This window comes from Stylophora pistillata, chromosome 3 (assembly GCF_964205215.1).
Source record: "Stylophora pistillata chromosome 3, jaStyPist1.2, whole genome shotgun sequence".
NCBI lineage: Eukaryota > Metazoa > Cnidaria > Anthozoa > Scleractinia > Pocilloporidae > Stylophora > Stylophora pistillata.
Genome location: NC_142521.1, coordinates 13,692,161 through 13,753,108, shown reverse-complemented (window position 1 = coordinate 13,753,108; position 60,948 = coordinate 13,692,161). Strand labels below are relative to the sequence as shown.

Below are 60,948 nucleotides of genomic sequence, written 5' to 3'. Positions count from 1 at the left end.
CCTGGCGGCTATGTGGCTACAACGTTGGGCAATAATGCTCGCAGCCTTTGATTACGACATTAGATTTGTTCCATCGAAACAGAATGCGGTCGCCGACGCCTTATCACGCCTACCTTTGTCGTCAACAGCAGGAGGCGAACACGCAGTGTTTAGAGTTGAAGAGCGTTTGATTGATTCATTGCCCGTCACGCACAAGGAAATCAGTCATGCGACACGGGTAGACCCTGTGCTGTCCAAGGTGCTGGGACTTGTGAGACATGGTTGGCCTCAGCACACTGACGACTTGCGCCTAAAACCTTTCTTTAATCGTCGCTTCGAATTGTCTATCGAGCAGGATTGTTTGCTGTGGGGAGTACGGGTTATCATTCCTACACGGTACCAGAATGATATGTTGGAGGAATTACATACAGGGCACCCGGGCATCGTCCGTATGAAAGAGTTAGCTCGTAGCTATATATGGTGGCCTAACATTGATCTGGAAATTGAGCAGACGGTGAGAAGCTGTGGTAGTTGCCAGCGGGTTCGGAAATCACCCGCTGTGGCTCCACTTATGCCACGGTTGTGGCCTAGCAACCCCTGGCACCGTATTCACATTGACTTTGCTGAGTACGAAAAGAAACATTATCTCATTGTTGTTGACGCGCATTCTCGTTGGCCCGAGATTTTCTACATGCCTCAAAACACGACAGCAACAGCGACAATCGTGATCTTACAGGAACTATTTGCCAGATACGGAATACCAATTCACTGCGTTAGCGATAACGGGCCGCAGTTTCCGGCAGTGAAGAATTTGCTCATTTCCTAAAAGTGAACGGTGTGAAACACGTACGGGTAGCACCTTATCACGCAGCGAGCAATGGGTTTGCGGAGCGTATGGTGCAATCGTTCAAGAACCACCTAAAGGCTTGCAAGGGCAGCAAACTTTCCATTCAGCAACGTATTGCGAACTTCCTCTTATCCCATCGGTCATCAAGACACCCCACGACTGGCAGAACACCCACTAGCCTGTTCCTGGGTCGCGAACTGCGAACGCGGCTAACTCTACTCCGCCCAAACTTAGAAGAGAAGGTCATGGATTCCCAAGCAAAGCAGAAGGCCACGCACGACGAACATGCCAAGTTCAGAGAATTTTGCCCCGGGGACAGAGTTTCAGTGAAAGACCTCAGAAAAGAGGACACCTGGTGGCAAGGTTCGATAGCTGAGCTAAGTGGACCCAAGTCGTACATAATAGTATTAAATGACGGCAGAGTGTGGAAACGTCACGTCGATCACGTGAGACGGGACGGCATGGGCAGGTCGGCATCAGAACCAGGTGGAGAGAGAGAGTATCAGGACCAGTCCTTGGAGGTTCCATGGGCTCTTCCGGTCAGATCGGATATTTCCGGACAACCCCAGGTACAACCTGATGCCCAAGAAGGTGTATCAGCTGAAACAGATTCAGCTCAGGATCAAAAGCAGGACGTAACACCGGCAGTAACAGCGGAGGCACCAGCGACGGCTCCTCCCCAGTCCGTGGAAGCGGCCCCCACCCCGTTTCGCCGATCTTCCAGGGGGCGAAGAGCTCCGGATAGACTAATAGAGTCTATCTGAAGTAATGCTGGGACTTCCGTACATTTAACTGTTGTCATCAGACATTCCTAGTTAATGTTGGAGTTTTTACATGGACTGTTTGAACTATGTTCTCGGACTCCGTTCCTTGTTGTTATTTCCGGACCCCGTTCTTTGTTGTTATTTTCGTTGTAGTTCGGTCCAAGAAAGGGGGAGATGTGGTGTATTTGTAGAGACTGAGTAGTATTGGTTCCAGTCTCCCCTATGCAGTAAATGGTTTGAACCCGGGGGTAACGTGTGAAGGTGTAGTCTGATCGTCCGGGTTAGTGTAGTCCTGAGAAGGACTGTTGTCTGAGAAGGACTGATGATGACTTCCGCACAGGTTGTCGAAACGTCAGTCACTGCCACCGACAACAGTCCTTCTCAGGACTACACTAACCCGGACGATCAGACTACACTTTCACAGTCTCCCCTATCTTTGTGTGAGGTTGTCAAGCAATGCCATGTGCTCGTAAGTTGTAAATATATTGAAACCTTTTCCCTCGTTGAATACGCTTCACATAGGACTTGAGTTATTCTCAGAATCTTTTGCACAAGTTTATCTTTACTCGATTATTTCACAAGGAGCGTGTTTACGAAGCCGTTTGGACATGTCCCCCGTTTCGGGGGTTGAGAAACACGCGTACGACACGACGTGACTCTCAGTGAGGAGATATTATATTTTGGGTTGAAGAGAGAGGCGAGTATTTGCTGAAATACTTAAAGATGGCTTCGCCTGTGGTTTGTACGTTTCTCTTCAGGTGGATTCTTCCTCTCGTTCTTCTAGGAGGTAGGGACTGATTTTGATAATGATGATTTCGCAACAGCGATCTCATTCTTACACATGCACTTTTCAACCTGAAAATTTTGGGGGACAACTCGGATATAATTGGCTAAATCGAGTTTCAATTTTCCCATCTTTGTCGAGCCTCAACGTCATTTATTTATTTAAACGATGGAGAAAGATAGCGAAATCCTTCAGCCAACCCGGCAAAGATAGATCTCCTTGATTGAACCTGCTCAGATGGATAAGAATTAAATTCAAATGTCATGAAACCAATGGACTGTGAAAGTCGCTTACTGAGAGAACACATTTGTTTTCTTTATGAAGATTAAACGTATTATTTGTATTATCGAGTCTGTGCCTTTCAACTTCAAAGTATATAAAGCTCTCGACTGATTTATTACCACGAGTATTTTGACGGTGACGTAATTTCTTGGTACTGACAAGTTAGTTTGGCTGTACCAGTCTCTAAACTACCCATTCAACAAAGTATCTTTGGCAGTCTTTCAATTGCATCAGGCCTGGACAATTGAAGCAATCGATACTCGTTGGAAATTGATAGAAATCAATAACAGTTGTTCCATTGTTTTCTGGTTATCAAATTTCTTATGTTGTGAGCGCTGTGAAAGCTGGAATTATCATCAAAAGACATCAATTAGTGTGTTTCGAATTTTCGATATTATAGTGGCAAAAACTTAATCAAATGTTTTCTCTTGTATTTATTTTATGTGCATAAATTGATCAGTTAGTGTGTTTCGAATTTTCGATATTGTAGTGGCAAAAACTTAATCAGATGTTTTCTCTTGCATTTATTTTACGTACATAAATTGATCAATAAATTGTTTCTTGTCACATTTGGCTGATGCACAGAATTATTCAAGTTCTTCTTTTTCTAAAATGATTCTTCCCTTGTGTATTTTCAGCTTGTTGTTTCAGATTTAATGGATTCTCTGTTATCTACTTATGCTGCCTGTTAGCAATTCCTCTTCTTCCGAATCCTTCGCGAGGTTTGAAAAATATCTTGTTTATTTCCCAAGCTAGTGTTCTGGGAGAGGGGTGGGATGTTGAGGCAATGGGGGGGGGGGGGGAGAGAGGACAGGAGAGGGAGGGGTGCTGTGTTTTAGGCAAGAGAGATTATAACTCAGATTCTATACATCATCTTACATGGGGAAGATTATCTCAGTTGTAGTCAAGGCTGTGGTCTAGCAGCACCCGGTGGCCCCTGGCACCTTACTTTTGCTCCTGGGCGACTCAGGAATTTTAGTTTTTTCAGACAAAGTATATGCCGGGCACCCTGGATTTCACAGTTTCAGAGCACTGGGCTCCACTCAATTTTCCTTAAGCACAGCCTTGGTAGTGTTAGTGGTAAATAGCTCATAGCCAAGTCAAAATGCTTCCAAAAAAAAAAAAAAAAAAAATACTGTCTATTCTAATAGTTGTAATTTTCGAGGTCTTTTCAATCAATCAATCAATCAATATAAACATATGGTATTTATTCACTTCTATAGCTTTTCTCTGATGTAGTAGCTATTTGGGTTTCTTACAAGAAGATATATTTATTAAAAACTGGATCATTGGATAATGGAATTCAAGACTTTTTATTGGCTTAGCCATTATGGTATATGAGCCAATATACCATAATCTGATATCTGTACATTGTAACATCCGGTTTCTTCTAACAAAATTAAGTCGCAAAGATTTGTCTAATAATTATCTTGGGGGCGTTTTTTCTCAATACAATCATTCCACTCACGCTTGTTGGATATGAGATGATTAAGCCAACTCAGCGCTACTAGCCTTGTTGGCTATCTATCATTTCATATCCAAGAAGTGTGTGTGGAATAATTGTTAAATATATTACAATGTACATGATAAGGAGACATGGTGACATGAAAATTGTCAAATTCCGGCAGCTGTTCCTTTGTAGAAACAGATAAAATGAAAATTTTACAATGACTGCTTGTGGGATCATGCTGCAGTGATAGATAGTATAGTGATAGATAGTGATAGATACAGTGGTAGATAGTAAAAATAGGACATGAATATTTCAGTCAAGGAATAAAACTAATGTGATATGATGTTAGTAACAGTCTTGTGTTTGAATCCTATGTAAACAAGATGAAAAGGAAATTGCTGAATATATTGAACACTAAGTTAAAAACCTACCTTACATATTTTATGGCTTGCCCTCTAGTAGCATCTTTACAATTGCTACCTGTACTTGTTCCCCTTTCTGTGACTTTGATATATAATTTTCAGCAAGATATTATCATATTGCTCTGTTGCCCTAGAGACTATACTTATAACTTACTGTGTTGATATCAGGATACTTGACAAGGATTTTAATTAGTTTGTTTCTATCCACAATATATAAACTTAAAAAAAAAAGAAACTCTTTGCTAACTCAAAATTTGATTTTAATTTGAACAACTTTAGGCCCCACAGGACATTTTCAGAGGACACTTCTTGGCCTATCAGTGTTTGCCTTGATGGCACAGATCATATTCCAGATAGTCTTAGCAGCATTACCACCATATGGACATTTTTTTCCAAACTGTAGGTACAACGAGAGCTGTGTGAGTGTTCTTTACATTAATCCCTTCACACTTAATATCCGAAGGTCAGCATGCATATTATCCATACTGTTCTCTATACATTTCCTTTGGTATTGACAAAGAGATTTTGTTTATAACAAACAGGAGCTTCTTGAGTGGCTGATCATTTCTTGTATTCTTAAAATCTTAATGTTTGATTCAGTAATGATTATGTAGAGAGAAATTAGATGTTAGTCACTCTTGGGGTCAAAGAGTTAAGCCCCAGGAGTGTCCAAAACAGAATTTCTCTAGTGCAGTATCAATAAATTTTCAAGCAAAAAAGTGATAAGGAGCAAGAAAAATAAGAACAGCAGGATGGTGTTTAATTTCATCAACTTCTCAGAGGTAAAGAATAAGAAAAGTCTGAACTATAATGTAGAGAATGAAAAGATCTTTAGATCTTGATGCCAAAAGGTTTATTTGATTTGTTTTCTATTACCACCAGATTTCATTGTTTTTCACTGTAATTTGTACAGAATACTAAATGGTAAAGGGATTCAGCTTCATATTTTTGGGTTGATGTATTATGCAATAAATCAATCACTCTTCTCTTCAATGTAGGTTCTACATATGAACAACTTACCAGGCAGATTGGACTCAGCAGGTAAAACATTGGCTTTCACCACTTGACTTTTCTCCCATGTATTTTTTTTTATTTGAATTTGTTGTTGCGCCTATGAAAAGTGGATCTGAGCTTAAGTGGTTTTTTTTGCTCTGAGTGGACTTTAAGAAAAGTTCCCAAATTTTTGTATTTTGTACATAAATTTATTTTCATATCCAAGGGATGTAAATATGTCATTACACATACCTCAAGTAATAAAACCAACATTTGATTAAAAATGGTGATCTATTGCCTGGATGCAGTTGAAATATCTGTGATGAAGTTATGGTCATCAGCTGTGTTAAGTTGTCTGAACAAACTTAGATTATTGAGATACACAATATACAACTGTATGTGATTAAGTGCAGACTAGCTTGATAAAGGTGAATTTTTGTTTCAACAGATTTGATGGTGTCTCAGCTCTAGATGTATTCAGAATCATCGCCCCAGACGTGGTGGTCATAGTTGTATCTATAACATGTGTCGTGTGTTGCCGAGGGCTAGTGGATTCCTCTGCTCTACACTCAACAACAGCACAGCATATAAGAATTTCATCGGACTCATCCTCGTGGGACAATGTGATGCCATATTTTATTGCTGTTATGTTACTTGCTGGTGGAATAATGCTGCCATCTATAGCCTCTGCAATATACTTTACAATGTTCCTGATCTTGGGAACAATGTGGGCATGCCATAAGGCAGTTAGATTACGACGAAAGACAGCATTTGCTTCTGTTAGACTTGCTCTGATGTTTTACTCTGGTCTGCATGTTCTGACCTTCTACATGTACCAGTTTCAATTTTTTCAAAAGGCTCTTCCACCTGAAAGTTTACTTGCCAGGTGAGATAATTTAGACACCCACAATAACCTGCAAGCTCTTTCAGAGGCCCTGAAACTTGGCTGTTAACACTCACCAAGCCAAATCAAAGCCATCTAGGTCTGGTCTACAATTATGAAAAAACAATCATAAGGTTCTTATAAATGGATACTGTACTCTTGACTTCGTGAAGTGATTAACAGGTAACATCTCCTTAAAATATCTTTACATTTTCCAGAAAATAAGTGATAAGAATGGTCAAAATTATCAGGTAGAAGTTGTTATCTTGTTCTTTGGGTGTAACACCAAATTCTCATCACCACATGTAATTTACAAGGAAGTATTAAGTAGCTAGAGGGGAAATTTAACAATCAGATCGTGAAAGTTAAGGGCGCCATAAATTGGTCTGTAATTTTGATAACAACTTGTTATGAAATAAATTCCATTTGGCCCTGGGATGATAGTCAAGCAAAGAAATGGGCCTCACAGATCAGCTGCAATTTAACCCTTTAACTTCCAAGATCTGATTGTTAATTCTCCCCTCTGGCTGCTACACATTTCCTTTCAACTTTATATATGGAGAATTTGGTGTTACATCAAGACAGCAACTGCTATCTGATAAGTCTGAGTATTATAACCTCTTTGCTGCATAGTGTAGGAATATTAGAAGGAAAAATTCAATGTCAATCACTTGTGGGAGTTAAAAGGTTGATCAATTGCAGAAAAGAAGTCTGAAAAAATTCAGGGTTTGACGGGATTTGAACCTGTGCCTCCCAGGTACTACATGTACACTGTAACAGTAACTGTAGTACAGTGCTCACAAGCATTAGTGTGTAAATACATGTAAATGTTTGTGGATCCCTATGTAAACTGATTTATTACACGACTCGGGCAGTCAGAGGGCCAATGACTAAAATTAACCAATCAAAAATGCTCCATTGCCGGTCAATATTCTCTCAATATTGGACCGGGCACTGTCCACTGATACCGCACTTGTGTTCCTTTGAACTTCAGTCGTATATTAAATCTCTTATTAACCAAGCTTGCTCGGGACTGTACTGGAAGAATGTCGGCCCTCTGTCTTTTTTGTACGGACCAAGACCTTGGGCCGATATTCTCTCAGTACGGCCCTCGCGCTTGGTTAATAAGATATATGTATTGCATTTCTCTTTGTTGTTGTTCTCTAATAGATTATTTGGCCTTGTGGGAATAATATACACAGACTGTAGTGCTCCTTTAGTACTTCATGTAAGACCTTTCTTGGACTGGCGTCAGTGTGCTTCTCCTGGGGTGATTTTGACACTTTATTGGCTTCTAGCAACAGAGACGTGATACTACTTCATACATGTAAGCTATATTTTTTTTTAACATGATTACATTTGTAAAAATTGATGCTTAGAGCTACATTGTTCCTTTGAAAATTTTGAAGTTTCCTTTTCTGGCATAACTACATTTTGATCAGAAGCCATATCAAAAAGTCTACTCTAGTGATAACACATTCAAGTAATTTAGCTTTGGTTGTCAATCTGTTGGCTATTGTTGCAAACACTCCTTTTTGAGGGCTAATCTAATGCAGATGATCAGGCTACATGATTATCTGTTACTGTGGAGTTCAAACCACTTGTTATACTGCATGCACATCCACTTCTCTTTTTCATTCTCCCTGTACACACTGTACTGCTTGATTTATCATCACATTTTCTTTCAGATTGTAGTGGCACAATTGTAGTGTCTATTAAAATTTCTTGCTTGACTCTCGCTATTTTATTCACAATGCATAACAGTTTTATTCAGTTTTTTTTTTTATTTTCAAGAGAGGTAATAAGTAATCAGTGTTCTCATCAATGAATTTAATTTGGTTTTTAATGAACAGGACAGTGGATCAAGATATGACAGCCAAACACAGTGGTGGGATCCAAGGACCTGGCCTCAGTCCTACTCAGCTGAGAGACAGGTAAAAGCCTTTCACTGTGGATATTAGAAATTGGTTCCTTTTTGTATGCTATGATTAGTATCCACAATTGCATTTATAGCTGAAACTGAATGCAGCTTGGGGATTGGTGCACCAAAAAGTTGCAGATAATTGCAATAAGAGGGTATCATATTAGGGATAGGGAATGTCCATCATAAACAGAATGTTATAAACTGTCTGGGCATTGTGTCTCATTTTTCAGGTTTAAATGGAGACTTTAGCATAATGCCTACTGGCACCCTTACAACTGAGATTGTTCAGACTGTTTTGTTAGCTTTTTTTAGTATTATTATCTCATATTTTCCCAATGCCCTATTGAGTGCCCTGGTGAAAATCCTGTTCAGAATCCTGTCCAAGATCTTGATAGGATCCTTACTAGGATCTTGCCTGAAATCCTATTCAGGATCTTGTACAAGATCCTGTAGGATCCTGTAGGATCTTGTACAAGATCCAATAGGATCCTATAGGATCCTGTAATATCTTGTACAAGAGCCTATAGGATCCTATAGGATCCTGTAATATCTTGTACAAGATCCTATAGGATCCTATAGGATCCTGTAATATCTTGTACAAGATCCTATAGGATCCTATAGGATCCTGTAATATCTTGTACAAGATCCTATAGGATCCTGTAGGATCTTGTAGAAGATCCTATAGGATCCTGTAGGATCTTGTACAGGATCCTACAGGATCTTGTAGAAGATCCTATAGTATCCTATAGGATCTTGTAGGATCTTGCACAAGATCCTATAGTATCCTATAGGATCTTGTAGAATCTTGCACAAGATCCTATAGTATCCTATAGGATCTTGTAGGATCTTGCACAAGATCCTATTGTGATGAAACAGAATCCTGTACAACATCCTAAAGATTCTCTAGGATCCTGCATAAGATCCTATAAGCAATAATCACAGGGCCGAGTCTGAGTGAGAGTAATAATTAAAATTCAAGATGGGAGTCAAAGGTTAGGGTAAAATAAAATTGATTTTGTATCACACAGATGTATGAGGCACTTTCACGGTAAAGATTCATTTGTTGTTCATTGAGGGTTACAGTCTTAGGATTACAGTTAGGGTTATTTTAATTACATGCTTTAAAGTTAGAGTTGTATCATTTACATGCTAATTTATAATTTAATGGAATTTACTTTTTAAGTTATTTAATCACTGTGCAGATAGACCTGAGTCAGTTGATTTTATATATGAAACAGTAGTGTAAATGCAATCCATGTGGGAGAGTTTTAGTGGTTACACAAGACATGCTCAGTAGTGTTGATTAAACTGCGCATGTGCATTTCTAGTTTACAATAAAAACGTGGTGTAATAGTCACAAAAAATACCGAATATATTTAAAAATAGGAACTTTATTTATAACTAATTCACTCCACTAGAATACACAGAAAATAATATAAATTACAATTAAGGTTAACAATTTATCTGCTGTGACTTTAGTCTTTAATGTTCCTGTTGTCGGATTCTTGTAATTTCTCCTTCCATTTTCTACAATCAGCACAATCACACGGATTAGGCTTCAAAGATTTCTTGTAATAATATCTTACAAATGCCAAAAAAGCTTCCATGACGTGCGCTCGTAATTTTTCTTCTTCATCTATTTCCTTTAGTCCTGCTATGTAATCTTTTGTGTGATTCTTGACCTGTCTTAAATCATCTTTGTCAGCATGGAATTCCCCTATATCTAGCAAATCATCCAAGGTGGTGGAGGCCATTTTGGAGTTGTGTATGAAGTCAGGATTAATAATTGATCTTCTTCCAAGGTTATAATCTTAAGACTTACCTTCACCTTTTTTTAAATTCGGTTAAAACAACAATTCCACAAGGTCGCAGTAATAGCAAGTATGGTAGACATTGTAAGAAATATACAACTTTTTTGAAAGACATGTTTTGGCATGCATATGCCATCTTCAGTTAATGAGTAACTGAGTATGAACAATTATATAGCATACAATAGATGAATAAATTATTTACAATATGATGTAATACAAAAGCGGGTACTAATTACAACATGACATCAAACATCAAAGGTGTAGACTAAAATGCTAGGAAAGTGTTATAATGCTGTAATCCTATGTAGGATCCTATATATATCCAGGATCCTATTCTTGACCAGGATCCTGATCAGGATATAGTGATTCTAAATAGGATCCTATATATAATCCAGGATCCTATTCTTGCCTAGGATCCTGATCAGGATAATGATCCTACATAGGATCCTCTATATATCCAGGATATCATTCTTGCCCAGGATCCTGATCAGGCCAGTGATCCTACATAGGATCCTATTTATCTCGAAGATCCTACTTAGGATCCTATTCAGGATTTGTTATCCCTCTAGGATCCTAGTCAGGATTTAAATCAAGATCCTATAGGATCCTACAGGATCCTGCAGGATCCTGGACAGGATTTTCACCTGGGATAAGAGATTTATTATCCAACATGCCAAAGTGTTATTTCAGTGGGGGCAAAATTCACGAATATTTCTGGAGTGCAAATATTGCATTATATTTGTACTTGTCTCTTGCATTATTTGTACTCTACAAAGTACAGTTGAATGATAAAATTCATTAATTTTCTTTGCAGGGTGTTGTCAAACCAATCCTTTATGTTGGCGCTGTCTCCAATGCTATTCAAATTGGTATAAATGCATTGATGGTGTATGTCCTCAAATGGGGTTTCAGGTTAGCATCTCCTAAAGTTTTTTACATTCAGTTAGTCAGTTGATCAGTCAATCAGTTGATCCATCTCTCATTTGGCAGGGCAGGTTCTTTGATTGTAGCTGTAATAGCTACCCAGCCAAAGGCTGATGTGGACCTGCCAATATAGAGAAATTTGCACTAAAACTACCGTATTTCTTCACCTATAAGCCGATCTCGGCTATAAGCCGAGACCCTGACTTTCAGGGTCTTTACGCTACACTCAAGCTGCCCAAAAAAAAAGGTAAAACCATCGGCTATAAGCCGAGAGCGAAATTATTGATTGTAACTGGCCATTTGAGCAAGCGAACCTCACGGAAAACATAAGAAATTGACTCACTAAACACAAAACCTAATGAATTACAATAAACACAAAAGAAAAAAAGCGAACCAATCAAGAGATATGAATATCAATTGATCCAACGAACTGTATAAATACTACCACGCGACAACAGATTAACCACAACAACAATAATAATCTCAGTTAAACGTTTCAAAGTATCAATCTATCGAGTATACCTTTCGTCGCTGTCACTTTTTATCATGATGCCTAAAGCACGCCGTTCCTCGTATAGTATGGCTTTCAAGATAAAAGTTATCGCGGAAGCTGAAGCGGTAGAAAACAACTCGGAAATCGCTCGAGAATATGGACTAAGCGAGTCCATGGTACGACGCTGGAGAAGAGACCAGGCGACTATTCTTTCCGGAGAGCTGAAGATGTCTGCAAAACGTGCGACGATGGGCCGTTTCACTCCGAAATATCCCGAACTAGACCAGCAAGTGATGGAGTGGTTTTCACAGCAAAGAGAACAAGGTTGGTATTTACTTTTCTGTCTAAAATTTTAAGAGTTTTTGAAGAGTTGAATGATATCGTCTTTCAGTGCGTGGGAAACAGAGACTTTGATTGGTCAGAAATATGTTGTTGTCATGACAATTTCATAACATGTCACGAAAAGAGTGCTGCAGTCACGAATCTACGGTTATCTCGCAGCAAAATAAGATTGTTATTTTATTTTTCGTAGGTATTGCGGTGAGTGGATTGATCCTTCGCCTTAAAGCTAAAGAGCTCTCCGATGATCCTGCTTTCAAAGCTTCCCGTGGATGGTACGAGAAATGGAAACGACGCCACTCGGTCAGCATGCGAACCAAAACAACTCTGGCCCAGCGATTGCCCGCCGATCTCGAAGAGAACATTGTGTGCTTTCATCGCTTCGTCATTGCAGCAAGAAGACGCGCCGACTACCCTTTATCCCGCATCTACAACATGGATGAGACACCCATGCGTTTTGAGCTGCCATCGAACCGAACACTGGAATTCAGTGGAAGCCGAACAGTGCCAGTAAAATCTTGCGGAGCGGAAAAGCGGAGCTTCACCGTCGTTCTTGCTGTTGCTGCCGATGGAGCAAAGGTGCCACCGAAAGTCATCTTCAAAGGCGTCCGTACACCGAGAGATCTGGTTGTGCCGCATCCTCTTCGTGTTTCCTTCCATAAGAAAGGGTGGATGGATGAACAGGGCATCCGAGAATGGATTCGACAGAGTTTGCCCCGTGCCGAGCGTTCCCTTTTGGTGTGGGACTCATTCCGAGCTCACTTGACCGATTCCGTGAAAGATGACCTGAAGCAGCGAAACATTGACGTCGCAGTTATCCCTGGTGGCCTAACCCCGGTTGTACAGCCCTTGGATAAGTGCCTAAACAAGCCATTTAAAGATAATGTGCGCCGAAAGTACTTGGCGTGGATGACATCTGGGCCATTTGAGTTTACCCCAGCTGGGAAGAAGAAGGCGCCAAGCAGAAATCTTGTCCTCAGGTGGATCAAGGAAGCATGGGCAGAGATACCCGAAGAGATGGTTGTCAAATCCTTCAAGACCTGCGGTATTTCCAATGCCTTGGACGGAACAGAGGACGACGTGGTCTACTCTGAGGAAACCCCAGAAGTAGATGATGAATACATAGAAGAGAACGAGTTCGACACAGACAGCGAAAACGAAACGGATGGCGAGTAAACCATTGGGTTGAAAGCCCTTGCACGTATCCGTCAAACGGCTCCTTTAGGAGCCACCAATTTCATAAAAGTGAATAACCAATATTCAGAAGTTATTTTTGTTGTGTTTTATTACTTCTGCTTCATTGCTAACTTGACTACAAGCCGGGGGGGTAAAGTTATTCAGCAACTGTATATTTTTAAAATGTAAAACCCTCGGCTATAAGCCGAACCCCGTTCTCCGTGAAAAATCTCCCAAAATTTTGGGTCGAAAACTGAAAAAATCGCTCGGCTTATAGGTGAAGAAATACGGTAGGTACAATTGTAGAAACAAATGTATGATTGGCATAAAACCTATATTCTCATGGATGAAGCCTTGCAGATATTTCAATGAAAAATCAAACAAAATCTCTGACTAATTTACAAGGAAACGGCTAAAAGCTGAAGGAAAGAATTAACCATCAAATCTTAGGAGTTAAAAAGTTAATTTAAATTGAACTTGTTGCCAATGTGGTCATAAGCCATTTTCCTTAAAGAATCTCAAACTGTTTTAATTGCCCTTGGCTTATTGTGGGGTTATATTAACTTTTTAAAACTTGAATGGATGGGAATATTACTAATCTGGCTTTGTCTCTTTTCAGAGGGATTGCCATCTGCTGGTCATTTACCAATGTGATCATATTTTTGTTGACATTTGCTTACATGAGGGTTTTTAAGTTGGATGAAAAAACATGGCCAGGTACTAAAAACACACCTAGGTACTTTCAATTGGAAATTTACTGATTGACACAAAAATTAAGCTGAACTCAATGGCTTAAGTGTTTGGGTCAGTTTGGATATAATTATACATGTAGGGCCACTTCAGTAGTCAGGTAGCCATGAATTTATTTGGCCAGGGAGGAGAGGTGGAGGTGAGATTGCACAAAAGTTAGCACAATAGGCGGTGGGTAGAGGTCAGAGGATGGGCAGAGTCATTGCATTGTGTTCTTGGGTGAGACACTTTACTCGAACAGTGCCCCTCTCCACCCAGGAATAGAAATGAGTAGTGGCTAATTTTCAGCGAAGCTTTCGGAACTGCTGTCTGGGATGGGATACATGGCAACTACTTTTTATTTATCTCAACCCTTCTTGATTTGTTGGTCGCCAAAAACCATTTTCATCATAAATTGTTACTAACATTAAACCAAAAATTTATCATCAAGGATATTTTTTTGTATTAATATCTGTAGATGTGCCATATAGGATAGTTCAGTAGATACTATGGGATGTTGCAAGCTTCTCCAATATGATTTGTCTGATGATATAATTGTATTTAGGCTGGACCACAGAAAGTCTGTTACACTGGGGACAGTTTATCAAGCTTGCTGTGGCTGGAATGGTGATGATTTGTATTGAGTGGTGGAGTTTTGAAATAGGATCATTTCTTGCAGGTATTTTGTTAAATGGTCTTAAATATGTAAAACAACAGAAAGTTATTTGTAGACGCTTCAGTGAGAATTTGGGAAATTTTCTACCTTTTATGCCTTTTGATTTGAAATTCTTGCAATTTTATCCAAACCCTGGTTCATACTTAATTTCTGTACAATGAAATTCATTAAATGTCAGAGGCCTATGAGTTAACAAAATTGACAGCAAGCAAAACCTTTGCCAAGCAGACCCCATTTTTTAGTGGACACACTGTCCTACATAAATTCCAGCCCAAGGACGAAAAGTTATCCTCTCCTATTTACTTTAAAGTGAACCAGAATTAAGCAGACACACTCCTGTCTCTGGCCATTATTAGGTACACTTAGTCTAGTTTACCTGAAAAAGACGACAGATGTTTTGCCACAATTTGCTTTGTTTCAAGCTATGAAGTAGCCTTTAAGAAAAGCATTAGCACTCCTTCACATTTTGATTTTATGTCATTAAAACAAAACTTAGCAAAACGAAAAGGCCTTCTAGAGCGGAGAAAAATAACACAACAACCTGATGAGAGCTTCAAGCATCTGATCACAGAGTGAAGTTAAATAGTGAAACCAATAGATCAAAGTTAACGATTAGTGTTGACACTCAACTGGACAAGTACTTTACGATATGCAGTTCATTTTACTGTAATAGCCGTGTGATGATAAGTAATAAGTATAGATAGTTTCTGTTAATTTACGCTCAAAGGGTCTTATGATGAGTACCAACTAGCAACATATGGTGTCATTTTCCAGTGGGCCGCATTTCATTTCATGGTAAGTCAGAAATTAAATTGAAATTTATAAAAAGATCATGATGAAATCAAGATTTAACTGAAATCGATGGTATCAATTAAAAGTAGTACGATTTATGAAGATGCATTTAGGCTTCTTTTGTACTTGTTATATTTAGATCATCTCGCATACCCTGTCATGATACATGTCTATATTTCGTATCCATTTTGAAATCACTGGTGGTCCCTGTAATCTGATTGGGTCTAATTGGTGCGATTTATTCCCAAATCGCACCAGTTTTTGCTCTAAATCGCATCATTTTACGCTTGACTGAGTTTTTGACACATGACGTCAAAGTCTTTCTGTTTTGCCTACAAAATAAGATTTTAATGAATACATGAAGTTCAGATATTTTGAACTGCGGTATTAGATACGTATGATGCACGATCCTCCAGCGCTCTACCAATTGAGCTAACAAGCCAACTGGGAGCAGGGCGTTATGTTGATTCGTAATAAACCCCAGATGATAAATCAGATACAATGAATATATGAAGTTCATATATTTTGAACTGCGGTATTAGATACGTATGATGCACGATCCTCGCAGTAGAGAGCGCTATTTATGCAATAGCGAAAATCAGACCTGAAAAAATCAGGCCTGTACGGGATTCGAAGCACTGACCTCTGCGATACTAGTGCATCATACGTATCTAATACCGCAGTTCAAAATATATGAACTTCATATATTCATTGTATCTGATTTATCATCACGGGTTTATTACGAATCAACATAACGCCCTGCTCCCAGTTGGCTTGTTAGCTCAATTGGTAGAGCGCTGCACTAGTATCGCAGAGGTCAGTGGTTCGAATCCCGTACAGGCCTGATTTTTTTCAGGTCTGATTTTTGCTATTTCATAAATAGCACTCTCTACTGCGAGGATCGTGCATCATACGAAAATAAGATGTAAAAGCGTTTCCAGTTCCGCTTTTTATTTAAAAACCGGCTCAATATTGCATCAGTAAAATATTTGAATTGACCAAGTCCTGTATTTGGGCGATTTCAAAATGGATGTAATAAAGTGGTAATTGAACCTCGTGTCGTGCAATTTTGGTCTGAAATCATACTTGTGATTTCAAATCGAACTCGCGCTGCGCGCTCGTTCGATTTTGAAATCACGCATTTCAGTCCAAATTGCACTCCACTCAGTTCAATTACCATTATAAATATTATATAGTAAAGCTTTTAAACTCCGTTGTTTCACATGTGTAGATTCCTCTTGGAATAAGTATTGCTGCTGGTGTGCGTGTAGGAAATGCTTTGGGTGCTGGTCACCCAGATGCGGCAAAAAGGACAGCAAAAGTGGCCATTGGACTTATTGGTAAAAACCTGTAGACAATTATCAAAATAGTTCCCTGAAAGTCGGCGTAATGGAATCGTAGATACCGATATGAGTTCACCAAAATTTGCAGTCACACCATTCTTGATTTAAGACAAAAGTAATGAAGACTCAAGTTTTAAATTGGTCATAGTAGTACGTGTAATAGTATTCTGGCTAAAGGAAGCACAAACTTTTCATTTCGTGAAATTCATACAGCCTCAACAGCAACTTCGTCTATTTTTAATCACTTGATAAACTGTTGCAAAAGCCCCTTTGATTTTGGTTGCATTTTACTTAGTGTTTGTGGCATAGACTGTGGTACGTGATTTCGACTCTCAATTGAAAAGAAAACTTTTTTTACCTACAGTATGTATAGATCTTGTTGTGTTTGCCATTTTCTTTGGACTCCAAGACAAGAGTGGAAGAGTGTTTACCAATAACAGGTTCGTGCGTTATTCACTAGAACCATTACTCGTTTCAGAGTTAATAGCTCGTTTGTAATGTTATCAGTTACGGTGCTGTGATAGATATACGTATGAACCTCAGATTACTGCTTTATCAAAAAGACCTGGTCATTTACAGCATCTCTAATTCAAGGCTACAGATGGCCTCCTAACCAAAGAAACCTGCGTGCGAGGGAACAGACAATCGAGATAGAATTCCCTTCCAAAGGTGTGCGGCTCTTGTGTGCAGTTCTCGTAACTTCGTGCGCATGCCGATCGAAATCATTCGCAGCTGTGACATTTGCCTTTCTGTTTGTTTATTAAACACCTTAAACGCCACGAAATAAATAACACTTTATTATTATGTTTACTCAGTGAAAATCGTTTTTTCCTTCAGCGAAGTGTTGTCATTATACACAAAGAATATTCGCTTCATGTCCGCCTATTTTCTCTTTGATGGAGTCCAGGTAAAGATCAATTCTAATCAGAAGTCAGGTAGACTACAATTATATATTTGACTGTTTTCATCACCTCTGTTCTTCGACGTCGTATTTTACAATTTTATAAGAATAGTTATAGTAAAAAAAAGCTTGGTGGTAATCTTGTACTTGCATTGTAAAAGACGATGTAATCAAACCACTGTTCATATATTCATCATATCTGATTTATCATCACGGGTTTATTACGAATCAACCTAACGGCCTGCTCCCAGTTGGCTTGTTAACTCAATTGGTAGAGCGCTGCACTAATATCGCAGAGGTCAGTGGTTCGAATCCCGTACAGGCCTGATTTTTTTCAGGTCTGATTTTCGCTATTGTATTAATAGCGCTCTCTACTGCGAGGATCCGTACATCATACGTGAACCACTGTTCATTGGGCTTTAATGGCGAATGACATGTTCATTACCTTTTAGTCAGTATTCAAACGAAAATGGTCAGGCGAGGAAGAAACTGTTTTTTTCTTTTTTTAGCTGTCAGTAGAGTAAGTCGCTTTTCTAGCGTACCGCTAACACAACTTTCAATACAACCGCGTGCGTCGTAATTATATTCTCCCGCGTGCGCCATAATTATATTCTCCCGCTTGTCAGAACTGAACGTCTCAAGAGGATTTTTGTCAATAGGTGTTTGTTCTCTTATTAGTTAGTCAGTTAGTAACTTAGTTAGTTAATTAGTTTTATACTTGCTGAGTTCATATCATTGTAACTAAACACGTTTGTTGTTTAGAGTGCTTAATAAAGACTTTATTATTATTATTATTAATGTTTTTTTTTTTTGATGATTTTTTAATTTAGGGTGTTTGCAGTGGTATTATCAGAGGATCAGGCCGGCAGACAATAGGAGTGCTGATCAATTTTGTTGCCTATTGCTGTATTGGGCTTCCCTGTGGCATAACATTGATGTTTTTAGTCTTCCGTGAAATTACAGGTAAAGCGGGAAGTGAAAACTGCTCCATCAGTGTTCAAATTTGGCAAATATGCCAACGTTTTGAACGTCGTTTTCGGTGAAAGGATGGTTTTTATGTTATGTTTCGATTAAATTAGTAGTCTTAGCAGTACTCTGCTCGTTCTTAGCTTGGCTAATACAATCAGTATTTTCTTGCCATATTCGGTGACATAAGTGGACCATCTTAGAAGGCGATATTCATTCATATTGCTTCTCGCTTGTGCTTTTGGCGTGCGCTCGCGTCGCTATATGAGAATGTGCAAGGTTTAGTCATAAGATTGTTTGTCATGTGCGCCCGCTTTGCTTTGTGGGAGCGTGTGAAGTTTGCCATGTGTTCTTACTGATGTCGTTTGACTTGAAGGTCTCTGGATAGGCTTAGGGATTGGCGTACTAACTCAGGTGAGCCGGTGACTGCCATTGAGTTACTTTTCAGTTTTTGTACTTAAAGGCCTTTGGTATCTTTGGAATAGTTTGGATCTATCTTCCTTCAACAAGTCCATTATCGTTGTATTTTAGGCGTCTTTATATGTGATTCTGCTGTGGAGAACAGACTGGGAGAAACAAGCACAGCTGGTGAGTTTATCAATCAGCAATTTATCATATTTAATATTTCTTGTTACTTGTTATTGTGTTATAATTCTTTATTTTTAGTAGTCACGTGGTCTTATCTGTGTATTCTCAGATTAACGAACTCTAGGGCTGCTACTTTATATTCTTTCAACAGGAAGTAAAGCGGAGAAGGAAATATCCTCCCTAGATAACTTCTCGTTGTAATGGTAGTCTCTTAAAGCCTTTTCTGGAGCATTTGTGTAATAGGTTAACTGGTTGCTCCCTGAACGCTTAGTGAGGAGGCCTTTATCAGAAAGAGAGGCTTTCATAAAAACAAAGGGACAAGGGACATAAAGGGCGTTGGGGTGGCTTCTTAAATTTTCAGCTATTTGCGCAATGAGTCATGAACGATTTTTATTGAATTGAACGGTTTACAGCAAATTAATTCCCCTAACGGGTAGAGGTTGGTAAACTTATTCTTTACCTTGGATTCCTCTGTGTGTGTTTTTTTTGTTTTTGTTTTTTGTTGTTGTTGTTGTTCATTTAATTCTGCTTTTTTTTTTTTTGTTCGGTTCAATTAGGCCAAAGGACGAACTGCAGTCAAGGCAGCGGTGTACAATACATCAGAGACTTTGATAGATGTAGAAGTTAGCAGAAGAGAAAGAGGTAATGGCCGTGTCATATCAAAGGTGTGGTTAGGGGTGAAAGCGGGTCTTGAAATGTCTATAACCCCTCTGTGATATTTATTCAAATACTGAAAAGACGTCGTCACCTTCCCACGGTAGGTGATGTGAAGTCTTAGCGCCCACAGGCCTATTATTTTATTAGAATTCATCTATTTCCCGCGTGACGTGGAACGCCCAGGAACTTTTGATCAGGTGTTGTGGTTAATGGAGAACCATCAGTAACCTCGCCATCCCCAATTCTAACCCGTAATTTAGTGTTACACGGAAAAGCTTATGTATTTGTTTTCTTTCTTTATAATCAGATGCGATGTTGTCAAGCTGGATTTACAAAACTTCATCCCTGCCATTCCTACGCCGATTTCATGCGGGAAATAATCATTTTGAACTCTTGACAAGCGACGAGAACAAACGGACTGAGTGTAATGGCGAATTTGAATTGATGCAAGAAGACAATGCTTCAGGGAGAGCATGTGATGCAAATCATCTTATCAGACTAATATCATCGGATAAAAAGTCTCTCATAAGAAAGCGGCTTATTCCTCTGGGTATTTCATTGCTGATATTAGGCGCCGCTATCGTGGTCCGCTTTCTTGTTCCGTTACCACCCTCGTATGAAACAGCGACCGTTGGTAATAAGACAGTTAGTGGTAACATTACTGGTAATTTCACCACCCAAGCACCCGTCCTAACTAATGTAGATAAGACGATTATTTAATTTTTTTTTTAATGCCATTTTTTTTTATCACCGCTATACGGATGAAAACAAAGATAATGCAAAACCGTTTTATTTATCTACTGAAAGTGTACTGAAAAGTATTTTCATTTAGCAATGCATTACTACTATGAAATTACGGTATTTATAACGAATGAAACAGAATTTGTGGAATTCATATCCAGTGAATTGTATCAGAAAGTATATCTCACTTAGTAAACGATTCTGGAAACAGAATTTGTGGAATTCATATCCAGTGAATTGTATCAGAAAGTATATCTCACTTAGTAAACGATGGCAGTGTGGCCGAGTGGTCAGCGTGTTGGGACTCGCAGTCCGCCGCTCCCGGGTTCGAGTCCCGCCCTGACCACTACCTGGATTTGTTTCACGGTGGCTCCGAGTTCAAATCCTCGGCCATGCTTTTAAATAGCCAACTGGTTTGCCTTCGGCCGGATGGGATTCTTAATAATGTTATTTTCAGTTTGAATTATTTGTTTCAGTTGTTTGGTGGAAATCCTGTAACCTAGCTTTCAGCTAAGTGTTTCTCCACGTTAAATAAAGATTATTATTATTATTATTATTATTATTATTATTATTATTATGACTGAATAAATGACAAGACAATTTTAACAAGTTTGACGATGGCTGACCCAGCCCCCCCCCCAAAAAAAATCTCCAATTGAATTAAAAGGAGGTAGAAGAGAGAAGCGGCGAATAAGTCCGCTGAGAGATGATTTCAAGAAGCAATCGCATCGCAGAAGAAGCTGGAATCTGCGGACTAAAAATCAGACGCCAGGAGGTGCAAGAACTGGAGAATATTGTGGCGTGACGTCCCTAGTGCCAGGGACCCTCGCCTAGGTAAATAACGTCACAAGAGTAAGAGCGCCTCCTTCTTTAGTTTCCTCTTTCCGTTTCAACTGTCTCTCAGTACGTAGAAATGAATCACCATCGACGCAGGTTGGTTTTCTCTGTTTTCAACCTCAATTACCAACTGGGTACGCCTGTGTGGCATTGCAAGAATAAGTGTTAGTACTTTTCAGAATTTGAATGTAAGGCCTATGCCGAATATCCACCGCTTTCTATCGTATTCTGCTGCGCCAGCAAGTCTTACAGTTTGAGTAGGCTAAGCTCGCTTAGTCGGCAACCACTCTTGAGATAATTAAGGCAAATGATTACACCATACCACAGCTCAATCTAACACGTTGCTTACGATGGTGTCTATTTAAAATTCGCTATGAGAGTTATACGGTTGACGAGGGCTATTAATATCAGAGTTGGTATGAACAAAAGTAAGCTTCAGCCTTCTTAAGACAACCGACTAATTATCAAAACGAGCCCTTCATGGCATCGCATTCCAATGTACACAGTTGGACCTTTTAAAGCCAAATCGTTAAATACATGATTTGCAGGGGTAAAAGTTTGTGCCGCAAAGCAGACACAGCTTCAGTATTCCTATGCTAACCGACTTATTAGGGACTTTAAGCACTCAGGACGGCAACGCCACGGAAGACGTCGATTAAAAAATGAGTTTCTACTTTTAGTTAGAATTTCGAAAATGGCTGCATGTGTTTACCGTCTCACAGAGCGCCAGACCTCAAACACAACATAACGCATAAAAGTAGCGTTGAGTTCCAAATGCAAATTAAAATAATTTGCCGCCGCGGTTTCGGTTCGCAGACGACGCAAATTTTGGTGATTTCACGTTGCTGTTTTGCAAAGGACGGCTAAGAAATGTACAAAGTTTCAAAACGCACGTGCTGGGCTATTGTTCTGCTAGTTAGATCTATTGTTTTTCCACGTTCTCGTAGCCGTAGCCGTCGGGGTTTGCATAAAATCCCTATTATCAAAACAGGCCCTTCGTGGCATCCCTTTCCAATCTACACAGTTAGACCTTTACAACCAAATCGTTAAGAACATGATTTGCAAGGGAGGAAGTTTGTACTGCAAAACAGACAAAGCTTACATTCGCTTTTGATACTGAGTGTCATTATTTTCCATTTGTCAATGTGGATAATCGACCGTCGCTGTAATGGAGACCTAAAACCCAATCATTTCGCTATCTCGCCAGCGAGACGAAATCCTCCAGCAGAATGGAATGTCCTACCCTTACAACTTGATATTCAACCCCTTGAAAGAGCTTTTGTAATTTGACTGAGCTTCTTCTAATGTTGTGGTACGTGTGAACAGTAAAGTATCATTATCAAATAGATGAAAGTACTTGAGTTCTGAAAGCGGGATGGGAACATTTGAGGCTGAAAATTGGACTTTCTTTCCCTTCGATTTTATGGAAAGTAAATTATTTATTCCTTGTAACCGCATGTTTCTAAGCGAACGTTAAAAAGTCAACGGCGATTCCCACGACAAAGTTGAGAGCAATAAGTTTCTGTAAAACTCCTACAAAATTAGTTTAATAGCAAACAAGACGAACGCAAATCTGTCAAAGGAGTATGTAACAATTAACGATAGCTGGTCATGCGGAGTATTTTTTACAGAAAAGTGGCGACAGTACCACTGCCTCTCTTTGACGATGTCGAAAAGAACATCATGCAGTTGACGAAGCTGCCATTCTATTTTCGTTGTTTACCACTTCACCCTCGACTGAAGAAGCGGCGAACGAACTCATGCGTGATTTTCATCGTAAGATCTGATTAGAGAGCTTTAGATTAGAGTACGAGAAACGAGTACGAGTACGAGTTTACTAGCGTGCTCACATTGCGCATGCGTAGCTTTCCGTGACATATACTAGTAGCTCAGTTACTCGCTATGTTTGTTTGGAACGTGCGACGGAGATTTGCTTGAGGTGAAAAGTTTCAGTCTCAGCACGCAATGTAAGAGAAATCGATCAGATTGTCCGCGAAAATCTTACCGGAAATTATACTGAATACTTTCGCAGGTATCACTAGAGAACGTGTTTTAAAGTTTGCTTGACATACCTGCGTGGCCCATGCGACGAAACAACTTCACAGGATTGGCGAAGTTTCAGTCACAGCAAATTATGCAAAAAATCTAGAAAGATTTAAGCTTAAATCTCGTTTAACGTTTAAAGCGACATATCAATGACTGCAACCATCGTGTTGTATACAAACCTCGCAAACTTTAAAACACGTTCTCTAGTGATACCTGCGAAAGTATTCAGTATAATTTCCGGTAAGATTTTCGCGGACAATCTGATCGATTTCTCTTACATTGTGTGCTGAGACTGAAACTTTTTACCTCAAGCAAATCTCCGTCGCACACTAGTATATGTCCGTGTTAAAACACACGAAAGGACTCTAGAGCACACTTCACTCTGATTGGGTAGGAAAACACAAAGATTTTCTGGCACCAATCAGATGGCAGAACGACTGCGACCATTTGGAACTAGTCTTGTAAGACAATGTCTTCAGGGGCTCTTCATGCCCTAACTTGAAATCGACTCAGCCCCTGGATCTCCGAGGATGGGACGAGACCTTCCCAGTTATTTCTGTTCCTTTGCTGCTCAGGTGCCATGATATCAAATCTAACCTTTGGGAAGCTGTTGATCAGCAACTTCTACGTAACGACATCGACAAAGAATGTAAAGAAAGCTTTTTCAAGTTCATCCGTGAGAATCAGTCCGGGGTTTTGTTCGTTCTGGACGGTTTAGACGAAGCCGACCAAGGTAAAATAGGCATGTTCATCGATCTCGCCCAAGGAAAAGAACTCGCTAAATGCCTTTTTGTTTTCACATCTCGTCATGAATCTGGGATAAAACTGAGACGCTACTGTGATAACTTGTGGGAGATTGTAGGACTCACATGGAAAGACGCGGAACAGTTTATTTACAAGTACTTCAAAAACATGGAACACTTAGCAAATAGACTTCTTGAAGAGATTTTGACAAGATCAGCCTCACGCCAACTGATGTCAAATCCTCTTAACACTGCATTAGTGTGCATTATTTGTGAGGACTTTAAAGAAACCTTTCCAGAGAGCAGAACTGAATTCTACATTGAAAACGTACGGTGTGTTTTGAGAAGATATGAAGAGAAGAAAGGTTTTTCCAGCGATAGCGAAGACTTGATTGAAGTTTACGCAGAGGAACTCAGATGCTTGGGGCGTATAGCGTTACGATCTCTTCTCAAGGGTGAGCTCTATGTCGAAGAAAGCAAAGTAACTGGTAACAGACTGAGGCCCGTAAACAAGTTTGGATTTCTGTCAGTTCAGTCTGGAGGCAGTAAGAGAAAGCCTTATTTTCGTTATGGCTTTCTTCACAAAAGCTTTCAAGAATTCTTTGCCGGATTTCATCTTGCTTTAACGATTCTCAGCGAAGACGATGAAGGAGAAATCGCAATAACTGATGAAAGACTTTTGGATGAACTGAATCAAGTAATTTTGTTCATGAGTGGAATTGTTGTTTTGGAAAGCGAGGAAAGTGCCAAGCGTCTTTTAAGACGTATTACTGCTCGTGTGAATATGTTAGGTGAAAAAGTGAAAGAAGTTAAAAGTACTATAGAACTAGCATTTCGTTTAATAGAGGAATAGGCAAATGTAAGAAAAGCCTTCAGTCCCAGCTGCTTCATGAGTTTGGGTCTCATCTCCACCTCAAAGCCTGTACCTCAGGAATGATTCCGCGATTAAAATATATATTTTTTTGAGAGTCTTTCATCCAATACCTTTTTGACTAATCTGGACTTGAAACTGAGTCGTGCTGGTATTGGCGAGACCGATGCTGCTTCACTCTTTAAAGCTCTTTCAGTCAATACCACATTGACTAATTTGGACATGGCAAGTAATCAGATTGGCGCTTCTGGTGCTACTTCTCTTTCTCAGGCCCTTGCAGTCAATACCTCATTGATTAATTTGAACTTGTGGGGTAATGATATTGGAGCTTATGGTGCTTCTTCTCTCTCTCGGGCTCTTTCAGTCAATACTACATTGACCCATTTGAACTTGAGTGGTAATGGGATTGGTGCTTCTGGTGCTGCGTTGCTCTCTCAAGCCCTTTCAGTCAATACCTCACTGACACATTTTAACTTGTTGGGCAATGAGATTGGGGCTTCTGGTGCTGTCTCTTTCTCTGAGGCCTTGTCAGTCAATACCACTTTGTCTAATTTGAACCTAAGTTGTAACGAGACTGGTGATTCTGGAGCTGCCTCTCTCTCTCAGGCTCTTTTAGTCAATAGTTCATTAACTCGCTTGCACTTGCGTTACAATAGGATTGGTGCTTCTGGTGGTGCCTCACTCTCTCTCTCAGGCTCTCTCAGTTAACACTACATTGACTACTTTGAACTTAAATTGGAATAGGATTGGTGATTCTGGTGCTTCCTCTCTCTCTCTCTCTCAGGCCCTTTCATTTAATAGAACACTGACTAATTTGAACTTGAGTGGTAATGGGATCGGTTCTGCTGGTGCAGCTTCTCTCTCTCAGGCCCTTTCAATCAATACTTCATTGATTAATTTGAACTTGTGGGGTAATGAGATTGGTCCTTCTGGTGCTGCTTCACTCTCTCAGGCCCTTTCAGTCAGTTCTACGTTGACTCATGTGAACTTGAGTGGTAACAGGATTGGCGTTTCTGGTGCTGCTTCACTCTCTCTCAGGCCCTTTCAGTCAGTTCTACGTTGACTCATTTGAACTTGAGTGGTAATAGGATTGGCGCGTCTGTTGCTGCTTCTCTCTCTCAGGCCCTTTCGATCAATACTACATTGACTTATTTGAACTTAAATTGGAATGGAATTGGCAATTCTGGTGTTACTTCTCTCTCTCGGGCACTTTCAGTCAATACGACATTGACTAATTTGGTCTTGAGTTGTAATAAGATTGGTGATTCTGGTGCAGCTTCTCTCTCTCAGACCCTTCCAATCAATACTTCATTGATTAAGTTGAACTTGTGGGGTAATAAGATTGGTCCTTTCGGTGTTGAATCACTCTCTCAGGCGCTCTCTGTCAATGCTACTTTGATTAATTTGGAATTGAGTTGTAATGAGGTTGGTGCTTCCGGTGCCACTTCTATTTCTCAGGCCCTTGCGATCAATACTACATTGACTGGTTTGAATTTGGACTGGAATGGGATTGATGATTCTGGTGCCACATCTCTCTCCCAGGTCCTTCCATTTAATACTTCATTGACTGATTTGAACTTGAGTTTCAATGACATTGGTGATTCTGGTGCTGCTGCTCTCTCTCAGGTCCTTTCAGTTAATACTTCTTTGAACTTGAATTTGGACAATCAGACGGCTTACTCTTTCAGTAATGCATGAGACTGATTTGAATACAATAAGAAGAACACTCTTAGCAGGTATAGAGATATATTCCTTCGCAAATGAGCAAGAAGTAGATTATTGATTGAAGCATAGTTTTATTTCATTGGGAAACAGCTCAAATATTGCTGATTTTTATTTTTATTTTCAAGGAAAATTTGTAATCGTTGTAAATATTTTACTTGATGTGTACAAAGGGCCAGAAATTGACGACGGAAGCATAGCCTTTTCCTTTTGCCTGAAACGACAGTCTTCCATTATTTATGACACATCACGCATAGAAGTGAGGGATTAGCAGGAGAGTATCATGTTGTTCTGCATGCAGTAGATTTTTAGCCAAAGTAGCTATTGTGTCTTTGACTGCATACAGTGCAGAGATGACTCAATGACTGTTGTATTTTTATAACTGACGCTAGGAAAATATGATAAATTTAACTGTTTTGTTAAGTTGCCATGAAAGTCGTTAAACAAACAATTTTTGGCTCTCCAAACAGTTTCACTGTATTTTGTGTTTTTTTGTTTTTGGTAATTTTTTTCGAAAGAGGAATAGAGGGATCAAGGTTTGTTTAACAGACTTTTTCAGAGGAGGAACGTTAGCGGCGGTGAAGCCTTCCTTGCAAAATAGAACAGTTGTGAAATGTAATGTGTCCGAAACGAGGTGTAAGATAAGGACTGAATAGTTTTCCTTATACGAAGAATGTTTCGGCCACGAGGTTGTTGTTTCGAGGTGTTTTTTCAGTCGTCGAATAAAAAGCTACCATCTGCGTGTAGAATTTAGTTTTGTGGATTTAAGTGTCAATTGTCGGCTTAGAGACATTTTCTTTGAGGTTATAGGAAGGTTTCAAATGAAGATAAAGACTTTATCGGTCAACAGCAAATAACCAGTTATAGTTTTTCAATTCGGTGGAGACGAGTAAAAGGCGAGTACTGTAACCCCAATCTCTCCACCCCCTGCCTCCCACCCCTCGGTTTTTTGCCCACCAGTTTTTCCCTAGTTTTCTTTTGCGGAGAGCGGGATACGACCAACTGAAAAATAAACCTCCTCATAGTCAGAGATGTATCACATCACCAATCATTGAGAATTGTGGATAAACACCGTACTTCGTTGCCGTACTTCGTTGCCGTACTTCGTTGCCGTACTTCGGCGAAATCCCTAAAGCAAACGAATGACCCAAAGGGTTAAAATGGTTTTTCACTGAACTCGTTGTATAAAAACGTTTCATTGATACTTGGCATATGGGCGTTTTCTAAGTAAAACACGGATGCGAATTATTTTTTCTGAAGAACACTCGCGAGGTATGGCGTGACTTCAAATAGGAAATGAACGGATGCGGGGAACGCAACAGACATCTTCGCTTTGATATCAGTGTCTGCTTTTTCAACATGGCGGCTTTACTTTGAAGATGGATATTTTTTGTTTTAGTTTCTCTAAACAATCTTTTACCTACAACTCATAAATCTTAAATTAAGAAGTGCTAGAATCATACCCGTAAACTAAGATCCGTAAACCTTCCAGAATCATCCCCCATGGTCAGAAATCATCCCTGATTCTGATTTAGTAATTTACGCCAAGGGGGAGTGAATTCCTTCTTTGCACTTCATTCGTACCACTCGTCAACCGGTCTGAAATCTGCACCATTAAGTATTTCCCTTAGGTGTCATCAAAACGATACGATTTACTTAAAGGGGATTTATCGTACCCTTGCCCTTGAGGTTCAGATATACTTCTCCGAGTTCTCTTTGATTCTTACGTTAATTGTATTTTTTGATGTTGTGGATAGTCCTGAAGAGACGATGGCACAGTGGGAAGCACAGGCGGCCCAAGCTCTCTTTAAGAAAACAAGGAACCCAATTTGCATATCGTTTTGTAAGGATTTGTATGGGATTTTCTACAAGATATCCATGGAGATAGTTAAAAGTGAAAATATTAAATAAAAATGGCTAACCTTATTCCATACGTGTGTTGTTTGCTCCTGGTGTCGTTATTTTCCCGATTTAACTTGATTTAAGCGGTTTTTTTAAATCCTGGTTTTCTCTTCTTAAAGAGTCTTTTCTTTAAGAAGAGAAAACCAGCATTAAAAACAAAACCGCTTAAATCAAGTTAAATAGGTAGAATAGCGACCCAGGAGCAAATAACACACGTATGGAATAAGGTAAGCCATTTTTATTTAATATTTTCACTTTAATTATCTCCATAGATATCTTGTAGAAAATCCCATGCAAATCCTTATAAATGGATATGCAAATTGTGCTCCTTGTGTGGTTCTTAAAGAGAGCTTGGGCCGCCTGTGCAGATGGCCATGGTGGATTACTTGCCCATTTCTTCCTGGTCTGCCTTTCCTCTTAAGCTGCACTGTTTCTGAGTAAAAATTTTTCATACCAATCACTGTTTACAAATGGAGTGCCTGTAAAGTCAGTGATACAGAAAGAAAGTTGCGTGACACTGCTTCTTGCCTGTGTCTTCTTACGGATTTAGATAATTTATTCCAGACCATGATTTCACACGCCTTTATAGTTTCATATGCACTCTCCCACTGAATCTCTGGCACTGATATTTCACTCGATCTCATTCTCGATTTAAATTGGCCGGAAGAAGGGCTCCGACGAAGGGCTAACGCTCGAAACGTCAGCTTTTATAACCGTAACGGTGGTCAATTTACCATTTCAACTTTGTTGATATATTCAAATTATTCCTCGTCGCGTCAGCCAAAGGTAAAGTCGAACCAGAATGACAAAACATTAGTCGCTTTCCCTCTATACTTGAGAGTAATTGACACACATCTTAATTCACAAACTACATCTGACATTTGTATTTATTAGACCACCTACGCTAACGCATGAGTAAAGCGCCTTTTATTCGCATAAACCTAACCCATCCTTACCCTGCGGGGAACCAAGCACAAAGACAATAAATTAACATAATTCAAGCTTTACGAAAAACCAGGGAAAAGAGACCACTCGTGTACATACAGGAATTTCCGTAATTGTCGAATTGTTTTTAGTAAACTTCAGCTTTTACAAAGCTTCTGTCAGTACTCGCTACACCCCAACTATCACACTATTTACTATTTACTATCACAGTATTTACTATTTACTATCACACTATTTACTATCTACTATCACACTATTTACTATTTACTATCGCACTATTTACTATTTACTATCGCACTATTTACTATTTACTATCACACTATTTACTATTTACTATCACACTATTTACTATTTACTATCACACTATTTACTATTTACTATCACACTATTTACTATTTACTATCACACTATTTACTATCAACTATCACACTATTTACTAAAGATCATGGCAAGTTTCCGACACGGATTCTTGCTCTCCTGACCAAGATAACACTCCAGAATCTCTCTCAAATATCGATTTTTCGTCTCGGAACTTTAATGTTCACCTTGTTATGGTAGTAAATACATATCTTACTAAACGTTTTTGCTGTGTAGTACCGCCGAGTAATTTACGAATTGTGCCGTATTTTGACGAGCCTGCTGGACGAGTCAAAATACAAACAACGATGAAGTTTTTTATGTTCTAACTGCTTTATCCCGGTAAGCATTTTCGGATAAAGGGTTTTTAATTGCCGATAGTAGGGGCCGCTGTAGTAATCCGCTTTCTTGTTCCGTTACCGCCCTTGTATGAAACAGCGACCGTTGGTAATATGACAATTAGTGGTAACATGATTTCATCACTTATGCACCCGTCCTAACTGATTTAGATAAGGCGATTATTTAATTTTTTTGATGCCATTTTTTTTATCACCTCTCCACGGATGAATACAAAGATAATGCAAAACCTTTATATTTATCTACTGAATGTGTATCGAAAAGTATTTTCATTTAAAAAATCTTAACGGATTGCATTACCAAAGTGAAATTGCAGTATTTATAACGAATGAAACACATTTTCTCGAATTCGTATCTTGTGAATTAAATAAATAATAATAAATGATATACGTTAATTGAGGCTCCCCCTTAGGGGCTTTTCAGCCACAATGTAGACTAACTAAGAGCTCAAAAATCCCCACTGGCAGGAGGCAGACCAGTGGGCTATTTACAGAGCGCAGCCGAAGAGTTGAACTGGGGGCATCCGAGAACAAATCCAGTGAGTGGCAGGGTGGAGGACTTGAACCCGGGACACTGGATTACAAGTCCAGCACCCTAACCACTCGGCCACGCCGCCTCCTTCGAAATGTATGAGAAAGTATATCGTACTTGACTCTTTATTACATCACACATCACGCATCACATTACATCGCACATATTACATGCTCGTTGGCATCCTATACACTACATTCCCTCCTTTCCTAAATGTTCAACATACAAATCGAAGCCTTTAAATTAAACCAGTCGCTCGATAAAAGGACAAGAAGTTGAAGATATTCAGTTTATATCATATTCTGTTCATATTCAGTTTATATGGCTTTATAACGATCGGGCGGTCTTACAGTCCGGGTCGACCTCCGAACAGACCTTCCCACTCCGGTGTTTTCATTGTCTGGGAAATGCCTACGTTTTCCTTGAGAATCTTCAGACGTTCCAGGAATCTCTTTTGGCATCGGTACGACTGTCGTCTCTGAAATTTTGCTTGCCCCTGGGTCATCCATCCGCACTGCAGAACCTGCCTGTACCACATGGTCTTCGTTGCCACTGGATAAATCTCCGTGCTCGTTATACTTCTTTACAAACACAGTGTTTCTTTTCAGTTCAATGCCAGTCTCGTTCCTAAGCGTTACCTCTGACCCCGTCTTATGAACAACCTTAAAGGGATCAGGGTTAAAGTTGGTAGACAGCTTGTTGGTTTTCTCTGCTTTCACAAGAACCGTGTCGCCAACACTTATGCTTTTGGGCGTGGTACCCCTCTTAAGGTCAGCGTAAGCTTTTCCCTTTAATTTACTTGACCAATCTCGCTTTCGCACTTCCTCGCCTGGCACACCAACTGTTTCTCTCTTTAGCTCTGGCAGCTTGGATCTCCTTTCGCGACCAAACATCATATAACAGGGTGTAGTCCCTGTCGTCGGTTGCGGAGTGGATCTGTACGCGGTCAACCATACTAGCAACTCAGTTCCCCAGTTCCTTCCTTCCAAATGTGCGATCTGTATGCATTTCAGTAGCGAGCGATTCTGGCGTTCCACTTCTCCATTGGCTTGTGGACACAATGGAGTCGTTTTCCGGTGTTCGATACCATTCGTACGTAAAAAGGTTTCAAACTCTTCAGACACGAATCGGGGGCCATTATCTGTCCTTAGCGAGAATGGAAAACCGAATCTTAGATAGATAGATAAATCGTTTATTAAAAAGAAACACCTCGCAGTCCGAAGACTGAATTACGTGTATAATATACAAGAAACAAAATCCATAGTTAAAATAGTTTGAAAATCTTAATAATAAAAATATACAAATTTAATAAAAACGTTTCACTTAGGGTAATCTTGTGTTAAGAAAATATACATACTTAAACATATATATTTACATCCTTAGGCTATGGCTAACAACAAAAGATTTTTTAAGATGATCAGTCTTGCAAACATGGGTGCAAGTGCTACGATGACCTTGGAACCTGTCGTAGACTTCATTACAGCAACCTCTAGGAATCGACTATAGTAATCGACCACCACCAAAATACTCTCTCCTGTGGGTAGGGGTCCTAGTAGATCTGCTCCACAGTCCTGCAAAGGGGCACTTGGAGGAAAAACGCGAAAGTTGTGGCGGGACGCCTCTAGTGCCAGGGACCCTCGTCTAGGTTAATGACGTCACAAAAAAGGAGTGCCTCCTTTTCTAGCTTCCACTTTCAGTTTCAACTGTCTCCGTATGTAGAAATGAATCACCATCGACGCAGGGTAGTTTTCTCTGTTTTCAACCTCTATTACTAACTGGGTACGCCTGTGTGGCCTTGCAGGAATACGTGTGAGTACTTTTCAGAATTTACATGTAAGACTTATGCTGATCATCCACCGCTTTTTACAATATTCTGCTACGCCAACAAATCTTCTCGCTTGAGTAAACTAAGGGCCTGATTACATGAGCCGAGCTGGCCCGGTTAGCCGGGCTGATTTCTTTTGTTTTCACGCTTTGGCGAACACCAAAACAAAAGAAATCAGCCCGGCTAACAGGGCCAGCCCGGCTCATGTAATCAGGCCCTAAGTTCGCTTAGCCGGCTACCACTCCTGAGATTATTAAGCAAATGACGGCACCATAGCACAGCTCTGAAACGCTGCTTACGATGATTTCTGTTTAAAATTCGCTATGACAGCTACACCTTTGACTACTCGTAATTGACGCTTTGGCTGTTAGTATCAGAAATGGTAGGAACAAAACTATAGGCTTCAGCACTCTTATGATAACCGACTTATTATCAAAACGAGTTCTTCATGGCGTGAGTTCGTGTCGCCGTTTCCAATGGACATCGTTAAAAGCATGATTTGCAGAGAGAGAAGTTTCTACCGCGTCACAGACAAAGCGTACTATCGCTTTTACTACTGAGTGATAATTTGTCAATCAGAATGATCAGCCGTCGTCAGCTCATTGCTGTCTAAGTAGTGGTGTCCTGAAATCCAATCATTTCGCTATCTTGTCGGGGAGACGAAATTATTTAGCGTATTGGTGTCATATCCAAGAAACTGTTGATCTTCAACGCCTTCAAAGAGCTCTAAAAATTCTGACTGAGCTTCTTCTAATGTTGTAGCTTCTAATGTTTTCAAGTAAACGTAACGAAGCAACTGAGCTGAGAGCAATACGTTTCTCAACCACTGCGCTTACCGAATTCGTTTAACAGCAAACAAGAAATGAGAAAGCAAAGCTTTTAAAGAAGTATGTAACGATTAACGATAGCTGTTCATGTGGAGTATTTCTTACAGAAAGGTGGTGACATCACCACCTTAAGAATTAATACCGTTCTTTGACGATGTCGAAAAGTACACCAGTTGACGAAGCTGCCTTTTTAAATATGTAAATTTTCCGGCGTTGCTCACACCACGCTCGACTGAAGAAGCGGCGAACGAACTCATGCGTGAGTTTCATCGTAATATCTGAACATAACAACCTGCATGGTAATAGTTTGGAAGAAGGGTTTTTTTCCTTCATTTCAATTCGACATTGGTGGATCGTTTCTTTTTTCATTTGTCAAGGGTGGACTGATTACAATAGGCAAACGTAGATTATTCATCAAGGGTAAGACTGAATGAATCGCTTGATGCACAAACTCTGGTAAATTAAGGCCTGGGTTAATAGTCAACTGGGACCCCCAGCGTGGTTCTAAGCAGCCCCACGACACGCGCGTGAAGTTTGTAATTTGAGGAGATTAATTAATATAGAAACCAACACGTACTTCGCGTGTGCGAAGGGATGAATACATGTTCGTAATTTCTTTCTTCCTTCCATCCATATAATTTAAAAACCTGATATTCTAAGGGTTGAAAGCCCTGAAAAATGAACTCTGTAAAGCTCAGTCAGAATCTGTAAGCTTAAATACACCGAGGAAACAAGTTTAACGAAACATCTTTTAAGTCTGCTTTTAAGTCGAGGTAAGATTACAATATTTGTCGCACAGCTTTATTAACTACGTAACGATGAAAATGTTTGCCGCCCGGATTGTGGATGGTCATAGGGTTTGTCCGGGTCATGGTAAGCCCAGAGAGATTTTAACAATTAGTTTTCGAGACCTGCGTGAAAATTATGTCTTGTCGGTCATAAGAAAGTCACGGGAAATGACAACTAAGATTTGTACATGCATCGGCACACAGGTCGAAGCTGAAACAAATTTTAAAAAGGCAAAACCTAATCTGTGCAGTTTGAACTGCTTGCATATTGTCTAAAGTACCCTAAAACTGAGGACAGTTTTACTATTTGAAAATATAAGGTCATGGGAAAGGTCATCACCCGTGTTTTGCTCGGTGTGGGTTTCCCACACCTCAGAATTGCACAGTTAATAATATTGTACCGTTTGCATCTACATCTGTTGCTATAATTTTTATTCCGAAAGTTTTTTCTTCACTGGCACAATTGAACAACTAAATCAGGGGTCTTTTTATAAATTTTACAAGGTAGGATGCGCCTGTCGCTATTTTACACAAACTGCCCGAGGTGTTACAGCTTTTAATTTGTGATAAACAAAAGCTAAATTTAGCAATAAAGGTGTTTTCTTTAATTGAACGTGTTCATATTAAGTGACAAGCTGTAATTCCTCAACGTTGTGGTTGTTCCTTCTTTCCCGGGTTGTCACTGTTTCAAGCGTTTGAAGTACTGAATTGTCAACAAGAATAATAATTTCTCTGGCTATAGTTTCTGCTATTCAAAGTTTTCTTTTGGTGCTTGTGGTATGGGATGGTGGTTAACTAAAAAATCCCAGTTGTATCTACCAGAATTTCCTTTGCAGTAATTCACAACGCACATGAGGCCGTCTCCCTCTGGCATTAGGGAGTTTGCCCAAATATTCCTTCACTTTATTTTAAGCATTTTGTACATGCTCAAAAGAGCTAAAAATATTATTGCACTATAAAAATGTACTATAAATTACAAACATTATTGTTAATCTAGATTCATGTTACGTGGCCTTCTAATTTTTCAACTCAGTCTCCAGTTCACCCACTCCTCTCTGATTTGGCATAGTTTTGAAATAATTGATGAATTATAAAAAAAAAGCACATATATACATATATCTAATACATAAAACATCCACACTCTGTGAGATAAATCTTAGTCAAAGGAGGGTAAAAACTAGTAGCTAAGGTAGCTCTCTGGTAAAAATCCCGTTGAAACTGTTTTGAATACATATGGTTAGGATAATGCCTGATCTTTTAATGCAATTCACTTTCCAATGCAAAGGAGGCTTGTTTGTTTAGTCACCATTCAAACTACCAAAGTACTGAATGGCAAAATGTGCCATTTTGCCAGCTGCCAACTTACGATGCGCCATCGAGAAAGCTCTCAGTACTTTGAGGAATTCAGTGACTGGAAAGAGGATTAATCGAGCTAGACACTAGTTTATTCAACATACATATATCTAATACATAAAGTTGTTAAAACCCGGCGGTTTGCTAGACCTTATCGCATCCAAGATCCCGCTAAGAACAGATATCTTACAGCTATTCCTCGAGAGCCTACCAAATCATCTACCGATTGCTTGGAGTTTGCCGTTCCCAAGTGTATGTTCATCAATATTTGCAGTCTCTCAAAAACTAAGAACAGAGTGCGTGCGGCGGTTGGACTTGAGGCTGACTTACGATCTAAAGATATTGATGTTTGTGTCGTATCGGAAACACACCTCAAACCGGCACAACCGGATGCGATTGTAAATATTGAGAACTATTCCATCTTTCGTAGAGACAGAAATTGGAATGGCAGAGATATGCGCAATAAGGGTGGGATTGCTATATACATCAGGAACAATCTTGCAGTAGAGGATGTTTACCGCTCTAGTCTTTATGAATTAATTTGTATAACTCTGCGACTTCCCAAGGGACATCGATTTGTAATATGTGGAGTTTATCATCCTCCAAAATTTAATTATGCAGAGATCGATCTAATGAATCATCTTGTAAATACCGTGGATAATATACTAGACAAACATCCACAAACAGTTGTGTTGTGCGGTGGCGATGTCAACAAACTGGATATCAAACGCTTCGAAGAAATGTCTGGTTGGAATGCTCTGGTTAATTTCCCCACCAGAGGGAATTCTTGTTTGGACAACTGTTTCACGAACCGCACGCATCTCTTTTCAAAGTGCTATCCCTTTCACATGCTCTCCAAGACGGATCACATGGGAGTTATTTTACCACCCGGTATAAAGCTTCCACCTATCCGCCGTAAAGTATATGTGCGTGACCAAAGGGCTCATAGAAAGCGTGATCTGTATATCGCGTTAGCGAAGGAAAACTAGGATGATATGATACAGGAAACTGATGTCGATGAAGTGGTTGGTAGGCTCGAAAATACCATCCTACGGCACCTGGATAGCTGCATGCCTCTGAAAACGGTGCGCATGTCTTCAAGAGACCCGGGCTGGATGACTCCGCTCGTTCGATCGATGATACGTGCCAAATCACGCATATCACTCAGTAATCAAGACCGTCTTAAAGTTATGAATAAAAGGATCTCTGAAGTGATTTTCAGAAACAGAAGGGACTTTATCGCCTCTATTGGAACTCGGGATTGGTGGAAAAAAGTGGATAAAACATCTCAGCGCCGCAAGCCGGTGATTTCTCTATCTCTTGGCCACTACGAACTCAACGCGTTAAATGACTACTTTGGTGACCTATGTACTGACCATGCCTACAGAAAGCCAACACCTCTGGAGATTAGTGAAGATCAGGAAGTCCCAGAAATCTCAGAGCGACAAGTCCTGAATTCTCTTATGCGTATAAAGAAAACAGCAACCGGACCAGATGGCATCCCGTATACTATATGGAAAGACCACGCCGAGCTATTCGTTCCAGTGATCACCAGGATTTGGAATCTGTCTCTTAGAACACACGCCTGGCCTGTCTCTTGGAAAAAGTCAGACCTGTACCCCTTGCCGAAGGTTGATATGCCTAAGGGAATATCAGACTTCCGCGGAATAAATGTGACACCTGTCATCGCAAGGTGCTTTGAGAAAGCTGTCTTAGGAACACACGCAAGGGAGACCTTCGATGAACATTCTGGGATCTCACAGTTTGCATACATAGAAGGAGGGAGCTGTACCAATGCTCTACTGACTATCCAACATACTGTCAATCAATATCTTGATATCCCAGAGTGCAAAGCGGTACGCCTATTCGCTATGGATTTCAGCAAGGCTTTTGATAGTGTGAAACACGATCTCCTATCACACAAACTGAAGCAACTCCCCCTAAATCCTTTTATAGTTAACTGGTATCTAAGCTTTTTGGAAGACAGGCAGCAGAGAGTCATTAGAAATGGGTTTATTGGAAAATGGAAAAGTGTCAACAAAGGTACCACCCAAGGAAGTGTCAGCGGGCCGCACTTGTTCAATGTCTTTCTCAGTGATTTAGAGATACACTTGGACAATAAGAGCGTGCTGGTAAAATATGCAGATGATACAACCATTATGTCGCCTGTGATAGGTGATAATGACAATTCTATCGCACTGATTAATCAGTTTTCCCAGTGGTCTAGAAGTAATGGTATGTGTAGCAATCCATCTAAGTGCAAGGAAATCATTTTCCGCAAGAAAGGTTGTACAAGAGAGTTTCCGATGGTGTCTGGAATACCACAGACAAAAGAGCTTACTATTTTAGGGGTAACATTTCAGGAAGACAGTAGGTTCATAACACATATTCGGGAAAAACTAATCAAAGCAAACAAGTGCCTGTTCATTTTAAGATCTTTAAGGAAAGAAGGGTACAATCAGGCCGAAATAGACCATCTGTTTCTAAATCTGGTTCTACCAAATATATTATACGGGCTGTCCGTATTTGGCGCTGTAAATTCCGAATTAACAACAATCCAATGTTTCTTAGATCGATGTTATAAGCGCAAGTATACATCCGAGCACATTAATGTTTATGAATTGTTAGTTCAACAGGACACACGTATCTTCAAGAATGTTTTTAATAATACAATACACCCTTTAAGAGCTATAATGCCAAAAAAGAAATCAACCAAGTACAATCTGAGGAAAGAGACAAGTCACCATCCTAAAATAAACACTGATAGGTTCAAAAACACGTTTGTCAATCGCTTAATTTTTAAACATAATCTAGTCTTATATTTTTTATCTTGATTTTCTCTGTAATTTATATATATACCTTCTTTTAATGTTGTAACATAGGATATGTGATTATTTATCTTATGACTTAATAAAGATTCAATTCAATTCAATTCAATTCAAACACTTGAAAGTAAAAAAAGATATGAACAGTTTCAAAAGGATTGTAGTAATAGAAACAAGAATCATGATATCTGACATTTTAATTTTGTTTGAAGCTGCTCTGTGATTTGACATAATTGTAGCCTAGACTTGGGTTCATTGTGCATGCATTTTTCTCCTAGTGTGCAAAGAAAATCACAAGCAATTTTTCCTCCAATAGTACAAATAATTCTCCCAAAGGAGTAGACATCACTAGAAAATGAAGGGGGACTAGCTCCAGTTATAATCTCTGGAGCAATATGGCCATGTCTCCTTTTATAATGCTCTTGTTCTTCTAGAGAGAGATGTTTTGTGAGAGAACTAGTCACTGCTATAGCTGTACACTTGCCAAAATCAATCAAGATTGTGCGATACTCGTGGTTAAGATATGAAACTAGGACATTATCAGTCTTTATATCTCTGTGAATAAAGCCTTTACTATGGAGATAGGAAATTGCATTGGCAAGCTGAAGGACAAGGGTCAGCCAAATATCCAACGATAGACCCCAATTGGTATTTTGCAGCAAGGAATGCATTGTGTATGGCCTATCAGAAACATTGTAAAAAGAGGATACTAGAACATATAGCTTTGATACAGTACATATTCCAAGGAGAAGAGGGAAATTGAAATGTTTTAGGTGTGACATAACTTTTGCCTCCTTTTTTACTTCTCCTACTTTACTGCAACAGGAATTCCCCTATAGAACATTTTCTTACAGCTTCCAAAGACACCAGGGCCAAGATGAATTGCAACTTGACTGCCACATTCATCTTTTGGGTGCTCCAAAAGGTTACGGTCAATTTCCAGTAAGGAATCACAAGACGGGTTTTAAATCACCTACAATTTAACCGAAAAATTCAAGTAAATTTACTATTAATATCTTAACTTGAACTGACTGTTGTGTGGCATGTCAGTAATTGTCTATACCTGTAATCACCAAATTACAAAATTGAATATGTACCTTTCTTTGCGTCTTCAAGTGCCTAGAAATCGACCTATCAGTTTTCCTGGAAGCCTCTTTGTCTTCTCGCTTGTGCATGGACCGCAAACGGTCATAATAATTTCGTGACATGCACTCGTATACCTGTCGCTGCCTCGCGAGACGATCCTTTTCTTTTTGTGATTCCAACACAAGTGTTCTACCCTTCTCGAGGCTTCTTTGCTGTCGGTTTCGTTTTTTCCTCTCCCTGTGCATGTTTCGTTTTTCTTCAGTTGTGTTTTCACGACTTTTTTTTCCCATCATGACGATTACACAAATTGCCGCGCTCAATCTAAATATTGGCGGGAGGAAATTTTTTGTCGAGATCAATATCGTTCCCAGTGCCCGAGAGGCAGACAGTCCAGAAAAGGAAACAAGTTATTTAGCCCACAATGTCATTTTTGGTTTCTCCAGCGGTATTTCCGAGAAAAGACCGAACGAGATAAGCGTGGATCATTACAGTAATATCTTATTTTAAGGTCAGAAACAAGCTTCTTTCAAGGCCAAGAGAAAAGGTATGGTTCAAAGTATAAATTTATTACTAATGGCTTGATGAGGCTGCCACAAACCTTTAAGTTAACATGTTTGTTATTGTTTATTGACAATGCAACCTCAATAACATGAATTATTATGTATCAGACGGTCCAAAACAAGACTTGTGTACATTTCTCAATAATTATTTACAACCCAGGGCATCCATTTTCCATTCATTGAACAATCTATTTGCATACTTGATTTTTTTCTTTAGCTCCTTTGGTGTTGCATTGTTGTTTATATCTTCAGGTAATGCCAGCAAACAATTGTGAGTCACAAAGAAATCTTTCTCCCATTCCTCAAATTTTTTCTTGCGTTTGCGTTGTTCAGCCAAGACTTTTGATTGTACTAAAGAAAGTTTTGTTTGGTAGTCATTTGCTAGCACTATGTTGTTTGGTTTGCTCTTGTGAAGTCTCCTTGCTTGATCTAGTTTTTGAACCTCTGGTGTGGTGCCAACTACAACTGATATGGCTTTACAAAGCTTGGTCTGAAGTAAGCTGGTATCTTTCTCTTTTTCCTGTGTTACAAAGAGGGATAGACAAGAAATAGTAATTTGCAACAGACCACTTATATTAGTTGTTATTACTACTTGATTATCTAAACAGGATCAGTTAAACAGACACGATTTAGAACTTTATTATTATTATTGTTACTGTTCTCTTTTACTACTATTATCATAACCAGTCTTTGTTTGTCTATACTGTTACAGTAACATGTATAATGTACCTTTTGATTTCCAGTTAAATCTGTCCTTTTCTTTTGACTGTCAGAACTACCACCTGATATGGCATTTAAGTCCACTGTCTGAAGAGCCCTAATGCTGTTCCCTACAAATAAGAAAGTGATACATTGTACATGATAAGTGGAACATGGAAAATATTGAGTTGGCACTACTTGAACATGGTCAACAAAATAGTAACAAATTCTCCAAGTCAGCCAAGTTGTGTTTCATTGTAGTTTCTTTCTTGTAAGTGAGTTATTATGATTATTATTGTGCCTCATAGTCATCCCCTCAGTTTTAAAATCAGTGTAGCAGACTTTTCATATATTATCTACCTGGTACTCTTGTGTCACCGTATATTGTAAGTTCATTGTTTTCAAATATCCTGATAGTAATAATCCATATTGTCACAATACATGTAAAGTAATATCTTTTATCAGCCTGAGGGTAACAGTAGACAGTGAATCACCTACCTGAGGTTTTGATGACTTCTTCATCATTTGTGACGCACACTCCTTCCAAGAGGGTGTCATCTTCCAAGTCTAGACCTTCCTCTCCACCGATAAGCCTCAGGCATACTGCTTCTCCTTGGTCACAGTTTGCTTCTTGATGGTCATCATTGGTAACATATAGAACTGTGCTTGCATTTTCAGATGTTGATGAGCTGTCATTAGCTTGCAGGGCATTTCTTTTTGTTCTGACGGATTCTGTGGTCTTAAAGATGTAAATTCTGTGAACAGAGGGCCATTCAAATAATCAGTGTAAATTTGCTCTACATTGCCATCTTGATCTTCAGTGCGAATTAAGTGTGCTGGAATGATTACTTCTGTTTCTACGCATTCATGCCAACACTTCCTCCAATATTCTTCATTCTTGAAGTTGGTTGACCTGAAGTGGTGCAGCTTGGGACCCTCCTCTCGGAACTCAGGTTCACTGTAGGCATCAAAAAAACTCAACAAACTCATCATCTTGACACCACCACACATCCTCTTCTGGCAACAGAAAATCACTAATTCTTTCTAAGTGTGCCTGCCATGATCGTGAACGTTTCTTAATGAGTTTCTTTGGAATTCTTGTGTTGCTTTGCAGTGGAAGTGAATGTGCCAAATGAGAAACTTGTGATTCTTGTTTTTCAACACAGTTTTCTGATCTTCCTAATTTTTCTTCAGCCTGTAAGCGAATGAATATGTTGCTGATGATGTGGCCAGGGCGATAGCATGATGTGTTGTTAGTAATTGATTTGACTGTGTTGAAAGTTCTCTCTTCTTCTTTAGCATTTGAAGAGCATCCTGAGATGATTCTTAGTTGCATTGGGGCATGGGATGTTAGGTCATGTAGGTAAGTGCCATAAAACTTTCGTTTAGTCATTTTCTGAGTGTTAAAGCGGACTATTTCTTGACAAAGAGTATGGTGGTACCAGCTGGAGTTATGGAAACGGAGAATTAAACGTGGGGATCTGTATTTGTCTTGCTTGTAAAGGATGTCGTGGATGTCAACCATTGTGTCGAGGAGATGTTGCTCTCTAGGGCTGGCTGTTCCTCTCACATAGCAAGAGGTTGTTATTAAAGAAAATTGGTAATCCACGGCCGGCTTTGTTTCTTTCTTCCCTGTAGTTAATCCAACTGCTTCTAATTTTTTTCTACATGACTCATCCTCTATATGCACTGGTAGCTCTGTCAATAAATTTTCAATGTGATGTGAAATGTCATGCATGGGTTCACATGGAAGTACCTCATAACTTCCAAGGTTCAAGGATTCAAGGGTGGTATTGGGGTTGTTATAAAGAAGTGCTGGCACTCTGCACACACCATGGAGACTCTCATCCAAGAGAAGTTGTAATTCGTTCTTAGTCTTCCCCTCATAAATTCCTCTCCCTCCTAGTTCCAATTCCAGTTCTGATTTTTGCAGACTGCTAAATGGCTTTGGCTTCAGAAGGAGAGAGTTCCTCTTTCCTATGGGCCCTTTCATTACAATCTCCTGTCTATCATGTAGTGAGATGGTTTGGCATCTGAAGCTGTGGTCTAGCTCATTCACTCTATCTGCAGTTACTCCACAACCAGAGCAGTAATAATGCCCTCCCTTCTGCTGCCCACTTTGAAACTGCCGAGATAGAGAATCACCATTAAAGAATCTTATGATATCTTTTATTTCAATCCCATCTGTGGTCAACAGATTTCTTTGAAGATGTTTTAGACAGCAAAGACGTGTCTCTACATAGGCCAGTTTCTCTACATCACAGCTTCTACTTCTTGCTACAATATAGACATGAGGTTTCTCAACTTCTTTCTAGACATTGGCAACTTTTCCTGATGCTTTCTTGTATTCATCGGTCATGTAGATGGCAGGATCATAAAGGCAGTTAACTGTGAAAATGATGTGGCCAGTGTTTGCAAGTGTGGAGTGGTCATGCCTCATCTGAAGGTGTCGTGTGGTTGACAATTCTTGTAGTTGTTTCCTCATTTTGATGAGTTCATCATCCTGGTTATATTCATTCAATTGCTTTAGCTGTTTGATGACCTCTTCCCTGGGCATTTCTGAGTAGTGCTGGTTTTGTTTGACTTTCATGTATTTCTCATGCATCTTCAGTGTTTTCCTTCTAATTTCCTCTAGAGGTTGCTTCCTTCCTTGCACAGTGAATTTGATGGTCTGAATGTTGCCTTCTGCATTGATGATCAGTTTTTCATACTAGGAACAACAAAGCATTATTTTTTATTAACAGAAAAGTTTAATAATAAAATAGCATAATTTTATTGGTATATATAGCAAATGTGTTGCATTTACTTCATTGGATTTCTTACTGTTTTTATTTACATACATTGTTATAAAGGGAGTAAGTGAAAGAATTGTTTTATTTTTAGAAAACTTTTAAAAGACATCTCAAGTAGGCATGGAACATGGACTCAGAAGGTAATCCCTGTTTTCACTGATCATTGACAGTAATTAAATATTACACAGTCTAAATTCCTGGGTTGTGATCCTTTTGTTTGGCACCAGAAATCAAGAGCTCTGGTCAAAACTATTATGTTGCAGCTTGTACAGACACTAGTTTCCCATCATGGTTTTTGTGTTTTGTTAGTTTAACCAGTCAAGCAGATTTAAAAAAGAAATTGATTTCTTCCAGACCCTATATGTTCATAGTGCTGAAAAAAAAAAGATAGCAGCTCTGGGATCAATTATTTCAATATTTGGTTCAACTTGTGTTACCTCTCCAGGAACTATAAGCTAGCCAACTGTAAATTCTCCCTCCTGAATTTGAAGTTTCAGTTTCTCTTTTAAAGCATCATTTGTTTCTGGTGTGGGGATGGAAATTTCACCACCAAGTCCTTTTAATTTCTTTCTTCTGGGCCGTCGTTCAACTTCAGCAGCACGTTTAAATCTGTGTAGGTTAACACTTGGGAAATAAGCCATTCCTGAGCTATCTGGCCTCCATTTTTTGCAATTTCTCCCTTCCGGTTTGTTATTTTGTACCTTCTGCCAATTTCTGACCAATTAACCTTCACACCATCTGCATACCCTTCTACTTCAAATTTTAGACCATTCTTGTCCCATGTCATTGCATCAAAATTGCCAGCATGATGTTTTCTTTTGACAATTGAATCTTCATGTTCTGAACTGGTCACTTTTCTTTTAGTTGCAGCTTCTCTAGTCTCAAAGGAAGTATCAAGCCGATCCCGTTGCCTTGCAGCATATGATTGCCGCTCTCCAACACATCTGCAAATTTTTACAAATGAAACGCATTTTTAGGACATTTGCAATCTTCTTAGCTTAATAAATATTTAATTGAGCATTTTTGTGCTGTATGAAGTTTTGGTCTTTTCTACCCCATTTTTTATAGGTTGTTGAATTGTTGGTAACGACAGTTAATGGCAGATTGTTTTAGGTGATGATGCTCTGACTTAAAGTTAGATGGTTATTTGATATAAATTGCCTACTTGACAGATATATTCCCTACCAAACTGTACACAGTCAGTCACCCACTTTCAAAAAGTAGTTACCTCAAAAGGGAAGGTTTCTGCCATTCTTCTACTCTCTGTTTATATCTTCTATATGTGGCTCTCTTTTCTCTCTTGGCTTCAGCTGGGGATTTTCTTTTTTGAAGTTGGAGCTCTGGGAGGTTAGTCAAGGCCTCACCAAAAGATATACTACATACTTTTTGAAAGGTGACATCAATTTTATTGTACAAAGATCTTGCAATAGTTTTGACCTCCCCTGCCTAGCATGGCTTGATCTTCAATTCTTTTCCAGTGGTGAAAAATGGATTCTCTTTTGCTATTCCCTTAAACTGATTTGACTTGACTAGAAGTAAAGCTTGAATTTCGGCATAGCGATGATAGCATCCTTTGCAGTTTGCAAAGGAATGTTCACTCTTTTCCGTGAACGCCATTTTCTCCCAGTTATTTACACTAAATTTGTTCAAGTATTTTTCCTTTTCATCCTTTTTCCTTGGATTCCAGCCGCTAAACATAGCGCGTAGAGCGGGAATTTTCTTTTGAAACTTTAAGAAATCGATTGCAAAATCCTCGGCTCTGTCTTTGGAAGACCTCATTGTACCGTTTGTAACACTCTTGCATTGAACGCGCTTTAAATTTTGCCATTCCTTCCCGATAAAGCGTCTCGGTTGTTTTCCTTACGATTGTTAAGGCTGCTACTCGAGAAAAGCCACAGCTAGACGGGCAAATAAGGGTAGCAACCATGCTACTGTACTATTAAATATACTATCGAGCGAAAACTGTTTGCGAGCCAATTTGTCAGTCCGATAACTGAGTGTGAAGTTGGCACTATTTTTCTTGAGCGGTATATTATATGCACACAAATTATGAAAAGATCATGTTTCAGCGCTTTTTTATTTTAAAAGATAGCCTTTTACAGCAGTTTAATTCATCCCATGCCTTGTCGTTTCAGAAGAGTATAAAACAGGCACAAATACTCTCAGTTCCTCCCGTTCGGGGCGATGAATTAGTCTGAAAATCTAGGAAGCTAAATATTATTCATTTCCTACCAGTTCTTTTTAGAAAAAAATGAATTTTAGCCCACTGATTACAAGATTTGAAGCAATTCGCTTCAAGTAGGAAGATGGCTTCCCTGTCCACCATCTTGCATACCTCTGTATTTCCATAGCAACAGTAGCATCCGCTGTTTAGGTGAACCGTACATTCGGGAACAAATGGCGGCTAAAATCTTGCAGTGACTGACTTCGCGAAACCTCGTTGCAGGAGCATTTTAAATGAACCTTATACGCGTGTTTACTGATAAATACTTTCATCGAATCCCATTAAACGTGTTATGTACTGGATAAGCAACATTTGCGGAGGTAAGACAATTCTTGTAGTTCGACATTTGTCAGTACTGATTAAAAACAACCTTAATTTACATAGTCGTTTAAGGAGAAAGAAGAGACATCCTTGCCAGTACATTTTCGATTCTTCGTGTTATGTTTTATCTTCAGGGCGATTGTGGTACCTTAAGGTAACTGAAAAGTACTCCTGCAAGACAAGCAAATATATTGGCGGGAAAATGTTCATTAATGTATCACGTGATATGTCTCTGCCGACAGCTGGTGTGGGGAAAAATAGGAAAACATATTTCGCAACGATCTGACGCGCAAAAACTCACCTATCCGAACTGCTATTTTTTAAATATTATTTTTATTATTTTTGCCTATTTTTGATCTTCACCCAGGCCTTAATTTACCTGAGAAGGCATGAAACCAAATGTGTTCAAATTAGTTAGGACTTCCCAGTTTTTAGTCTTTCTTTGCTTAAAGTGGTTTGTAAAAGATAAAATCAAATTTGCATTGGACTTGGTATATTTCACGTCCAATCAATAGTACTCGACAATCAACGCAATGTATAGTGTACCAATTCGCAATGATTCTTTGTAAAACGTAGAAATGATTTTTGATGTGTTTATAATTTTCCTCATTTTTAGTTATGATTGATGTTTGAAACTAGTTACACGAAATGAAACCTGTTAAAACTTTCGTCAAAGTTCACCTATTTGGTTCTGGTGGTTTAGACAACTACCTTGACTTTTTGAAAGCGAGGTATTGTCTCCTTGATTGTAAACCAAAAATGTCGGCCTCGACGTTTTTTAAAATGGTTTCGGTTTGGAGCTCACGGCACAGATGAGTTGATGCGGAAAGACACCAACATTTCAAACCGGAATAATGATTTGTTTTTTAAATTATAGTGTGTGCGAATTGCATCAAGTTCTAACTAACGGGAAGTGTCGAGTTGCGCAAAATTGTATGACATGCATTTCTGATTATTAAAGTCATGGCGGGTTGCATTCTTCTGTGTGCTGGAATATTAGATTTATCGATTTGAAGATTAGATGCTGTAGCTTGGGCTGTTGGCCGCTAACTTTTGTGCGTTAAAAGGAGACTAAGTTTAAGTATGGATTCGATCAAGGTAAATTTGGCTTTCTTACCTGTAGTAAACTCTTTCTAAAATGTAAGTTATATAAAATTTTCAATCGGAAATAAGACTCATTGGGTTTTTCGCATACTCGTTAGTTGCGTGTTCTGCTCGATGGTTACCTTTTACAACAATTGTTCTTCTTCCAGAGGAGTCCGCTGAACTTTGTCCTGAGCCGGCATGAGTTTGTCCAAACATGAATCCATTAAAGATGATCAACTGCCTCCACCGGATGGGAAGATAAATGTAACAATCCTTGCATCAGAATGGGGATCAAGTAAAGGTGGACTATCCACGTTAAACAGAGAGTTAGCCATTCAGTTGGCTAAGTTTCCTGAAGTGAAAATTTCCTTCTTTGTGCCAAAATGCAGGGAACAGGACAAAAAAGTTGCGCTCAGCCACAACATCGAAATTGTTCAAGCAACAAGGCGGCCTGGGTACGACGAACTTGAATGGCTGAGCTTTCCACCAGATCAGCTCCAAATTGATGCCATTGTTGGTCATGGGGTGAAACTTGGGCATCAAGCTCAAGTTATTAGAGAATCTCACAAGTGCAAGTGGATTCAAGTTGTCCATACTGATCCGGAGGAGCTTGGAATGTTCAAAACCTATCAGAATCCCATTTCTACAGGCGAGAAAAAGCGAAAAACAGAAGTAGAACTCTGTGAGATGGCGGACACTATTGCGGGGGTTGGACCCAAGTTATGTGAGGCGTTTCGTAGATACCTCCGTTATTGCAAGAAAGATGAAAATATTCTCGAAATCACACCTGGCGTTTTTGATGAATTTTTGAATATTGAACACGTCGATAAAGATATGAAGCGATGTGGCATTCTAGTGTTTGGCCGTGGAGATGCTGAAGACTTTCAGTTGAAAGGTTTCGATATTGCAGGCAAAGCTGTTGCTGAGGTTGAAGAAGCTCGTCTTACTTTCGTCGGTGCTCCAAAAGGAAAGCACGAAGATATAGCAGAACGTTTTCTCAAATGCGGTGTGCCCGCTGATCGGCTGACTATAAGAAGCTTTGTGGAAAATCGAGAGAGTTTGAAACACTTGTTCTGCGAAATGGATCTAGTGCTCATGCCATCAAGGACTGAGGGATTTGGCTTAACTGGTCTGGAGGCCTTATCAGCTGGTCTCCCTGTACTTGTCAGCAAGAACTCAGGATTTGGAGAAGCCCTGAGTAAAGTACCATTTGGTGAATCGTGTGTGATTGACTCAGAAGATTCTAAGGTATGGGCTGACGAGATTAAGAAAGTCTGGAGAAAAAACAGGAAGAAGCGACTACAGGAAGTAGAATTACTCCGTTCCTCGTACGGCAAGATGTTCAGCTGGGCCACACAAAGTAAAGTCTTTGTCAACAAGATTATCGACATTTTTCAAGGTATGGATTACGGAGATAACAGTTAACTATCTTCTCCGAGTTGTTAAAGATGTCAGCAAACGCTTTTTTCCCTATTTTTACCTAGAGGGGGCTAACTCGATAACTCGTGGTTTTCTCAGAGTCTCCATGACGAACTATAGAACACTGTTACCTTTAAATTTTTACATATGTATCCTTTCCTGGTTGTATTTAAAACTTGAGTGCTGAATAAAGTAAAGTTGAAAGTTAAAGTTGAAGTTGAAAGTTGAAGTCGTGTAGTTATGACGGTAGATCAGGTGATTCTCTGAATACAAAAATAGTGGCGAGTGCCTGGTGGTTCTGATTATAAGTGAACGCAAAGACCGATTGGAATCGCTGAGTCAGTCTTTAACTGAACGAAAAAAAGTTGCAGTTGAACATGTGATCATTCAAATTGTTGTTTAGGGGGTTGAGGGAAAACTACAAAAGCAAACCTTTACTGCTGCTGTCTAGAGGATGATTCCAAGGGAGAGAGAGTAGATTTTCAAATTCTTCTTTAAGTATGAGAGAACCTGTCAATATTCTGCTATCAAGATAATTTCATGGTAATTAGTTTCTTGAAAAACTAGTACAGATGTCTAGAACCATGACTCGAGTGCTAATATGTATGTTCCAACCCTCACAGATAAACTGCCTTAAGAGAAGGCAGGTTTTGATTTAAGCAACTTAACCAAAATCATTGAATTAAACTATGCAATAAGTATTTTTTTTCTGTTTAGCAGATGCTTCTGTTTGTGAGGTGAGCGCAGCCCAACGTCAGCACCAATCATCAAGTTTATCTCTTTCCCAGGTTGCGCAAAAGGATGGTGATCAGCGGGCAGGTATTACACAGCTCTGCAGCTTAGATTCCTCTTTAAGCATGATAGATGTACCATGTATGACTTCAAAGTTGAAAACATTTCTGAAACTAGCGTCAGAGTAGAACACGCAATGAAATATTCAGAGCCTAGTACACCATAAAACTAAATTCCAAACGCCATGAGCATGAAAACAATATTTCGGAAGATTATTGAATATTCTTCGTTTAAGAGGTTGCCTTGCTGTGAAAAGTGTTGTATTCGATAATTTCTCTTAAATTCAGACATGACGAAAATATTCTTAAAAGAAGAATGATGGCAAAGTACAGGTAGAGGGTGGTCACATCTTTTTTTTTTCCAGCAACGAGCATCATTCCTGATCAGCAACGGTTGAATCCTAAACAACGAACACACAAGGAAATTGAACGTTTGGACCTGAAAAAAATTGCTGCGGCCAAAGGATTTATCATTTGTGACAATGCAGCATCTGGAAACTGTATGTTCCATGCATTGTCACAACAACTGAAACGCGTGAAAGGAATCAACATCTCACACGAAGAAATGCGGAAGGACTCAGTTCGGTTCCTCGAAAACTTCCCCAACCTGGTAAGATCTAGCTTACTCAGATGGTGATCATAGGTACTTAAGTGAAATGACCGCGTCATTTAAACTTACTCGTAAACTTCGGCAAGATATTAATGGAAATCTTTTGAGATGAAAAGAACACTAATGCATGGTTTATTATGAACCGCGTTTTTTCTTTCGGCTTTTTTATTACTATGATGACAACCAATGAATACATTAAGATCCACTGACTGATAGCTACTTGTTTGATATGCATATTTTTCTCTCATAAAGCCTGATGGAACAGAGCTGTTGAAGTTTGTCCATGGATATCCATCATGGTCCGATTATCTGAGAAGCATGGAAAAAGATGGCACTTGGGGTGATCACGTGATTCTTCATGCAGCAGCAAACGTCCTCAAGACTCGTATTCGTGTGATCAGCAGTCGTGGCAGTGACGTCATGATCAGTCCGAAGCATCCGGGTGTTAACAATACTAATCTACTTGTGGTTGGTCTCATTCATGAGATGCACTATGTAAGCCTTCAACCCAAGCAAGGTACGGGATAAAAATACTTTTGGCAGATCATCTACAGGTGTCTCTTGTCTCCAAATTTACTCTTCTTCTCTCTCTCCACGCCCTTGATTTTTCCACCTGTTTAATTTGCTAACCAGACACGATGGAAATGCAAATACAACCGTACCAAAATTTTTATATTTAAACAATGAACATGTTACACCTGTCATCGAGGGGATCAACTGACTAGCGTAGCTCATCGGTCCCCTTTATAGGAGTTTAAAGTACTGTAATTTTCTTCTTACAAGCCTTGGACTTATAGAACTTCGTAAGGGATTTTAGGAGGGCTTATACACGGAGGGGCTAATATCCGGGTGGGGCTCTTATAACCGGAATAAAAAAGCACTTCGAGACGAGCTATAGTACTGCTTATCAAAACTGAAAACGTCACAAAGAATCGAGTTCGTTTCAATACATTTGGAACCGAATTGAAAATAACAACACCAAGAAAGCTGGAACATAACAAAACAGAAGGTTAGACCTCCTCTTGAAGTTCATCTTTGCTGGCCTATGATTAAACTCTTTATGTCTATCTCACAATAGAGTCCCCATCTCACAAACCAAGATAGATGGGCTGGGTTTGTTTGAAGCAAATTAACGAAATCATCGAATTAAAATAGAATGTAATTTTATAACTTTTTTATTGAGCAGATGCTTCTGTTTGTGAGCTAAGAGCAGCCCAGCATCAACAGCAATCATCGGGTGTCTCTCTCTCCAAGCTTGCGCAAGAGGTGAAGCCCACAGGTTTTGATCAGCACGCAGGTATTACATAGCTCAACAGTATATGTTCCTCTTCTAACGTCATAATAAATTTACAATGTATAGCTTTCAAAGTTAAAAAGGCCTCCTTAAACTACTGTGAGAGTGGAAAACGTGAAATAATTGCTAAATATACCAGTAGAGCACGCATTGCATAGCCAAGTATAGCCAAAAACTAAATTGCAAAGATATGCCATGAACGTGATAGCGATATTTCAAAAAGATCAAAAAATTTCATTAATTTAAGATCGAGGTTGGCTTATTGTGACAGGTGAAGCAATCAAGAGTTTCTTTGAAATTTTGACATAGCCAAAACATTGCGAAGAAACCAATTAAAGTAAAGCTCAGGTAGAAGACTGTCATATCGGTTTTAATATCAAAGGCTTCTCCTTTTTCTTCCAGTGAAGAGAATCATCCATGATCTGCAACAATTGAATTCAAGGCAACAAACGCGCGAGGAAAGTGAACTATCACGGGATTTGCAGAAGAATATTGTAGATAAAGGATTTGTCATTTGTGACAATTCAGCATCTGGAAACTGTATATTCTTTGCATTGTCGCAACAACTGCAAAGCGTGAGAGAAATCAACATCTCACACAAGGAAATACGGAGGGACTTAGTTCAGTTCCTCGAAAACTTTCCTAAACTGGTAAGACCCCTGATCCTTGGTACTTAACTCAATGAGAATGTTTGAATGATTTGAGTTTACTGGCAACTTCGGCACGATATCACAGGAAATGTTTGTCAAATGAAAAGAACGCTCAAGGTTTACTTTAAATCATATTGCAAAACTCCTGTCTTTTTCTTTTCACCCAAATTGTATACTGTCCACACCTCTTAAAATATTCAGTGACCGATGGCGATTTTTAGTGGGGGAGCAGGATGGCGAAGTGGCGAAAGCACTCGCCTCCCACCACTGTGGCCTGGGTTCGATTCCCGGACCTGGCGTTTATCACATGTGGGTTTAGTTTATTGTTGGTTCTCGTCCTTGCTCCAAAGGTTTTTCTCCGGGTCCGAGGGTTTTCCACCCAGCGGAATGTCCATTGCTAAATTATTTATTATTTCTTTATTTCTTTATTTATTTATTTATTTATTTATTTATTATTTAGTACATTCTATTAATCTTCCAATTTTCCCCTTATCAAAGCCTGATGAAACAGAGCTGTTCAACTTTGTCCACGGATATCCATCATGGTCTGATTACCTGAGAAGCATGGAGAAAGATGGCACCTTGGGCGATCACGTGATCCTGTACGCCGCAGCAAATTTCTATAAGACCTGTATTCGTGTGATCAGCAGTCTTGGCTATGACTTTATGATTACTCCGAATTATCCCAGTGTTATCAAACCATATCCACTTGTGGCTGGTCACATTCACGAGGAGCACTTTGTAAGCCTTCGACTCAAACAAGGTATAGGATAAAATACTTTCAGCTGATGCTCTACAGGTGTTTCTAGCCTCAAAAATCACTCGATCTCTCTTTCCACTCCCTTGATTTTCCTACTTTAAAACATACTAACCGACATACTAGCGAGAAGTCATAAAAATCATTGAAGGTACCAAATTGACTGCTGAGTTCATAAGTCTCCACTATAAGAGCTATATATAAAGCAGGTTAAAGACAAAGCCCCGTCAGTATAGGGACAGGGAAGAAATAAGAAATCTTAATTATCAGGGAAATATTTAATTTTTTGAAGGGGCCATAAAGTCATGCTTTCAACCCTACAGTTGAAAAGTGCGAATATATATTTTAACAAGATTCAAAATGCTTAAAAAAAATTCTCAGTTTTGGAGTTAGATAGATATCTTTTTTATTAGTTATCTAATGTATTGATTGCAACTCTGATATACCAGAATTGTAGGTGTTAAGCTCTAAGGAGTCGACGAACAGATAAAAAAATTCAATTTTATGTTTAAAACTATTTCTATTGGCTCCACACACTTTTGGGAATTTTTACCAAAGGCAAGGTGTTTGTAACAGCAGCCATGCCTTTGACAAGCAGACCTTATTGGTACCAAAATGAAATGAGGATTTGTTTTAACGAATTAAAACTCAAAGGCGTAACATTCCTCACATGATAATTCGTTTCCACAGATATTGTAGAGACAATTGAAAGGGTTCGTGAGCTGTACAAAATACGTGAAGGACGACTCCTACCAGTCCCTTGGTGTGAGCATTTCAGTTTTAGTCTGAACGAAATTTTCACCAGGCTCAGAATTGTAGCTAAAGATAAAACTAGAGGAGAAATGAAGGACGATATTACTGACATGACTGCTATCTTTAAAACCCATGGAAATTGCGAAAAGCCACGGACTGTTTTGATCGAAGGAGACCCAGGTATGGGAAAAACAACCTACTGTCAGAAGCTGGCGTACGACTGGGCAACTTCACGAGAACGCTGGGACAACTCCTTCCCGATGATTTCTTTACTTTTACTGCTAAGGTGCCACGATATCAAATCTAACCTTTGGGAGGCTATCGATGAACAACTTCTTCCCGACGACATGGATGAAGAATGTAAAGAAAGTTTTTTCAAGTTCATTCGTGGTAATCAGTCCTGGATTTTGTTCGTTCTGGATGGTTTAGACGAAGCTGACCATGGTAAAATAAACATGTTTATCAATCTCGCTCAAAGTAAAAAACTCCCAAAATGCCTTTTTGTTTTCACATCTCGCCATGAATCTGGGATGAAAATGAGGAGCTACTGTAATAATCTGTGGGAGATTGTAGGATTCACAAGAGAAGACGCAGAACATTTTATTCACAAGTACTTTAAAAACATGGAACATTTAGCTGAAAGACTTCTTGGAGAGATTTGGAGAAGATCAGATTTATTCCAGCTGATATCAAATCCTCTCAACACTGCATTACTGTGCATTCTTTTTGAGGACTTTAAAGAAACTTTTCCAGAGAGCAGAACCCAATTATACATTGAAATCGTACGGTGTGTCTTGAGAAGATATGAAGAAAAGAACGGATTTTCCAGCGACAACGAAGACATAATTGAAGTTTACGAGGATGAACTCAGAAGCTTGGGACGTTTAGCGTTACAATCTCTTCTTAAGGGTGAGCTATATATCGAAGAAAACAACATAAATGGTGACGATTTCAAGGTTGTAGAAAAGTTTGGATTTCTGTCAGTCCAGTCTGGAGGTTGTAAGAGAAAGCCTTATTTTCGTTACGGCTTTTTGCACAAGAGCTTTCAAGAATTCTTCGCCGGTTTTCATCTTGCTTTTAAGAATCTTAGAGAAGAAGATGAGTCAGAAATCACAAACACAGATCAAAGATTTCAGGGGGAACTGCGGCAAGTGTTTTTGTACATGTGTGGAGTTGTTGTTGTTCAATGCGAGGAAAGTGCTAAGCGTCTTTTACGAAATGTTACTGATCATGTAAATGTGCTAGGTGCGAATTCGAAATTTGAAGAAGTTGAGGGAAACATAGAATTAGCATTTTCTTTAATAGAGGAATGTGTCGAAAGTAAGAAAAGCCTTCAGTCCCAGTTACTTCATTTGTTTGGGGCTCACCTGCAACTTAAGGCCTGTACCTCAGAAATGATTCCGCCGCCATTAGACTTTTTCTTGGAAAGTCTTTCATCCAATACCTTTTTGAATGAATTGAAATTAAGTCCATCGACACATACACTTGGTGAGGAAGACGTTGCTCTTATCTCTCGGGCCCTTTCAGTCAATACTACATTGACCAAGTTAGTCTTAGATGGTAATAATATTGGCGCGTCTGGTGCTGCTTCTCTCTCTCAGGCCCTTAATGTCAATACAACATTGACACAGTTGGCCTTATGTTGGAATAATATTGGCGCTTCTGGTGCTGCTTCTCTCTCTCAGGTTCTTTCAGTCAATACAACATTAAGCCAGTTGGACTTAGGTGGGAATAATATTGGTGATTCTGGTGCTGCTTCTCTCTCTCAGGCCCTTTCAGTCAATACAACATTAAGCCAGTTGGACTTAGGTGGGAATAATATTGGTGATTCTGGTGCTGCTTCTCTCTCTCAGGCTCTTTCAGTCAATACAACATTAAGCCAGTTGGACTTAGGTAGGAGTAATATTGGTGATTCTGGTGCTGCTTTTCTCTCTCAGGCTCTTATAGTCAATACAATATTAAGCCAGTTGGACTTAGGTGGGAATAATATTGGTGATTCTGGTGCTGCTTCTCTCTCTCAGGCCCTTACAGTCAATACAACATTGACACAGTTGGCCTTACGTTGGAATAATATTGGCGCTTCTGGTGCTGCTTCTCTCTCTCAGGCTCTTTCAGTCAATACAACATTAAACCAGTTGGACTTAGGTAAGAATAATATTGGCGATTCTGGTGCTGCTTCTCTCTCTCAGGCCCTTACAGTCAATACAACATTGACACAGTTGGCCTTACGTCGGAATAATATTGGCGCTTCTGGTGCTGCTTCTCTCTCTCAGGCTCTTTCAGTCAATACAACATTAAACCAATTGGACTTAGGTGGGAATAATATTGGTGATTCTGGTGCTGCTTCTCTCTCTCAGGCCCTTTCAGTCAATACAACATTAAGCCAGTTGGACTTAGGTGGGAATAATATTGGTGATTCTGGTGCTGCTTCTCTCTCTCAGGCTCTTTCAGTCAATACTGCATTAAACCAGTTGGGCTTAGGTGTGAATGATATTGGTGATTCTGGTGCTGCTTCTCTCTCTCAGGCCCTTTCAGTCAATACAACATTAAGCCAGTTGGACTTAGGTGGGAATATTATTGGTGATTCTGGTGCTGCTTCTCTCTCTCAGGCTCTTTCAGTCAATACTGCATTAAACCAGTTGGACTTAGGCGAGAGTAATATTGGTGATTCTGGTGCTGCTTCTCTCTCTCAGGCCCTTTCAGTCAATACAACATTAAGCCAGTTGGACTTACGTGGGAATAATATTGGTGATTCTGGTGCTGCTTCTCTCTCTCAGGCTCTTTCAGTCAATACAACATTGACACAGTTGGCCTTACGTTGGTATAATATTGGCGCTTCTGGTGCTGCTTCTCTCTCTCAGGCTCTTTCAGTCAATACAACATTAAACCAGTTAGCCTTACGTTGGAATAATATTGGTGATTCTGGTGCTGCTTCTCTCTCTCAGGCTCTTTCAGTCAATACAACATTAATAAATTTTACCCATTTTTAGTGGAGTCAAATGAGATTGGTGTTTCCGTTGCGTCGGTTTATTTTTCTCACGGGTATTTCCTTTATTGCTTTATCGCGGACCATTTTTAAATTGGATTGGGTATTGATGGAGTGTTTCTGGTGTTGCTTTCTTCGCAGACTCCTCTCAATTTTTGTTTTGTTTTTTCACGAGAGGAGATTTGAAAGAGTAAAACGCATCCATTTTAAAATAAGAACATTTCCTAAAGTTTTACCGCCGGAAATTAGGATGTAGATATAGGTTTTAAGAAGACTAATTTTTTTGTTCCCATGGTCGTTGGATACAAGCATAAGGATAGTGGATTGACCTAAGATATATAAAAAGAGACAAAGACAGAACCAATTTGCAAAAAAATGTCATAGAAAAAAAGCAAATACAAATAAGAAAAAAGCCAATAAGGAATGTGTCAGCGTTATAACATAACGAACATAGTAGACATCGTCTGATTGGTTAATTAAGTCTTCAAGCGGATACTTTATCATGTTATAAAGCCTGCATGCAACTAGTTATGTCACATAAGGAATAGAACACATTTTGTCCGGGTTCTATGAGGTGATAAAGCCACTTAGGAGGCCTGGAGACAACTGTCGCGGAAAAATGTGTAATATTGATTGAATGAAACTACGCACTGGCTAAATTTTCGGCAGCCAGACAACTTATAGAGAATTGCCATTGGAAATTATTTCAAACCTGTGGGAAGTATCAGATGTTGTTAAGAAATTTCAAGCGATTCCATATATTTGATTACACCGTTTGCTTGCTCCTATATGCCAATAAAATCAAGTTTGGCTTTTTCCTGTATTTTTTTCCTTTTTCTGCAATATCAGACGTAATCATAACCAGAGCAATCTCCTCAAATGTGATTGGTACATTATGAATAAAGGCTATTCGGGGCTGCATCAGTGGGGGTAACGAAATAATTTGAATATATCAACAAAGTTGAAATGGTAAATTGGCCACCGTTACGATTATAAAAGCTGACGTTTCGAGCGTTAGCCCTTCGTTTCGCTCCGACGAAGAGCTAACGCTCGAAACGTCAGCTTTTATAATCGTAACGGTGGCCAATTTACCATTTCAACTTTGTTGATATATTCAAATGATTGGTACATTAGTTGCTTTATTTTTTCATTCATTTAATTTTTCCTGTATAGCTGTAATCGGACAGTTGGCTGTTATCAGACTCCTGTGATCGGGCAGTTAAAGCAGCCAAGCATACTAAGGTCACTCAGATGAATCCACCAATTAGGGACGGATCCAATAATTTTGGATTGGAGGGTCCAAACTTTGGTTCAGAAAGGACTGTTGGACTCTTTTGAGGCAGATTACTTCTCCCCCACACCCCCCACACCCCCTCCCACCAGTCGCCGTTGCACGTTATAATTCCTTGGTCGCTTACCGTTTACTTGGATTCATTAAAAAGATCAGCGAGCTAAAAAGTGATATACGATCCTGTCGATGTAAGAATTTCAATTTCAAAGTTGTAAGCGTCAGGTCTGTTAGGGGGGTCTGGACCCCCCGGACCCTCCCCCTGGATCCGCCACTGCCAATCACAGAATTGATCACAATCGCCATAGTAACAACCACTGACTCTAAAAAATGAGGAACTTCCAAAATGGAGGGATATTTTACTTTAGACTTTGTTTCTATCAGAGACATTTTTCCTTAATATATACATTTTTTTCAGAAATTGTAGTTCGGACTGTCGTGATTAATTAGTAACAGGGTTTCGTGTTGTCCAGTTCGGTCTGTAATTATTCTCGCCATTGACGAATCCGGAGACTCCCGCTTTGCGGTCGTCCGATTTTGTTATTCACTCCTATTATTAAAGACCAAATTCAACTCCACTCAGTCCCATTATCATTATCAACTAAAAAGGGAATTTCAATCCATGTTTCATCACAAATTTGTGGAGGCACGCCCAGTTTTCGCTTGATCCGCGTTAATGACACTTCAACAGGATCCAAAGTAGGTTCGGGCGTGTTTTATACGAAGTTCATCAAAACTCTCGGAAAGCACCATACTACATTGACTTGTTTAGTCTTGGGATGGAATAGAATTGGTGCATCTGGTGCTGCTTCTCTCACTCAGGCCCTTTCAGTCAATACTACATTAACTCATTTGTACTTTTTTCACGGAATAATGACATTATTGCCTCTGATGCTGCATCTCTATTTCCCAGGCCCTTTCATTCAATACTTCTCTGGATCATCTGCACTTTAAGTGTAATAGTATTAGCGATTCTTGTGCTCCTACTCTCTCTCAGTCTCTTTCAGCCAATGATACGTTGACTTAACTGAACTTTTCTGATAACAATATTCATGTGATTCTGGGTGCTGCCAGATGTGGACAGTGAGTCTCAGTTTTCCTGTTTGCCGTAAAGGAAATTAGATTTAAGCTAGGGAATTAGACTTATACCCCATACCCCCTCCCCTTTTTTCAGCTCTTTAGGCCATCACTGACATGACGGATGTAATTAAGCCAGATATAAATTAACGCAATTTACATACGATTTGGAATAAATGAATTCTTCCTGCACCTCACTGAAAAGTTATGTTCAATTTTTTGACTGGGGCGTCTAGATCGTCCCTCTCTTTTTTACCCTTTCTCGATTTTCTCTGGCCTCGGTGTGTCAGAGGACGAGATGAGGAACTAGTTAGTACAATCTTCAGTTGCGGACGACAGGCGCGCATCTCAGTCCACTTTTAGCTGGATGACAATGCTGTCTGATGAAGAGCGTGTTTCTGTACATGTACTAGTTTTCCTTCCCCTTAACGCAGAGCTAAAAATTTAAGTGAATGATTGGAAACCTAGGTCGATTAATATTCAATCAAATTTCATTTAGGTTTTTCTTAAATGACTGAGTCGCGTTTATCACGTTAGATGCGGTAGATGTTTTCTATTCAGTGTAGTTCGTCTCTTAAGTAAACCAGTCTCTACAGACTCCGAACAGTTAGCATGGTTGTCCTGTGGTTTGACCACATTTTCAGGGTTCGAAAACGAAAACTGTATTACATGCATTAATTTTCCTACTCGCCTTGTATGTGTACACTTTTGGAGATCATGAACTTTTCTCTCCCTGGCCTCATCAAGCCCTTATCCGAAGTGAAACTGAAACACGAACATCTGCCTGCAGCGTAGTCTCCTTCGCAGCCGTTGTTTGGGCTCGTCACGCAACGCTCCCTCGTGACGAGCCCAAACAACGGCTGCGAAGGAGACTACGTGCAGCAAGGTTATATTTATTCTCGGTCCCTGAATCAGTGTTTCGCTAGAAGGAAATAAGTGACGCGTTCTGAAATTATACCTCAGCAAGGTCATTTTTATTCTTGATCCCTGAGTTAGTGATTCACTTGAAGGAAATAAGCGGCAGTCTCTGAAATTATACCTCTTGCAGAAATGATTATTTTAACTTGTCCTCTAACAGAATTACGATCTTTTCGTCCAGAGGTCTTTTCGTCCAAGTCTTTTTGTCCAAGTCTTTTCTTCCAAAAGTATTTTCACCTAAGTCTGTTCGTTTACCTGTCAAGTCCTTTCTCGAAGCAAATAAATAACTTTTGGAAGGCTAGATAAGGCTATATAAAGAACTTGTTGCGTGCAGCCGCCATTTGGGTATGTCAGACACGTAGTGATGTTGCCTTTTACGTTCAATAGACGCTTAACAAAGAGCTTAAAATTCCCATTTCTTTCGCGTGAAATAATTAAACAGCAAGCAAGTCTTTATTTTTGCCACTATTTAATAAAATATCTTGCGTTACAACTTCATTTGGACGAAAAGACTTGCACGAAAAGACTCTTGGACGAAAAGACCTGATATGCTCTGACACAATAGGATGCTGTATAGAACAGTTTGTTGCTGCGAAACGCAACTTTCTCTTCTATGGGGGCCCAAACTGGTCAAAATGAGGTTAATAATTATTTTCGTATTTTAAATAATTATATGTACTTGAAAAGATAATTTTTCGTGGTGGAAAATTTAATTATCTGTAGTGTTCATTATAATTATTTTTATCTAATTGTTGTATTTATTTTTACGAGTGTGTCAATTATTTATTTCTCTTTGACAATTAATTAAGGCAAATCCCACAATGCAGTGCGCAGGATTAAAAGTCCCATCAGCCATTGCAAATCAGCTTATAGGCATTTCAAAATGGCGAACAGAAGGAGAGTGTTACGAGAGAGAAATGAAAGTGGATTTTCTAGTTTTCTGCTGAATTTAAAGGGGATATTGAAGATTTTTCTTAGCTCTGATATACAAATTACAAATGAAGAATTGGTTGAAGTTCGTCAGCAGTTGATTGAAGCTAATGGTACTTTGTCTTTGTTGCAACGTGACATCGAACGAGGCGACCCCAATCCCACAGGCCTTCCAGGAGAAACTCTGAAAGAACCGTTGACTAATTTAAGTAATGACATTGGGAGTATAGTTCTAATTCTTAGAGATGCGACAATGCAGTCGAATGAAAGTAACGAGGATAGTTATTCAGCCCCATTTGTTCCTCATGTTTCTG

General features: G+C 39.4%; 2 protein-coding genes and 3 pseudogenes across 4 annotated transcripts; 4 read left to right on the top strand and 1 right to left on the bottom strand.

Moving 5' to 3' along the window:
* The first annotated feature begins 1,056 nt into the window (after nucleotides 1-1,056).
* On the top strand, nucleotides 1,057-2,284 carry LOC148734615 (uncharacterized). Its single transcript, XM_088751763.1, has 2 exons — nucleotides 1,057-2,059; nucleotides 2,173-2,284. Exon 1 carries the CDS (start codon nucleotides 1,072-1,074, stop codon nucleotides 1,588-1,590), a length of 519 nt encoding a protein of 172 aa, XP_088607889.1. The 5' UTR covers nucleotides 1,057-1,071; the 3' UTR covers nucleotides 1,591-2,059; nucleotides 2,173-2,284.
* LOC148734614 (uncharacterized) lies at nucleotides 2,096-21,095 on the top strand (annotated as a pseudogene). Its single transcript, XR_015998315.1, has 19 exons — nucleotides 2,096-2,377; nucleotides 3,295-3,378; nucleotides 4,808-4,927; nucleotides 5,527-5,569; nucleotides 5,970-6,407; nucleotides 7,575-7,731; nucleotides 8,258-8,338; nucleotides 10,954-11,051; nucleotides 13,691-13,788; nucleotides 14,366-14,479; nucleotides 15,204-15,271; nucleotides 16,500-16,608; nucleotides 16,976-17,051; nucleotides 17,449-17,518; nucleotides 18,343-18,475; nucleotides 18,855-18,892; nucleotides 19,010-19,066; nucleotides 19,624-19,708; nucleotides 20,031-21,095. The product of XR_015998315.1 is annotated as an uncharacterized LOC148734614 (transcript).
* Nucleotides 21,096-21,377: 282 nt separating this feature from the next.
* LOC148734613 (uncharacterized) lies at nucleotides 21,378-27,057 on the top strand (annotated as a pseudogene).
* A 5,404-nt stretch (nucleotides 27,058-32,461) lies between these two features.
* Nucleotides 32,462-57,236, top strand: LOC148734611 (uncharacterized). Of its 2 annotated transcripts, none has more exons than XM_088755356.1 (9): nucleotides 32,462-32,584; nucleotides 47,329-48,560; nucleotides 49,298-49,399; nucleotides 49,737-49,981; nucleotides 50,234-50,498; nucleotides 51,168-51,278; nucleotides 51,678-51,925; nucleotides 52,424-52,688; nucleotides 53,373-57,236. In XM_088755356.1, the coding sequence occupies exons 2-9, from the start codon at nucleotides 47,360-47,362 to the stop codon at nucleotides 56,423-56,425; spliced, it is 5,490 nt and encodes a 1,829-aa protein (XP_088611482.1). In that variant the 5' UTR covers nucleotides 32,462-32,584; nucleotides 47,329-47,359; the 3' UTR covers nucleotides 56,426-57,236. The 2 variants fall into 2 exon arrangements, with proteins under 2 accessions (XP_088611482.1, XP_088611483.1); XM_088755357.1 differs by having other exon boundaries at nucleotides 32,468-32,584; nucleotides 47,331-48,560; nucleotides 49,301-49,399.
* On the bottom strand, nucleotides 44,390-45,611 carry LOC148734612 (uncharacterized; annotated as a pseudogene).
* Nucleotides 57,237-60,948: the final 3,712 nt, after the last annotated feature.

Bases quoted from the DNA above. Each gene is read 5' to 3' on its own strand.
- LOC148734615 (XM_088751763.1), top strand. From the start codon at position 1,072: ATGGATTCCCAAGCAAAGCAGAAGGCCACGCACGACGAACATGCCAAG.
- LOC148734611 (XM_088755356.1), top strand. From the start codon at position 47,360: ATGAGTTTGTCCAAACATGAATCCATTAAAGATGATCAACTGCCTCCA. The intron at 50,499-51,167 runs GTACGGGATAAA...TTTATTGAGCAG, and splicing joins AAGCCTTCAACCCAAGCAAG to ATGCTTCTGTTTGTGAGCTA. The intron at 51,279-51,677 runs GTATTACATAGC...TTTTTCTTCCAG, and splicing joins AGGTTTTGATCAGCACGCAG to TGAAGAGAATCATCCATGAT.